General features: G+C 35.2%; 2 pseudogenes; both read right to left on the bottom strand.

Annotated features, from left to right (window-relative positions):
- Positions 1-29,988: 29,988 nt before the first annotated feature.
- Positions 29,989-67,768, bottom strand: LOC125164883 (D-aminoacyl-tRNA deacylase 2-like; annotated as a pseudogene).
- Positions 67,769-71,572: 3,804 nt separating this feature from the next.
- Positions 71,573-72,089, bottom strand: part of LOC125164882 (actin, clone 302-like) — a 150,358-nt pseudogene continuing 149,841 nt past the window's right edge.

Genomic DNA, 72,089 nt, shown 5'->3' with positions numbered 1-72,089 from the left:
ATACATAGACATTTAAATCTTGCCTCAAGGACTCCTCTATTATATAGATAAGGTACATCCTCACCTGGGGGGGCCTACGTGGCTCAGTCAGTTAAGCATCCGACTTTTGATTTTGGCGCAGGTCATGAATTCAAGGTTTGAGACTGAACTGCATGTTGGGTTCTGTCGGGGATTATGTCACTCCCTTTCTCTCTGCCCCTCCTCTGCATGTATACATGCTCATGTGCTTGCTCCCTCTCAAAATAAATAAATACATTAAAAAAAGATACATCCTCAACTGAACCCATTTGGTGCCCCTCAAAGTTCTTTCTGCCTCTGTTGGTGAGGTCACAGGCACATGACAACTCCCTAATGATGTGTCCTAGCTCTGCCTCCTACCCTATGCCCAAAATTCAATTTTTTTTTCTGTTTTGGTATCTCTAATTTCTCCCTTACTGCTTTATTTCCATTTTTTTCTCCTCAGATGTGATTTTCCTTAGACTATTTGCTAGGCTCTTGATTTGTATGACATCATCTTTGGGTTTTTCTCAATGGCATGAAAACTGAAGATTTGTGAAATCCTGCCCCCATGCCAGACCCATTGTCTTCAATTCCCTGTGTCTCTATCCGGATCACTGGCCTCCAGGTACCCACTTATCCAGGAGGGCCGTTTCAACACAAAAACTACTGTATTAGAAAGGTCATAATTTTTAAAGATACACATTGATTTCATTCTCTCTCAAGCATTCTAAAATCAATTGTTGAAATTACCATAAAAACTTTTTTAAGTCATTACCCAGGATAGAAAGCTTTTTAAAGGCAGAGAATGTTTTTTCACTAGCAATGGATACAAAGACCAACACATAGGTATGAACACAGAGGCAGAGTTTAGCAAGTATATGACCAACTTGATATAACGAATGAATAGAACAAAATACCTTCCAGGGCATCTTAACAACATATATGAAACACTGAGATCAGAGTGAGTAGGGGTCACAGAAGTTTAGTGCCAGCAGTATATAAGCCATTAAACTTCTCCAGGGAAGGTTTGTGAAATCACACTCTGACTAATGAACTTTGACTACTGTTTATCCTGATTTTCTGATACAGACCTTTCTTTTGACAATCAACCTTCTCTGGTATCTGAAAATAACTGAAAACAGATACTAATCTCTATCTTCTGATTTTACCAAAATTTTAGCTTTGCATTTCTCATAGAAGTTTCGCTTCTGAACCTTGGCACTCTGAAAACTGGTTTCTAATACTGTAGTGCTGAGTTTTCCAATCTGTTTCCCTCCCTGAAATTCTAACCATGGCATAAGCAACCTCAATTTATCACTGACATCATCATTTATTACAACCCTTCATCCTAACCACCCACTGCCTTTTAGTGTCCTTTCTTTTTACTTATTTATTTTGATGGCCTGCCTAGCTCCGAGTTTGCCTTGCATTCCCGATTTGCCTTTCAGCCAAGTGGCTAGTGCAGACTAAGGGGCTATCATCATCCATCACCATCAGCAGGCTGCACATTACTCACGGCATTTCAAATGGATGGTGCACTTCAGTTTTTTACATCCCCGATGCCTTTGGTCTCTCTGCCAATAATTCTTCCACTTTAATACTTAAGAGGCACCCAAAAGTTTGGATGTTTGCATATCTGCTTCACAAGGAAGCATGGTGCAGCAGAAGAAAATATCCTAACTTCATGTCTCTTCTTCCTCTTTTAGTGGATGAGTGCAGACATGTGCTAGAAATTCTCTGTCCTTTGGTGGTGAAGGACCACCCCTGTACGTACTGATGTTAATCTTCTTAGTGTGGGAGATAGTATTTATACAAAGATACAAAGTGTTAATCTTTCAGGTGAAAGGAGGTTCCAAGTCTAGTTAACTACTTTGTTCATTTATATACTACAACCTTCAAAGAGCTGAAGTACAAGTTATTCTCACAACATGATCGTATTTTGTACCTGGAATAGAGTTCAGATTGTGAAATAAGCATTAATTATGCTAAACATAGAGTGCATTGTGTTCTATTTTTATTTTTGCCACAAAGACGTGAATCTGTGTTCACTGCTGCAGTCCCAGTTGACACAGATAAATTCAAAGAAAGGAAAGCAGTAATTTCTGTATTTGATAACCTAGAATGCTTATAAACAAAAGTGTCTTAATCCTGAGAGGATGGGCATTAACTATTGGGAGATATAACTGTAATTGACAGAGATTACCATGTAATCTGTACTTCCTAATAGTTTCATAAGACTAAATATTAGGTCTCAATGAAAAAATTATTTGCAACTACATTTTTAGATTTCATCGTATATGTCCTCAATAAATAGGGTAATTGAATAATTTGTTCTACAAATTCTTTATATAGTGGAGAGTGCCAAAATAGTAAAAATTGCATTTTTTCTACATATTTTTTCACTTGCTTGAATGATTCTGTTGGTGATCTATGAAATAGTTCTATTCAAAATCTAATTTCAAAACTAAAATTTCTTCTAACATTCATGTACATTAAAGGAAAAAAATTGAGCCTTGAAATAATTGTTAGAACATGAAAAATAATTTAGACCACCATTTGCAATGACATGGATTGAGTTAGAGAGTAATATGCTAAATGAAAGAAGCTAATCAGAGAAAGACAAATACCACATGATTCCACCCATATGTGGAATTTAAGAAACAAAACAAGAGAGCAAAGGGAAAAAAGAGAGAGAGGCAAATTAGAAAACAGACCTTTTTAAAAGTTTATTTATTTTAGTAATCTCTACACCTAGTGTGGGGCTCATGACCCCGAGATCAAGAGTTGCATGCTCTTCCAACGGAGTCAGCCAGGTGCCCCCAGAAAACAGACTCTTTTTTTTTTATGTTTATATTTATTTTTGAGAGAGAGAGAAATAGAGCATGAGTGGGGGAGGGGTAGAGAGAGAAAGGGAGACACAGAATCCGAAGCAGGCTCCAGGCTCTAAGCTGTCAGCACAGAGGGGCTTGAACCTGTGAACCACGAGGTCGTGAACCTGAGCTGAAGTCGGACGCTCAACCAACTAAGCCACCCAGGAGCCTCAACAGACTCTTAGTTATAGAGAACAAGCTAATGGTTACTGGAGGTGATGGGGATTAAGGAGACACTTGTGATGAGCATCTGGTATTCTATGGAAGTGTTGAATCACTATATTGTACACCTGAAACTAATAGTACGCTGTAAACTAACTAGAATTTAAATAAACACTTCAAAAGATAATCTAGACCAAAAATAATCTAGTATATTCACGTACTTTAATCAATTTCTCTGTCAGAGCTGTTTCCCCAATACTGTGTCAGTTTTAGAAAAAAGTTTCTGAAAAATGCACCTTTTTTTTGGATAAATGGATTTTTATGTCTTTCCCCTCCTCCCACCAAATCATGTCTACTATCTTCTTCAAATTTGCATTTAATGGGTAATGACAAGTGTACATCTTCAATTAGCACTTCTCTGTAGATCACAACATTGTTAATTGAAAAAAATATATATTGTTTAGCTAGGAGCTAAGATGTCTGATAAGCTCATAGCAATTTAACCTAAATGGAGAACTTTCCTAAAGTCTAATTTATTGCAAAGAAAAATATTTAAATATTCTATCTAAAATATTTGTGCAAGTATTGTATTCGATTTCTATTCCTTTGATAAATAATTTTACTGACAAGGGGACCTGAGTGCCCTGGGTGGCTCAGTCAGTTGAGCATCTGACTTTGGCTCAGGTCATGATCTCACAGCTCGTGAGTTTGAGGCCCATGTTGGGCTCTGTGCTGACAGCTCAGAGCCGGGAGCCTGCTTCGGGTTCTGTGTCTCCCTGTCTCTGCCCCTCCCCTGCTCACATTCTGTCTCTCCCTGTTAAAAATAAATAAACATTAAAAAATTGTTTTAAATAATAATTTTACTGACAGAAGTCTCCAAAACATTATCTTTATTTGGATGAAGCATTAAGTATATTATAATTTAGGTGCTGCCAAATCATAGGTCTTTTTGGTTCATTACATTTTGGTTTAGTAAAAACTATTTAACTGTTCTTCTGCAAAAAGTGTGTTTTTATATTACTGGGTAGAGAAAGACTTTGTTTATATTGTAAGATGACTTCTTAATTTCACATATACTTATGCCAAGTGAAGTAATAACTGTTAATTATTGACCCCATTAGGAGATAAGAAACTTCACAAAGTTTTAAATGATACCAGTTTTACATCAGTTCATCAGATGCCTGAAATAGAAATTTAGACATTATCAGTACTTGTTTGATTTTTTTCTCCATTCAATTTAAGAACTCAAAATAAAAGTTCTGGAAATGTATTCCCCTTGCCTTTTTGTATCACCAAAGGAAACATTTCTGATGGTTATGTCCCAGAAACACAAGCCCACTAAAACTGAGATTTAATCATACGAATATAGAATGTTATCTCTTGTCTATCTATACTTTACCACAAACCAATAAGATCCCATTATAACAGCAGCACATTACAGCTGAAAGATTTTGCAAGACAGAGATGCTCCCTGAGGAGGAGGTATTTAAGCTTAAATATTAAGCTATTTAAGTAGCTACATAGCTATTCAAGAAGGTTATATCTATTTTTAAAAATTGAATCAATAATTGGTAACTTAAGAAAAAAAAAATAAATAAAGCATCAAGCCCAAATGGTTTCACTGGTGATTTCTACTAAACTTAAGAAGAAATGATACCATTCTCCATAGTCTTTTCTAGAAATAGAAGGCGAGGAAACACTTTCTAACTCTTCTATGAGGTTAGCATTATCCTAAAACCAAAATCAGATAAATATATTACAGAAAGGGATAACTATAGACCCAGTATTCCTCATAAATATAGACACAAAAATACTAAACACAGTATTAGCAAAGCAACCCAACAATGTGTAAAAGAAATTTTATACCATACCAAGTACCAACTGGGATTTAATCCAGGTATGCGAGTCTGGTTCAATATTCAGAAACCAATCAATGCAAAACAATTTTGCCAACAGGGCAAAGAATAAACAAATAAAAATGTGATCAGATCAACTGATAGATAAAAAGCATTTAATAAGACCTAACATTTATTATAAAAATTCATCACATTAGAAATTAAAGGATATTTTTTCAACTTGCTAAAGGACATTTGCAAAAAACTACAGCTAATATTATATATATTAAGAGACTCACATTTTTTTTTCTCCAAGACTGGGAACAAGGCGATGATGTCCTCTTTCACCACTCTTGTTCAACATCATATCAGAAGTCCTTTCTTACTGCAGCAAGATAAGAAAATAAATTTTCTACAAATTGGAAATGAAAAAATAATACTGCCTTTATTTGTAAATAACATGATTATCTATGTCACCCTTACAAATCTACAAAAGAACTTGTTAAACTAATAAGGATGTATAACATGTTTGTAGGATGGAAAGTTAATAGAGAAAAGTCAAAAAATATAGAAAAGCCATTTGATTTACTATATACCAGCAATAAACAACAAGAATTGGAAATTAAAAAAAAATAATAACATATATGAGCACCAAAAAAACTGAAGTATTTGGACATAAATCTGACAAAGTATCTATAGAATCTTTACAAAATTATAAAACACTCACAAAAAATCAAAAAGTCAGATAAAAGTGGACATATTCTTGTTTATGGATTGGAAAACTTGATATTGTTAAGATGTCAATTCTTCCCAACTTGATCAACAGATTTGATCAAAACCCCTACAAGCTATTTTATATCAACAAACTGATTCTAAAATTTATATGGAAGGAAAAACATCTAAAATAGCTAACACCATATTAAATAAGAATAAAGTTCATACCACCTGATTTCAAGACTTACTATTAGGTTAAAGTAATCGAGACTGCATGGTATTAGCAAAAGAACTAACATATACCAATGGAACAGAATAAAGCCAAAGGGAGACACACAAACACAGCCCACTTATTTTGACAAAGGGGCAAAAACAATTCAATGGAATAAAGATAATCTTTTCACCCAATGATGATGGAATAATTGTAGGTCTATAAAACAACAACAAAAATGAACCCAGAGATTTTATACCTTTTACAAAAATTAACTAAAAATAGATCATGGATATAAAGGCAAACTACAAAACCATAAAACTTTGAGAAGAAAATGTAAGAAGAAAATCAAAGTGATCTTGGGTTTGGTGATGACTTTTTAGATATGACACCAAAAACATGACCCATGAAAAAGAAGAATCAGTACGTTGGACTTTATCAAAATTAAATATTCTGTTCAGCCTAAGATACTGTGAGAGTATGAAAAGACAAGCCATAGATTGGGAGAATATATTTGCAAAACACATATCTAATAAAAGAATTATATTCAAAATATGCAAAGAACTCTTCAAATTCAACAATAAAAAAACAATCCAATTAAAAATGAGCTAATAATCTGAATAGACACATCAACACAAAGATACACAGATGGCAAATAAGCATGTAAAAACCTGCTCAATAGCATTTATCTTTAAGGAAATGCAAATTAAAACAATGAGATACCACAACACACCTATTAGAATGACTAACATTCAGAAACTTGACAATTTCAATTGTTAGGATGCAGGGCAATAGAAAATCCTCATTCATTGCTGATGGGACTGCAAAAGTTATACACTTGGAAGACAGTTTGGCAGTTTCTTACGAAGTAAAACATTGTCTTACCATATGATCTAGCAATCACGTGCCCACTTATTTATCCAATTGGTTTTAAAATTTATGTCTATACGACAAATACATGTGAATACTTATAGCAGCTTTATTCATAATCTCCAAAAAGTGAAAACAACCAAGATTTTCTTCAATAGATGAATGGAAAAATACACTGTTGTTCCTCCATGCAATGGAAGACTATTCGGTGATAAAAAGGAATTGAGCTATCAAGCCATACAAAGATGTGGATGCATCTTAAATGCATGCTAAGTGAAAGAAGCCAATTTGGAAAGGCTGCATGCTAACAAAGGCAAAACCATAGAGACAATAAACAGATGAGTGGTTGCCAGATGGTGGGGAGTGGGGAATGGGTTGAGCTGGTAGAGCACAGGGGATACTTTAGGAAAATGAAACTATTCTGTGATATTTTAATGGTGGATACATGACATGTGTTAAAACCCATAGCACTTTACAACAGAAAAATGAACCTAATGCATATAAATTTAAAAAGTCTTTTAGAAGGTCAGAGTATCCAATGATTGAATATAGATTGTGATGAAAGAACCTGTATCACAAATGTATGAAAGATCCTTACCAAAGGGATAAGGAGCAAAGGTGCTGAGCCAAGTAACTTTGGAAATGCATGGAGTCTGTAAAACTAAAAGCAAAAGGAGTTGAACATAAGAAATGTACTGTGGTTGAAAAAGTATTTCCATGGAAGTGTGAGCTAATACTTCAAAAGCTACTATATTTGTATATTGGAATTTTTTACTTAAAAAAATTTTTTTAAATGTTTATTTATTTTTGAGACAGAGACAGAGCATGAACGGGGGAGGGCCAGAGAGAGGGAGACACAGAATCTGAAACAGGCTCCAGGCTCTGAGCTGTCAGCACAGAGCCCGACGCGGGGCTCGAACTCATGGACCGAGAGATCATGACCTGAGCCGAAGTTGGCCGCTTAACCGACTGAGCCACCCAGGCGCCCCATATATTGGAATTAAAAATTAACTAAATAGAGGTGAATGGTGGGAGCCAGATTTTGTACTGCTGAAGTAGAAAGTTAAAATCAAGAATAATGATTTATATGGTTATGCAATAGAATTGAACACAGCAGTATGAACTCATGTTTAGCTTACTGTAGATACAGATGGATACACATACACACATACATGATTTATAAATATTATAAATATTTTATATATATATATATATATGTAAATATAAGTTAGTATACACATATATGTTCTTGCTCTGTCCTCTGAGACTTGCTAGAAGCAATGATGCTGCAGAAGCAATAAACATACCTAACACCTAGATCTTGGTTTTTAATTACATTTTCCAACATAAGGAATCAAAGCTCTTTGGAGAAATATCTGATTCTAATATTGAGCTAGGAAATATAAAGGCTGAGCCATGAGGATCTGTAGTGGCACAGAGTAAGGAAACAGTGAAAAACAGTAATGGTGGTGTGCCATAAAGAAAAAGGAGCTCCCAATAGCCAAAGATAGAAAAATTTGAGTAACTAAGTAAATAGTGTTGGATTACAATCCAACATATAAAGCAAATATTCAGGAACCCATGTTGATATAAATAAGTGCTTAAATGCACAAATATAGGAGAACAGACAAGTATCGCATGCAGAAGACACTCTGTCCTCAAGGTGATAAAACATAACATTTCACTCCTTAAGTGACCTCCTTCCAAAGAAATCAATGTGGAAAGAGATAAAGAAGAGAAACTTTATAGTGGAAAATCCTAACATAAGCTATCTCATAATCATGATTAACATTAATAGACAGAAGTCAATAATACTATAACTTTGTCTAGTGACAGATGGTAACTATACTTATCATGATGAGCACAGGTAATGTGTATAATTGTTGAATAACTGTGTTGTACATCTGAAAATAATACAACATTGTATGTCAACTACACTTCGATAAAAAAATTTAGAGAGAAGTCATGTTGATAGTAGGTACTCTTGATAGGATATTATTAAAATGGCATTGTATGGTCTTCCTGTCACAAACCTATACATCCAATCTACTCATGAGAAAAAAAAAGACATCGGGCAAATCCTAAGTAAGAAACATTCTACCCAATCTCAGTACTCCTGAAAAATTGCCAAAGACATCCCAAGAGAATGAGTCTGAGAAACTTTCACAACCAGGAGAAGACTAAGGAGACATGATGAGTAAGTGGATAATGGTATCACAAATGGAATCCTGGAATGGACAAAGGGCATTATTTAACAACCAAGGAAATCTGAAAGTATGGCTGTTAGTTAAAAAATAATGTGTCAATATCAGTTGATAACTTGTGACAAATGTCTCATACTAATATAAGATGCTGCTGGTAGGGGAAGCTGGGTGTGGGATATCTGCAAATTTTCTGTACCACCTTTACAACTTTTCTGTAAGCCTAAATCTACCCTAGAATAAATGTTTATTTTAAAAAGTAAAATAAAACAAAATAAAAAACACTCTGGGGTCACCAAACAAGGAAATGAACAGCATTGAGATTTTCACCTTGCAAAAACTGGCAAAAGCATTCAGGCCATACATTCAAAGGCAAGACTACTTAACTTACATTTTTCCCACGTATTTTACTCATACCTAATATACTTGTTTAGGTTTCCAGTGACTCTGTCAAAAACTAGTCTGATATGGCCATGTGTCTTGCTGGTCTTGGCACATAGCGCAGCTGGCTTGTGCTTCAAATGGTTGACGGGGACTGTTCTGTCTTATTACTAGCCAAGACTGGTCACATGAATCAGAACGCACTTATTTTTCAGGTGACCACATGTACTGCTGATCTTAAAGGAGAGGTTTTGATTACCTTACCTCTTGGACTCTTAGGAAGACAGGCTATTTTTGATCTTCTTTAATATTTATTCACGTGGTAAAAGCAAAAATTCTGTCCAGAGCATAGACATCATACACACTACGAGAGGAGATCTTGGTAGGAGCTGTAATGACAATCTACCATACCCATTCTGACTTCTATAATTATTATTAATAGTACTTCATTACATTAAAACAAACTCAAACAAAATACTAAACTAGATGGGACACGAGGACAGAGTCATAAATGAGGACTATCTGTAAAAAGCCAGGATAGATGATTATTTAATTCAATAAATTTCTCCAGAATTAGTTGCAAGAGTTTTTGTTGCTCTAGTTTTGTTTACATATTAAGAGTTTAAAATTCAAGTGCTTTTGTTTGCCTTTATTCATAACTAAAATTGTCAAACCAAGATGGGGCAAGACTTTGACAAATGATTTCATACATCATCTTAATTTTACCAAAGACACACAAACTGAGGCAGTATAAGCAACTTGGAGAGATTCACCAAGATCAATCATGTTGGAGCTACAATTACAAACTAAATTTTCTGCCCCTGGGTTTGCTCTTCCACTATATTACCTGATAGTTTATGCTGAAATTTTATCTCTCCTTACTGAGGTCTCTCTGGCATTTTGTTTCAGAGCAGCCAGAATGGCATTGATGAAACTAAAAGTGTTTATGTAATGATTTTTAAAACTTTTTTTCCATAACATTTAAGGTATGCTCTTATAGAGCTAACAAACTGAATATGAAATCAAAGGTACTATTCAATCCGGTCAACGTCCTTACTTATGAGAGGATTCCAGTGATTCAATCGACCTCTCTTTGGGGAGCAACTACAATTTCTAAGCCACTGTACCAGAATGAGGGGATGGGAATGGGGCAGAACATAAATGTCTAATCAGCATGAAAGACTGACAAGGAGGTGTAATTCGAGGCATCATGAACCATGTAATGATACAGTGTAAGTTTACGGGAAAACCAGCTGGAGTAATGTTAACTCTGATGTGGATATCAGGTAAAGAATCACTAAGAATGTGACATTTGAGCTTTAAAGTTGAGATAATAAATAACAGAGAAAAGGAAAGATCATAGATGCTAATGGTGATTGCAGAATGACAACTGTCCTTATTTCTCATTTGTTTCTTGAAGGGAATTTGTGAGGGTTTTTTTTTAATGTTTGTTTATTTTTGAGACAGAGAAATCACAAACAGGGGCAGGGTAGATAGAGAGAGAGAGTCACAGAGGATCTGAAGTGGGTTCTGCGCTGACAGCAGAGAGCCCGAGAAGGGCTCAAACTCACAAACCCTGAGATTACGACCTAAGATCATGACAAAGTCAGACATTTAACTGACTGAGCCACCCAGGTGCCCCTGCGAGGGTTTTTATAGAAAAGTATATTGGGACCAGATGATACGGTTCCTTTAAGGTCATCTGGCAGGGGATATATATGTATTGAATGCCATTTAACTACTCTGTAACAAATATTACGTTGTTGCAGAAATACCATCTTAGAAATGAGAAATATTTATTAACTTTTACCCATGATGCTCTGTATCAAAATTTCATGGGTCAGTACTATGAAAGCCTAAAATGAAATAAACATCAGCATTATCACTAAAGGTTAAAAGTAAAAGCAAGCAACGGTGAGCATTGGAACGTTTCCACCTGCTGGAATAGCAAAGGCAGGCAACAGTAAGCACAACCTAGGGAGCTGCAAAAAGGCTTTCGTATCAGTGGTGGTACTTCTCTGATCTTGCTTAGTTTTGCCACTTAGGTCTTTGCTGACATTGTGAGGGTCTACCTCTTTGAGGCCAACGAACTGTATCTAATAGAGGCGTTTGATTAAGCTGACACACTTAGTATATACGGAAAGTAATATGTTTCCTACAAACTGCAATTTACTCCAATACCTGTATCATATATGAGAACTTTATTCCAAGGACAACAACTTGTTATATTACAAATATGCAGTAGAGCATTAGGGCTTAGGTGACAGGAAGGAAGATTACAAAATCATTTATATATGATTCCTGCAAAGCTTTGGTCATTATATACTGTCTTATTTTTATATATGATTGGTAATACCAATCCACACATAGATTTTTAAGCCTTGCTAATTTTCTAGAAATTGCAAGAAATATTGAGTTTATTCATTTGGCTATGCTATTCAACATATTGTTTTAAGGAGAAAAATTGCACAGAAGATAATTTCATTTCTTTTAAATGCAAATAATCAATAATGCACAATTTTATTATCCATTTATAGTAGTAAATTTTCAGAGCAAATCAGCCAAAGAAAATTGGAATTTAAAAGTAATTATAAGGCATGTAAACTTAATATAATCATTTATAATGTAGAAAAAATATGCTAAACACTTGATTTCTGTAACTTAAACTTTCATAAATATTATTTACCTTAAAATTATTAAATCTACCCACACAATATGAGATAATACATATATTAAAATAAGAACTATATAAAACTAATTTTAAATGTATTATTATAAAACATATAACTTATAAGTGGAGCATTCCACTTGCATCAATTTTGGGAGAATATGTGACAAAATATGAATTCTATTTTATTAATCTTAGAGAATGTAATGAGTGACAGGGGAAAATTGTATTTGCAACTAGATCTTTACTGCAAGTTTTAGGAATATTTTAATAAAAGATATTTTCAGGGGTGCCTGGGTGGCTCAGTCGGTTGGGCATCCGACTTCGGCTGGGGTCATGATCTCGCGGTCCATGAGTTCAAGCCCCGCATCGGGCTCTGGGCTGACAGCTCAGAGCCTGGAGCCTGTTTTGGATTCTGTGTCTCCCTCTCTCTCTGACCCTCCCCTGCTCATGCTCTGTCTCTCTCTGTCTCAAAAATAAATAAATGTTAAAAAAAAATAAATAAAAAAAGATATTTTCAGGCATGACACAAGAGTTAAAAGCAAAGTTCAGACATATATGAAGTTTTTGAAATTTTAGATATTTGCAGATTGAAAGTGACATAAACTGCAGGGAATACTTTTTAAAAACTTATACTTTTAGCCCCAGGACTGACATTGCTCCTAATTATGTCTATGGTTCATTGATTATGGATCAGATGAAAATTTGTCTAAATATATATATTTAGAAATATATATTTGTCCCTTAACGTTGCCATGGCTTAACAAAAAATTAAAGCCATGCGTGGGTGGCTCAGTTGGTTAAGCGACCGACTTCAGCTCAGGTCAGGATCTCACAGTTTATGTGCTCCAGCCCTGGGTTAGGCTCTGTGCTGACAACCCAGAGCCTGGAGCCTGCTTCATATTCTATGTCTCCCTCTCTCTTTCTCTCTCTGCCCCTCCCTTGCTTGCACTCTGCCTTTTTTTCTCTCAAAAATAAATAAACGTTAAAAAAATTAAAAATAAATAGAAAAATTAAAAAAGTGAAAAGAGACTGTATAAAGAAAAGGAAAGAAAAGGAACTGTATAAAGTATTTGTATATTCAAATATGCTAAGGAAAAAAAAATGACAATGGAGATTTCCATGATAGCAAAGCTATCACTCTCATAGTGAAAGAGCTCCAGTCTCACCTCACCAACAGTACACACACGTACCAGCTCGTGCACACGTACCGCACACACAGACCCCACAGCAAAATCTCAGCTCTCCACAACACTCCCTGCTTGAAAACTTAAAAGCAGAGCTCCTCTGGACTGATTATTGTACCACTAAGGAAATAACCAGTCTACTCTGGAAATAAATCTAGTAGCAAAGGCTTTATTGCTCTGAAATTGCAGAAAGGAGTCAATCACCCGGTAAAATCTGCCAACAGGTGCTCTGCCTGCAGTTTTCTCCTTGCTTAGTTCAGAAATTAGTTAACATTATAATTATTTTGCAACAAAGATGTGTTTCTATAGTTAAGTAAAAACAACCTTTTTTTTTTTTAAGCTTTCCAGCTGACTTGCATGTTAGCTACATTTCTGAAGATTTCCGCCCCCCACCCCTTTCTCCTAATAAGAATTATATTTCTGGGATGCCTGGGTGGCTCAAACGGTTAAGCATCCAACTTCAGCTCAGGTCACGATCTCACAATTCGTGGGTTCAAGCCCTGCATTGGACTCTGTCCTGACAGCTCAGAGCATGGAGCCTGCTTCAGATTCTGTGTCTCCCTCTCTCTCTGCTCCTCCCCCATTCACACTCAGTCTCTCTCTCTCTCTCTCTGTCTCTCAAAAAGAAATAATTACATTTCTTTCTGAAGTGGCTTATATTTTTGAAATGGATAAATCTAGAAAATAAAGTTCTTCATTTTGCTTTTTTTCCCTCCAAAAAAGCATTTTTTAAAAAGTGTAATGATTTTTAAAATTCACATGCTTGTTTTAGGGAGAGTGAGTCTCCTACATAATCTTATATCTTTTTTTTTAGCTTTGTTAAGTTTTTTATTTTAATTCCAGTGTCTATTTCCCTTATATGTATGTGTGTGTTTTCTACTATAATTAGCCAAAGGCATAGTGTAGAATCAGGATGGTCATAAATATGGGACCAGAAGCTTCTCTTGTCAGAAATATAGATATTTTTTTCTGTTTCCATAAAGAGATTCCCTTTTCTGTTAATTTCCTGCTGTTACTTGACTTGTTGGTTGAGTTATGCATCTCTCTTTCCTCTTCTATTTAGTCTAATCTATTTCCGAAAGTCAAAAAGTTTCTTAAATTTACTGGTACTAGATGTGTATTTCTCAGCCAGCAGAAGGTCACCTGTATCTTTCTATGGACAGTTAGAAAAAATTATTTCTAGGAGATGTATAAATTGTAAGCCCTAAGTATTTGCTCCTGTCAGTTAAATTTTCCTGGATTCTCTTTTTAATGGCTAAAGTCAATATAAAAATTAAAAATATACACACACATATACATAGTATCTGCTATGCATATTTCTATCTATTTCAACTATAATTTTTTTAAATGTTTATTTATTTTTGACAGAGAGAGAGAGACAGAGCATGAGTGGGGAGGGGCAGTGAGAGAGAGGGAGAAACAGAATTGGAAGCAGGCTCCAGGCTCTGAGCTGTCAGCACAGAGCCCGATGCAGGGCTCAAACTCACAGAGTTTGAGTGAGATCATGACCTGAGCCAAAGTCGGCGCTCAACCGACTGAGCCACCCAGGCACCCCTATTTCAACTATAATCGTAAGTACAGTAAAACCTTGGTTTGCCAGCATAACTTATTGTGGAAACATGCTTGTAATGCAAAGCACTTGCATATCAAAGCAAATTTCCCCATAAGTAATAATGGAAACTCAGATGATTCATTCCATCACCGAAAAATATATTCATATAAATATGATTATAATAGTGTAATATAATACAAAATAACAAATAAAATACAAAATATAAAGAAAAATAAATTAATCAACACTTACCTTTGAAAACCTTCATGTCTGGTGTGATAGAGACAAGACAGAGGAGGGTTATTGTGTAGGACAATTTTCACTATCACTAATGGAATCATTGTCATCTACTGGCTCAATGGAATCTTTTTCTCCATTGGGGCCATTGTATGAGCTCACACAAATGTTGACTACAGTACAGTATTAATAAATTCTTGCCATATATCGTATTTAACCTAACTGACAATAAGACAGCAGAGGAAAGGGTCTCTATCTGCAGACAGCCTGACCTAGAATGAAGCAGAGCATTCCTAAGCTTCCCCCTGTATGGAAAAGCAAAGGACTGTCCATAGGTGCTTCCAAGTGACAACAAATACACCAGTTCCAGTTGTGGGCACCTTCCAAAATTCTGAAAAATCACTGATTTCTGCCAAACACTGAAGCCTGAGACTGAGCATCCGAGCATGGGAAACAATCACCCACAATTCCTCAGTGTGTGTGTGTGTGTGTGTGTGTGTGTGTGTGTGTGTGTGAGAGAGAGAGAGAGAGAGAGAGAGAGGGAGAGAGAGAACCATTGGTTCAGTTGTGATCATATGACATTGGGTATCACCTACTACTCGTATTACAAGACATTGCTCATTTATCAAATTAAATTTTTTAGAAACGTTTGCTTGTCTTGTGGAACACAAAATGAACAAGTTACTTGCAATTCAAGGTTTTACTGTACTAGTATTTGTCAGATATATAATCTCATTTAACAAACAATAACAATGTGAAAAAGATTTGCAAATTCTTATTTTAATAAACTGCAAAGTGGTATGTAAATGTAAAGCTCTATTTTAATGATAAAAAGATCATAAAGAGAAAACAATTTGAGCAATGTTAGAATACAGTCATTTTATTTCTATTTGCCATTAATAAAGCAAAATAATAAAAGATTTAAGCCATCCTCATGTTGCTGTGTTTTTTACTTACTAAAATCCCTTTTTATAGTGTTTATTTATTTTGAGAGAGAAAGCAAGCTTGTGTGTGTGAGCAGGGGAAGGACAGAGAGACAGGGAGAGGGAGAATCTCAAGCTGTCAGCACAGAACCGGAAGCAGGGCTCGATCCCACAAACTTTGAGATCATGACCTGAGCCAAAATTAAGAGTTGGTTGCTTAGCCAACTGAGCCATCATGTGACCCCTAAAAACTTTTAAAAGTAAATCTTTCTTCAACAATGTTTTCTTTTTTATTTATGGTGGTAAACTAGAGTTTGATTTACAGTAATTGACTGAATGTGAAATTTTTAAATTTTTAAAGCAGAGAATTATTACTATAATGGTTTGAATTCTAGTTTTAACTCTAGTGCTATCTATCAAAAATGGGAATTTTCGGTCACAGATATGCTAAAAATTATCTCTAAACTCCTTTCTAGTCCTGAGACATAATTGTATTATAATCATATTTTATTTACAAACTGAATTTAAAGAAATGTATAGATCTCAATATAATAAATTGTGCAAAAAAGCACATAACACTGGAACTTTCTTGACTACTATCAGACTATTTCCACTTGAATTTACTTTCTGTAATATTTTTATTCCTCCATTTTATGTAGTTTATATGTATAAAAACACCAAAATGAATTTTATAGTTAATATTCAAATTTTAATTTACTTCATGAGAAAGATAAAACTATGCATTTAGATACTTGAAAGAAGATTTTAAACATCAAAACAGAAGGGTGGTATTCACATTTTGTTGAACACCTATAGAAGCTTGGGGAAACATCAAATGCCTCCACAATTAATATACTTTGTACTCACTTTATCCTTAGGCCTGGGCTCTGGCAGTTTCTCTAGGACTTGGCCTCTCAGAGAAGGTTACCTTGTTGTTATAGTTGATAAGGTCACAGTTGGTGCCATCCAACGCATTATAATTTTTTTTCACTTTGTTAATTTCTGAGAGCTATGTGATGGATATAATTTTAAACAATCTCCTCAAACCCATATGCCATACATAATCTAAATACAGAAATGTCCCTTTAACCTGGGAGTCACTCAAAGATATTGTTAAGCCAAAAGCTGACACTTGAAACGCATTTTTAAAAAATCAGGTGGTCTCCCTTCTCTGCATAAACTCTGCAGTTAGGATGTTGGTATGTCTCAAGGATTAACTAAGGTCAGGTGATAACCTGCATCTCAGAAATGTTTATATGAGCAAAGATTTCCAGTGAATCCAAAGAACAGAAAGTCTTTTATTTCCCTATCTGGACAGTACTTCCATCTAAGAGACCCTAGTAAATGCAGTAGAAAATTATATAAAAATTTTAATTCAGTACTTTATCTAGTTGACCAGGGCCAGAGTAAGGAGGGGGTCAATTTATATATATATATATATAAATTGTGTATATATATATATATACAAAATATATATACAATTTATATATATATATATATACATATATATATATAAATTGTGTGTATATATACACACACACACACACGCACATACATAACTCAAGATCAAGCTAAAGATATAAAGAGGAGTAGTTCAAATTAATCTACCTAGGATCAGTGAGTTTAGTCAGTTTTTCTGACTTTTTTTTTAAACAGGCCATAGTAGTTTTTATCCACTTTTCATGAACTTAAAAGGTATTGAAAATCAATTTCAGTGAGATGTGCAATCTAATATTTAAGGGGCTATGATAAGATCATTTTTTATATCTTTGCATGTTGTTATGTGTTAAGTGGGTTTAAAATGCAATATTCTAGTATGAAAAGATGCTTTGATTATGCCTCTAAGCTCATATGAGGGCTAGATTACACCAACTAATCAGCAAACTAATTCTGCTTTTGTGGGAAAGAAAACTAGCGTTCAGATGGGGGGGAGGTAGGTAACTTTTCATGGGAAACAATTCAGTGGATTTATTTTTCTGACGAAAAGAGTCAATACACGTCGACATTCACTCTATCTTCATGGTTCAAAATATCAGAATCTTGATTACAGAGCTCGCTGAAAAGATAGAGGCTGGGAGCATTAAGCGAGTGGGCTGGTGAGGGACACCAACGAAATAAACTGGAGAGAGACAAAAATGGAAGACGTGGTAAGAGGGAGAAAAAGAAGTGAGAAAAGAGAGACAAGAAGGGAGGAAGACACCTCAGAAAACAAAAAGTCTGTATCTGGAGGATGACTGCTGCAGGGCTTTACTAGTTAAAGAGCAGAAAACATGCACAAAATTTCTTTAACATCAAAGAAGAATGACTTAAGTTTGATAAGTGTTGTTCACGTTTGGGAACAATATGAGTTTGTTCACTTTTTCATTAATTTATTCATCCATTTAAAAATATTTATTCAGAATCTTCTATGTGTTAACTTGTTTGATAGGCCCTAGGGATATTTTGGACAAGATAGAAACGGATTCTACTCTCATGGAATCATATAGTTTGTCAGGGTTAGTAATCCAGGAATTGATTAATCCTCAAACAGTAATAGTCAATGTTTCAAGGATAAGATTTTCCATGTATTTAAATATGTTTAATAAGGGCAACTAGTGGAACTGCAAAATATGTTAAGTTTCATATATCATAACCTGAAATCTAAAGTTTAGGTTAATCAAGTTCTTTACATACTAATGTGTTATGTTCTTCCAAAGTGCTTTCTAAAATATAAATCTCTTAGGAAGGTATATATTAAGAATGATATTTCTTGGTTGAAGGAGTGACTTAAACAAAATTGATGATGAATATGCCACATAATGGTAAATCAGGAGACAGATAACCCTGGGCCAGTGGGGTCTCCATGATTCCAGAAACACCCAAACTCCTTTTGTTTTTCTGCTCTTCCATCCTCAGGGAAAATCCTAGCAATCACACTCTGACAGCTAGGAGTGTGGCAGCTGTCTTCCCAACAGAAGGAAGCAGAACTATGAGTGGCCAATAGTCAGCATTGGTCAGCTATATTCTCTTTTAAAGTGCTTCCCCAGAAGCCCCAGGAAACAGCTTGGTATATACAACACTTTGGTGAAGACAGTGTCAAATAGTAATCTTAACTACATAGGAGGATAGCAGATATATTCCATTTTTTTGGGCCAATTTCCTCTTTCCAACAATATCTGATTTCTCTTAGCAATGAAAGGATAATAAACAATGGGTAAGGAGTTATCAGTCTCTGCATCACATAGAAGAGTAGATCTTAAATGAATATACCTGAGTGTTGATAGTTGGAGGAGGGCAAGAAAATCATTTGCTGAAATATGGGAACCTAAAAGTTCATTATCCTCTCAGTTTTCTCTGGCACTCTGTAGGGACCCCCCCCCACACACACACACACGGCTGATGTATCCATTTACTATGCACTATAGAGTTACCTCTCTCCCAAGCAGTCTGTAAAAAGTGTTATAGTGAATACAATAGGTGTTCCATTAATATCTTGATAGCATAAAGGAAAAAGAGTGAAGTATTTCCAAACCAGTAGGACTTAGGCTTTAAGCTATATTTAGCTGGGTTTTGTTATCAAATCAGGTGTCAAGGAGCAAAATGATCAAGAGGTAAAAGGATGAAAAGAAATAGAGTGTGATTACTATCTGACATAGTTGGAAATGATGAAGATTCATCGAAGCTAATGCCTTGAGCATCTTTACTGAGCAGATTCCTCATAAATAATCGAGCACTTAGTGTAATATTGGTTACCATCATTTTAGTTAAAAGATGCTAAATGCTTATTAAATAACAGTCTGTTTCTTGGGTTGTGCAGGCTAGAGTCACTAGAGACAACATATAACACTTGATCTCAGCCAAAAGGCCAACAGGAAATAGTCATGATCCATTTGGAAACATTACCGACCTACAGTACATATTCAATTACTACCAAGAAAGAGGAAAACAAAACAAAAAAAAACCCTTAAATGTATACTACTACAATTTATTTTAATGTTTGTAGGAGAATACCATTAAGCTTATACTTCATTTTTGAACTTTTTTGTATGTATTCTTCAGTGATCTTATTGTTTACTACATAATATATTCAATAAATAAGATCTATTTTCTCTCACACTATATTATCATCTTAAAGGGTAAACTTAGATGTTCCTGCTCAGATCTGATTTTTGTGTTGTCATTAGTCTAATTTTTAAATAACTGCAATTTTCAAAAGTTTTACAGTTGGGAACACTGTGTTATGTTTTTTTTTCTTTCTTTCTAGAAACCAATGTCCATGAACTTCAAAAATATAGGTGGCAAAACTTTGAGGAAGATATACTTTGTGGATACCACAAAAACTGGTTTTAGTCATTATGATAATTTTAAGCTACAATTCGTATTTTCCAAATCTTCTGGAGTTTTAGCTGTGATTTGCAAGTGATTTCTTTGTCACTTTTAAAAGTATGTGTCCACCCCTTTATTTCATGAAGACAACTGTGCTATTTAACCATGCTACTCTTGAGTAGTTAGTAGAACAGAGACATCATCAGAGCAGGTGCTAAATGTCTCAGGAGGAACACAGTGCCCTCTTTAACATCTACACGCAGTGGGCATTTGTTTCGATTTGATTCATTAGACATGTGCCTAAGTTCCTAAGTATACGTTTTCCCTTTCACTCTTATAATTCCATCTAAAGGAGAAAATATTATTCCTTCTCCTTATACAAGTTGGCATGCATGCTTAACAACATTTGGTTTCTGTTGATAAGCAGTAAAAACAATTGTAATAATAGAGAGATTAAGGAACACTTTTTATGTGGCAGGTATTGTTCTAAGCTCTTTTCATCTATTCTCTCATTTAAATCCTCCATTAAGTCTACAAGTTAGGTATATTATTGTATAATTATTATCATCACGACACAGATGGGAAACTGAGGCACCAAGGTGTTAAGTGACTTATCTTTAGTAATACAAGAGATATGATAAAGTGAGATAAGCTCTGAAAGCTGGAAATGTGACTACAGAGCCTGGGTTCTTAGCTAATGTACGTATTGCTTCCTGAAAAATAAAATCCAGTCCAATTTAGTAAATATTCAGCGTAAGTTTCTATTGTGCAAAGTATGGCTGTACAGCCTGCTGCAGCCTCGATACTGAGGTAGAGAAAGCAATCCCGATAGAAACTCAAAGACAGACAAATAGCAGACAAATCTTGGAATGTGGCACAAAAACAGTATTTGAGTGTTATCTTGCTTTATACTTCAGATTCAACACGGAAACTCAAAGGTTTAAGAAGATACACAATGATAAGCTAAAAAGTAAAAGAAGCTATGAGGTAAGATCCATTGATAAAGCATGTGGCAGCCGTATTTAGGAGAAACATCATCAAGGATGATGACGTGACCTGAATTTACTAGAAGCAGATTTTGAGTAATGGTATCAGTTCTTGACAAGAACTCATACGACAGGACTTCAAATCCCACCTCTGTCATCCATTTGTGATCTTAGCAATATCATTATTCATCTGTGAATCGCAGTTTCTCATGGGATTTAGAAACTAAGGGTAAAAAATTTCAGGTGGCATAATAAGGATTGAAAATTTAGTGCATGAACAGTTTATGCTGGGGAAAGCTTATTAAAATATACTAAAAGTATTTTATTTCAGGAATTTTTCATCCATTATCTCATTTCCCACAATAATGGGTGAATTAAGTATATTTATCTTATATATGAAATGTTGAATCTGAAAGAAGTATTAAGCAAGACAACCCTCAAACAAATATTGTTTTGATGTCAAGTTTCAAGATTTGTCCACTACTTGGAAAAGTCACAGTAAACATTTGCTATATCACTATTTTCATATTTAAAAATTCTATTTTGAAGAAGATAATTTTTCTACATAGCTATAATAAACTATTTTTCCATCTATACTTATCTCAATAAAATAGCCATTCCAAATCACATATAAACTGATTTATTTTCCTTCCCTTTTTCAATATGGTTTATTCACTAAAATACTATGCCTTTGAGAATACTAAAGTTTGGTTCTGCTATTATTTTTATGAATACTTCCTTTATAAATGACAGCACAAGAGCTTTTGTGAATCAAATATCAAAATCTTGCCTATAAACAAAATCATAACATCCCATCAATTACAAAATTTTGGAGTGTGGAATAATCAGATTAGACAGCCACAGTTCATAATTCATCCAAGTTTTCTACCACTGCTATATAAAGCAACTTGACTGAACTCCCATAAACACTGAATCATCCCTGTCCTCACTGGGGAAGTCAGGTCTTACACTTCTCCGATGATGAGACTGGAAAGGCATTGCAAAGAGGCTTAAACATTTTTTTTTTCTAAAAATGGGAAAAAATTGTCTGGATCATCGGTTCACTAAGCAGCCTCAAAACATCAGAGATGCCCTAGCACTTTTAAAAAATAGTAATTAAGTCTCTGATCATGATAGACGAGTGATCTTCCTTAACGTGGATTTGCCAATCTGATTATATCCGCAGTCATGCCAGTCTAATTGCCTCAAATAACAAATACGTATTTTTCTATTTGATTTACACATTCACACCTCATCATGACTAACAACCTTCCAATTCTTACAAAATATAAAAGAAAAGCAACATATATTTTCCAATTTGGTAAGAAAAGACACAACCCAAAATTTATTTCATATTGTTGGCCCTCAGTCTGACAACCAGAAATCTCTTTTAGCTAAATTTCAGGTTAGTTATCTGATAATACATAATGGGTTTGGGTTGGGGGTTTGGGATTTGAAAGCATCTAAGAATGGGCTTGATTGATTTAAAAATGGTGGGGCGCCTGGGTGGCGCAGTCGGTTAAGCGTCCGACTTCAGCCAGGTCACCATCTCGCGGTCCGTGAGTTTGAGCCCCGCGTCAGGCTCTGGGCTGATGGCTCAGAGCCTGGAGCCTGTTTCCGATTCTGTGTCTCCCTCTCTCTCTGCCCCTCCCCCGTTCATGCTCTGTCTCTCTCTTTCCCAAAAATAAATAAACGTTGAAAAAAAAATTAAAAAAAAAATGGAGAGAGTAATGAGCTAATTGGAGAAGAAAGGTGAGATCTGGCAGAGACTGAGTCTGACTGCAGGGTTATAGAGAAGGGACAGGAAACAATGCCACAATGTCACCAGTGCAGCTTGGAACAGAAAAATGGATAAGAAATATACTTTAAAAGTATTGTTCTGCGAGGTGCCTGGATGGCTCAGTTAGTTAAGCATCAGACTCTTGATTTCTGCTCAGGTCATGATCCCAGGGTCCTGAGATCAGGCTCCCACTGGGTGTGGAAACTGCTTAAGATTCTCTCTTTCTCCCTCTCCTGCTCCTCCCTGCCTCGCACGCTCTCTCTCTTTCTCTAGAAATAAATAAATAAAGTATTACAGTGCTGTGTGTTATGAATGGCAATGTCTCTTTCAAGTTTTTAAGATGTGTCAGTTAATATTGATATCATTTTTCAGGTCATTGAAGGCATATTTTGGTAGGCAAGGCAATGAGCTATATTGCCTCAGCATGCCTAAATAAAAGGACGCTGAGTGTAACTTTTTACAAAAACAAACAAACAAAAAAGGATTAAGAAAAGCTTTTAGTAAATATCAATGCAGTATTCTCAAAATGACAAGAACCTATTTATATCAGGACTCAATACTTAGAAATTTCTAACAAATGTTTCTTTCTTTTTCTCCCTTCCTTTTCCACATTATATTCTACAAATACATTTAATGCTAAGTGTTTTTTATAGATACCCAAATTATAATCTCACTTCTATTTTGAAGAAAGATATGATGTTTCTTCAGTTCATTTGGATTAAATTATGCCCCTATAGTAGGTCTCTTAATTACTGTCTGTATATTCAGTGCTCCCAAGAACCTCTGAGTGTTCAGAAATATTAGCATCTTGTGCCTATCCCTCAGGTAAAAGGTGCATGGTGATCCAAATTTTTCTTTTGTTTTTCTTTATTCCACATACTGTATGCTTCCCATAAGCAATCCCTCTTCTACACTCATAGGTGCATAGCCTACATGTTCTCTTTCCTCAAACCCAGGTTAATCCCATCTGTAGCTTTTTCATTCCCATAGGTTACAAAACCCATTTTACTGACACATATTAAAAATATGTCCAGGGCATCTGGGTGGCTCAGTCAATTAGGCATCAGACTTCAGCTGAGGTCATCATCTCATGTTTCATGAGTTCGAGCCCCATGTTGAGTTCTCTGCTGACAGCACAGAGCCTGCTTCGGATTCTCTGTCTCCCTCTCTCTCTGCCCCTTCCCTGCTTGCGCTCTCTCATTTTCATAAATAAAAACATGAAATAAAGGGGCCCCTGGGTGGTTTTCTTGGTTGAATGCCTGACTTCAGCTCAGGTCATGGTCTTGCAGTTCGTGAGTTTGAGCCCTGCATTGGGCTCGCTGCTGTCAGCACAGGGCCCACTTTGGATCCTCTGTCCCCCTCTCCCTGCCCCTCCCCTGCTCATGCTCTCTCTCTCTCAAAAATAAATAGGACATTAAAAAATGAAATAAAATAAAAGCATATTCTGGTTCACCAATATGCAATAACTCCATTCCTTCCAGTCATAATTACCCCAGACATAACAGAACAAACAAGCACAGGTAAATTCTAAAAGGTGGAAAGAAGTGGGCAGACTGCCTAGAGACAGGGCATGAGGCACATGTAGCAGTGAGTCCCCTGTGTCTCCTTCTTACTCCATATACCCCAGATGAGGACTGCAGGAACTGCCAAACTGGACACACACAGATCAATAAAGCTCCAAGAAAAGCCTGTTTTCTCTAGCAAAAGACCAGATCAAGATAGCCTAACAGCAGAAACATCTTTCTGTCAATACCTGCACTATTCCAGTGAAACACCAACAGAAAAACCATGTTACAGTTTTAGAAGAGGTTACCATCGGGGGAGACTAGGTAAACTGGACTTGGGATCTTTCTATATTCTTTCTTAGAACTGCACGGGACTCTACAATCTCCATACAAAATTTTAATTAATATATTCTGTTTCTAGCTTTGTTTGTCCTACTTCAGATTAACATATATAAATGTCTTTATATTTCAACAGATGTCTAGGTGTTAGAATAAAAGCTTAAAGAGCACATCGAAATTCTACCATCAACCAGTAGATCAGGGAAGGAAGGCCCTTTTTACACTGCGCCAAGTTACCTGTGAAGTCCTATGATTTGTTCATTCCATGAAGTTTTTATGAGTTCATTTCATGTGCGAGTCTCCAGGAGCACAGAGGCAACTATGCGATGGTTCTTATCTATTAAGCATTCATAAGTACGTGTTGAATACACACATAAACCAAAATTAGATTTATGTAGTGATAAATTCAAGTGCATGCGAGGAGAATATAACTATGAGAAAAGAGCACAGGGAAGGAAAGACTATGGGTGGCAGCCAATTCCACATATAATTGATTCCAATTTGGTCAGAAAGTATGTATAGGAACAAGAGTTGATTCTATGGCTTTTGCACAGTTCTTCTGCTAAGCTTACACGGCACCATTCAATCAATTACTCAGTATCCATTCAACACAACTATGTTGGTGCCTCATGGCATTTTTAAATAGTGTGGATATTCCTGATGGCATGTGTTAGCTTACAGCCATGTTCCTGCTCCATCTTAAAAATGTTTTGACAAAGTATGCCTGGAAGTCTTTGAACTAAAAGCTGTTAATAGTCTTATTTTTTGTGAATAAGTCTGACGGTCTTATTTATTATGAAAACAATTTGGAGGATACTAACATTGAAGGTAATTATGAGAAAAACTAAAGTCTATTTTGCAAACAAATAAAATACCTATAAACTTAAGATCTAAAAAATATTTGAGTCCTATGGGTTTTTTTTAAATTTACTATTACTTGTTTATATGAATGATAAAGATAAAGAGCCAGATGAAGACATAAAGTGTGTAAGGTCTGGGAGTCTCTCAAGCATAGCAGCTTCGATCCCCTTGGAGTTTGGGATATGTCAGTTTCCTCATATGTGTATATGTTCACCAACCTAGAAACTCTCCAAACCACAGAATTTAGGGTTTAAGCATGATTGCCTAAATCACTGGCCATTAGTGATTAAATCAGTTGCTAGCATTTTTCGGTCTTCCGTGGAGGAATGTGTGTTGGGGTGGGGTGTGGAGCCGAAAGTTCCAATCCACTGGTGATTACATGGCTGGTTCCTCTGGTGACCAGCCCCCGTCCTAAAGTTGTCTATAGACCTCTCAGCTAAGAATCTTCTCAGTAACATACTAAAGACCCTTCCAGCACTCAGGAGATTTCAAGGGTCTTAAAATTTTTTTTTTCAACGTTTTTTATTTATTTTTGGGACAGAGAGAGACAGAGCATGAACGGGGGAGGGGCAGAGAGAGAGAGGGAGACACAGAATCGGAAACAGGCTCCAGGCTCCGAGCCATCAGCCCAGAGCCTGACGCGGGGCTCGAACTCATGGACCGCGAGATTGTGACCTGGCTGAAGTCGACACTTAACCGACTGCGCCACCCAGGTGCCCCATCAAGGGTCTTAAAAGCTCTGTGCCAGGAAACAGGGCAAAGACCAAATGAATATTCTTTTATTATATCACAACTCTAGTCTTATATTAAGACATTTTAAAATTTATCTTTTAAGTTTCCTATAATCTCTAGATTCCTCCTCCATCCCTTTTGTTTACTTACAGCTTGTGGGTTAAGGGATCTTGCCTTGTACAATTTCCCAAGGTCTGATCTTTGCTAATTGCACACTTATGGTAAAGTTTATTATGTTCCTTTGTCCCTGTATTTCCTGAAAATTTGAAGTTCGATCCATAGACTGGTTCAGACTCAGGTTAGGTCCCTTTGGCCAGACTATAGGAAACATTGTTGTCTTCCTTCTTTGTAATATTAGTAGGCTTTGATTCGTAATGCTTCTATCTCTTAAGTTTTTGGAGATTGTTAAGTGGTGATTTTTCCCTCAACTTATTTAACTAAAAAGAAGAAAAAAGTTTACCCATTGCTCCCCACCCTACCTCCCACATTAAGGTAGAGAAACCTATATAAATAGCACTCTAACTTTTGTAGCATTCAGGTATTTTCAGTTTTCGTCAACTTCATGCAGCCAGCATGTTCAATCAAGTTTTCCTCACTTCATTAACCTTTAGCTATTTTACATATTTTGTCCATAGTATTCTGCTTTTTATATCGCTAGCAATTTTTACTGAATGCTAGCTATTGTGAATGATATATTGTGGAGTATCTAGATTTAGCTGTCTATATAAAGCAGGAATTTTCTAGGTCTCAACTGACTGCCCTGAATATTCAGTGAGGTCTCCCCACTCTGGCTCATGAAGTCTAACATCGCCCTGTTCTGTTTGAGTTCTGTAGGTTTTTGAGATTACATTTCCCCAGTATTTGATGTTTTTCTGTACTTGTATATTATATACATATACAGCCAAAGACTCCAGGTACTCTTCCGCAGATGTATGGAGAATTTTTCCTAAATAGCTTTCTCTTATCCAGTACATCTTACTGATAATTTCAGCTTCCTCAGCCTCCCCAATAGCCTATCTTTGTTTTCACATCTCAGTAAGACTCATATGTTCCGCTTATATTTTCTGTTGCCATATTGTATAGAAATCCCTTCTAGGCCAACATCCTGAGCAAACATAAGTCTCATACATTTTTCTTTTTCAATAAGGGATACATTCCTATAATTCCTATTTTCTGATATCTGAAAATAGTTATGTCATATTTTGTTCACTTTTCCAATGCTTTACATACTGGTATAGGACTAGACCACCTTATCTCAGTCATTGTCAGAAGCGGGGGTCTGGATTCATTTTGAAGGGAGAGCTAACACGATCTGCTCATGGATTATATGTGAGAGATAAAGAAAAGTCAAGAATGACTTTAAGACTTTTACCTGTTCACTTAGAATGATGAAGTTGGAATTCCATGAAGGGGATAGGAATCACCATGGGAGGGGCACACTGTTTGTTTCTATTGTGGGGAGAGGTATGAATACCAAAAACTGAACTTTCAGACATGCAGACTTGAGGTATCTGTTAGAATCCATATAGATACACTAGGTAGGTAGTTAGATATTTAAATGTAAATGTCAGGGGAAAATGTAGACTAATGACTTAATTGAGGAGTTCTCAATGTGTAGACAAGTCTTGGGCTAGAAAACATTTCCCTACAAATCAACTATAGATAGAAAAACAGATGACAAGTAGACCTCAGACTTTAGACCTGCTTGGGTCCTCTTTAATGGAAAATGAGTTATTAGTTGAATCACTTTTAATGGAAAATTATTTTACTCTACTTTTTCTTTTCTATATAGGCAGTACACACCGGTGGAACTTTTTTTGTTGTCTTTGAACTTGGTGTTGAAAGGGATACCAAGAGTGCAGTAATGGGGAGAAAGAAATTAAGAAATGAAAGACTAAAGCACACTGAATTCACTGTATAAAAGGAAGAGGAGGAGAAGATAGAAGAGAAAGAACTGTGTATAAGACAAGCTACACATGTGTTTGGAATAGTACATAGGAGGCGCTCAACAACATTTACTCATTAACTGTAGAAATGAATAGTTCACCCTTCTATTTCTATCCAAAATAAGAGCTTATAAGGGGAGACTTCCTGGAAAAGTCTCAGGTGGGACTAGTTTAGTTTTGAATTTGGTAAAATATAACTCTTGGAACCCATCAAGAAAAATAAAGTTATTCAATTTCATTACATTTGGCTCCATATTGGTTTCAAGTTACTTCATACTGTGGATAATGTTACTTTTAAGCCATGGACACAAATGATTTTCTGTTTGGTTCCATCCCAAACTAATGTTAGCATTTTAATAATTGAATTTGAAATGGCTTTCTTTTGTTTACTGAAGCAGTGGTGGTTATATCACAAGACTGTAAATCACTTAGGCAGTAATAAAGATGCTTCTACAGTATTACACAAGACCTAAAGTATTGTCTGTGCATTTTGTGAGAACAAAGGCCGTTGAATTTTTTTTTTTCAGTTTGTGCAGGATTTTACCTAATTTTAAGGCAAATAGTTATTTTTATTATATACTAAACACACTTGAGGGTCTAAGAAATATATTTTTTCTTGACTGAACAAAATTATTCACTGCAAAATACTTAAATACACCTAAGAATATTCCCTCAATGAGTGTAAAGTGAATAGAAAGCAGTGTTCAAATTATCAAATGAAAGTGTAGAGAAAGCAGGATGAAAGGTGACTGAGATCCAGCTGTCATTGGGTCACTCAGTTCTTGTCCCAGATGTACCAAAGAATTGGAGACCCCAGATCAGAATGGGGAGATAGAGTTTATCAAGTAGGTAAGTAGAATACACTTGCAAGAGTAAAAGCAGACCACTGCCAGAAGAAGAAGGATGGCAATGGCTCCAAGAAGCTCTACCTACAACCTTTTAAGCTTGTTTTGTGTACATGTGAATTTGGCTTTATTGATATTTTTGATTGACACCTGGTGGTTATATGACATTATGGCTTCTCAGCATGCACCTACCCATGATGCATTCTATTTGCATTTATTTATGTATTGTGTATTTATGAGTGTCTTATGAGCTTTTGTTGTGACCTTAAAAGTACTTAAGGGCAAGGTGCACATTTTGAGCACATGCTCATCTCTTATAAGTCCCCTTGTGGCTTTTGAGCCAGCTCTGTGGCAAGGCCTTTCCTGTTCTGTTAGCCCTTAGAGGTAGCTCTGAAAGTGTGACCGTTAACTTTCAGGGTGGCTCCAAAGGTGTGGCCAGAACCTGCTTTATCCTTCCTTGCTCATGTCTAACTAACACAGTGTTTTGCGACTTGACAAGGTCATCCAATTAGCAGGTTACAGAGTTATGGATGGGACCCAGGATTTTCTTATCTAAAATTGCTGCAGGTTAGCATATTCAAGAAGAGGAAGAATGGAGCACTTGGGTCACTTAGTGGGTTAAACGTCTGACTTCAGCTCAGGTCATGATCTCGCGGTTTCTGAGTTTGAGCCCCGCGTCGGGCTCTGTGCTGACAGCTCAGAGCCTGGAGCCTGCTTCAGATTCTGTGTCTCCCTCGCTCTCTGCCCCTCCCCTTCTCACACTCTCTCTCACTCTCTCAAAAATAAACATTAAAAAAAAAGAAGGCGAAGAAAATAATTAGAGTTGAGATCATTTTATACCACAAAACAATTGCAGAAGCTAACTTAATTTTTCAAAACTAAACTAGGTGTGTATATGGTCCACTGGTGTCCAGCTTTAGAACTCCTGTTTGTTCGGGTAAGTATCCTGTTCTGCCACAACCGTGGCTTCAGCTGTCTTGCTGTTAGCAGCTAATTCCTTCTCACACAGAGTCACAAATTGCGGATAAAGTTTTAACCCTTCTGCTTTTCCAGAGTTAGAGTGATACTGCATGTTTCTGCCTTTTATTCTCCCACCAAGGGTGGCTTGAGGGATGATAAGAATGTTGCCAAGGAGCTCTAATACAGACACGTGCTTGCCATTTTCTGTTTCACTTAATCATATTAACCATTTTGTGAAGAAGTTTTTTATTAGGTGCCTTGCAAAAACACACATAGATCACTAATGCTCCCTGAACCTCCTGGATCTCGGTGACCCCCTCGGCTGGGTGTACTTACAGCCAGCCCCGCAGGCACTGATCCAGAACTCCCCGGGCCTGAGGTATCCGGCCACCCTCAGCCTGGGCTCAAACCCTGGCAATCTAACATGTCCAGGTCCTGGGCTTGAGGCCATTTACATTTTTAGCCATAGTAACTGATATGTAATCTTTGGAAGAATTATATTTTGACTACATTTTCTGGTAGTTAATGACTGAGTGTGTTTCCCGAAAATTCACATGGTGAAGTCTTAACTCCCAATGTGATAGTATTTGGAGGTGGGACCTTTGGAAGGTAATAAGGTTTAGATGAGGTCATGAGGATACAGTCCTCAGGATGAGATTAGTGCCCTAATAAGAATAGACCAGATAACCTGCTTTCTTTCTTCTCTCTTCTATTTCCACACCATTTGAGGATACACCAAGAAAGCAGTCATCTGCAAGACAGATGACTTCACCATAATTTAATGATGTTGGCATTCTGATCTCAGGTCAGACTTACATCCAGAACTGTAAGAAACAAATGTCTGCTATTTAGGACACCTAGCCCATGGCATTTTGTTATAGCAGCCTGTGCTAAGACACTGTATCGGATTTCGATTCTTCTCTCTATGACTTGTAAATAGAGATTTCCAAAGGTCTGCTGTTTTAGTGAATCAAAATTTTTAAATTTTATTAATAAAGTAAATTTGAGAGAGAGACAAAGAGAGACGAGAGAGTGAGTGGGGGAGGGGCCGAGAGTGAGGGAGACACAGAATCTGAAAGAGGCTCCTGGCTGTGAGCTCTCAGCACAGAGCCCAATGTGGGGCTCGAACTTACAAGCCATCAAATGACCTGAGCCAACTATCATATGTTCAAGCAATTCTACTTTTGGGTATTTATCTGAAGAAAACAAAAATATCAATTCAAAGATATATATATATATATATATATATTGCAGCATTATTTACAATAGCTAAGACATAAAAGTAACCTAAGTGTCCATTGATAAGTGAATAAAGATGATGTATGTATGTATGTATTTATGTATGTATATATGCATTCCTTCACTGGACATACTTCATTTTATTATACTCACTTTATTGCACTTTGTAGATACTGCCTTCTCTACGAATTGAAGATTTATGGCAACTCTCAAGCAAGTCTATCAGTCCCATTTTGCTCTCAGCATTTGCTCACTCCATGTCTGTCATATTTTGATAATTCTTGTAATATTTCAAACTTTTTCATTGTTATTATATTTGTAATGGTGATCTATGATCAATGATTATGATTTACTGAAAGTTCAGATGATGGTTAGCATTTTTTAGGAATTAAGTATTTTTTCATTAAGGTATGTACATTTTTTTTTGACATAATGATATTGCACACTTACTAGTCTACAGTAGAAACAGAACTTTCATATATGTATTGGGAACCAGAAAAATTATTTGTTGTAAAGATCACTTTATTGCTGTGGTCTGGAACTGAACTTGTAGCATCTTCAAGGGATTCCTGTGCCTCAGAATATTACTCAGCATTAAAGAAGAAAGAAATGTTGCCATTTGTGACATCATGGATGGACTTACAGAGTATTATGCTAAATGAAATAAATCTGAAAAAGACAAATACTTATATGTGGAATCTAAACAAGACAAACAAACAAAATAAAGCAAACTTATAGAGAACAAAGTGTTGGTTGGTTACCACAGCTGGGAGATGCTGAAGGTGAGCAAAATATGTGAAGGGGACTAAGAGGTACAAACTTCTAGAAAAGAAAGAAAGAGAGAGAGAGAGAGAGAGAGAGAGAGAGGGAGGGAGGGAGGGAGGATGGGACCAATACTGTATGCTCTCACTTCTGTGTTAGAAATTTTAAAATAAACAAATAAATAAACAGATAACAAATTCATAGAAAACATCAGATCTGTGATTACCAGAAATAGGGGTGGGGAAGGGGGAAATGGAGGAAGGTGGTCAAATTTTCAGTTACAAGTACTAGGGATGTAATGTACAACATGATGACTATAGTTAACACTGCTGTTTGGCATATGTAAAAGTTGTTCGGCATATATAAAAGTTGTTGAGAGTAAATCCTCAACGTTCTCATCACCAGGAAAAATAAATGTATTTTCTTTTTTTTTCCCTGTATCTATATGAGGTGATCAGAGTTAACTTACTGTAGTAATCATTTCATGGTATGTGAAATAGTAAGTGAAATCATTATGCTGTATACTTTACTTATGTGGTGATATGTCAATTACATCTCAATATAACTGAGGATAAGACACTTGAAAAATATTATTGATGGATTTGAGTACTGAAAACATATAGCTTTTAAAGTTCTAAAACATAGAAAAGCAGTAAGTTAATAAACAAGAAGTAAAGATCAAACTAGGAAAATATTTAAAAATAACATTATTAGTGAAGTGTTACTATCCGCGATATATATGAAGTTTCCATAAGTAAGAAACATTAGATTCTACATAAAATAAGAAGATGCATAAGGAGACAATGTGTAGAGCAAACAAAATTGGCCAATTCACTTAGAAATATATCATGCTTAAAAGTGAAACTAATGTGCAGTTTTAAAGTATTTTGTCTATCACATTTGCAAAGTTATAAATAAATCCTGGAATATATCATAGTTTTCAAGCATAAATTATGTTTAAGCATAAACTAGTACTATCTTTATGAGACATATTTAGGCATGATTTTAACTTTTTTGGTTTGTTTGCCATATTTTGACCCAGAATTTGCATTTCGGGGATCTAGCTTAAAACCTCCACACTGTGGAATAATTAATGTTCCATACATTTATTTCATCATTAATCACACTAATCCAAAATTAACATTAAAAATCTCAGAGAGATACTTTTCTTTGGTGGTTACTGGTCCCAATACCCACTCTCCTTTTTTTAATACTAGAACATTGATAATTTTAGCTGGATGCATGACCATCTACTTAAAGACCACATTAGCAAGACTCTGGTAAGTTCAAAATTGCCATGTTGTGTCCAGTAAGATAGCAGCAGATGGTGAATGTCACTGTCTAATAATTCCTGAAAAGAAAATGCTACCCATTCAAGTATATTTTCTGACATTCAGTCTTATTTAGATGAGACATGGTGACAGCAACAACCTAGGGGATGGTAGCCTAACAGTATAGAAGATACCTCTTTCCCTCCAACTCATCTGGCATTTCAGAATTTTTAGAAAAGACGAGTATGATTATTACATTGTTTAAGACACCACTATCAGTTCTCCAAGAGCATTGACCACGTCTTAACTAATAGTTTTCTGTACTTTCCCAATAATCTACAATGAATATCTACACAGATAACACAAGTCAACATTTAAAAGAAGAAAGTAACCAAAAATAAAACTGGGCAGAATTCACTCAACTTGTGTTTTACTGCTAAAAGCTGGTGGTCTTAACTCTAAGCTATTTGGGTGCTTAAGAATTTCTTGGGACTTATCACTAGAAAATATTCTATATGTAAGTAATAGATGTAGTATACTGACTTTAAATGAATGCTTTTATGTGTATATTCATATATACATGAATATAACAGAATTGGGGGAAAGGCAATATATAACAGCCTTGTTGAATTAGCAGAAGGTCCTCTATACTTAGAAAAAAAACAGAATAATGTTAGCACTATGCTTCTTAGAGAAACCTTGCATTTTAGCATTGTCAAATAGACTTAGAAATAGTTATTCTGTATAATGATAACCATTAATTTGGGTTAACTTTCTGGTCATAACTAAGTGACTATAATACAACAACCTAGTTCATCGAGTTAGATGAGGATTAAAAAATAATTTATCACTGTAGCTAGCACACACACACATGGAGTTCCATAAAGATTAGTTTTTGTGATTATGATAAGCAAATTCAGAGATGAGATACTAAGATTAAGTGACAAACAGAAAAAGTATACCTGGGTACCTCTCAATGGACATTAAGGTTAGAAAGTTAATGTGGATTAATTGAAAAGGACTACATGGTAGTTAATAATTTTTCACTTATTCAGTTAGTAATTCAAAGCTGGAGATGTGCCTTGGAATAAAGATATAACAAAATGCATATTTTAAGATATTGAACCGTGTCAAATTATACTTAACATGTGTATTTAAAATTTATTGTGCTATGACCTTTTTACTGACACACATGACTAGTATCCTCCAATTATGCTACAGAGGCAAAGTGTTTTCATAGATGAAATATTTTTATAGGCAGAATGTAGCCTAAATAGAGAATAATTATTTTATTTCTAGTATCATTCAGAATCAAAAGACTGCTTAATATCATCATTAATAAACTTAAATGTAAAAAAAAGAAAAAAAATTTAAAAAAATAAACTTAAATGTAATATCTGTCTGGGTGTCATTGCGCACTTTTATAGAATGTCATCTAGAGTAAGAAGATGCAGGAGATTATGTTTGAGTTCTATACTACTCCACATAAATTATGTAATGTGTTTTTTAGGTAGGTGAAGGAGTAGAAGTGGGATAAAGTAGGCTGAGTAAATTCATTAGGGATACATGTAAGCTGTGTTTTAATTATACATTATCCCAAGGTAATATATACCTAATAAACTATATACATAACTATATATAACTATATGAGAAACTACATATATAACAGTTTATGTTACTGAAAACCATAGATTTGTAAAAATATATCCATTTTCTTTCTTCTAAGCCTGGCTTTCATGTCTTCTGATAGTAATTACCCCATCATTATTTTCCCTTAATTTTTATTACCAATCTTATTAGAATGTAAGCTTCTCAGCAGAGGAATATAGGTCTGTTTTATTCAACAGTTCATCATCATCATCAAACTGCCTTGCAATAAAAATGCCATATAGTCTCTTACACATATAAATAAAATGTTTAATAAATACATATTTTTAACTAAAGAGAATCAGCAACATTAGTAAAGGAAAGAATCTTGGAGATCATCAAGTTTTCGTAAATAAGAAAACTGAGGCCAAGAGAGGACAGACAAAACAGCTCAAGATCACAGAACAAGTCTATGGAAGAGATTATATGGTCATGTGAATAGCGGTAATTTTGGATTTTTTTCTTTAAACATTATTGCAATATTCATTCTCTCTTCTTTTTAGTAAGAAAATATCTCATTATTTTCAATCACTTTCCCTTTTAACGATAAAGGATAGTCTCTTTAATAGAAATGAGTTGTTGGGAAAATGAATGAACATAACGTTAAGGGTAGTTTCTCTGGTCACCATGCATGATGTTTCTGAAGTATGCAGTGGGTAATAAATTAAGATTAACTTAATGTATCTGGATAACATTTCTACAAACTAGTTTCAGTCATAAAAAATATAGCGCAGAAAATGTCATTTCCAAAGTACAAAGAGTTTCATGGTTGTGCTAGGATTCAAACTGAGGACTTTCTAGTTCAAGTGTAGAATTTTCTATGAAATAAACGTATATATATGTTAAATTAGCACGGTTTCAGAATAAATAATAGATAAATGTAGTGCACACTAGTAACCAATTTTAAGTTTCTATTCTCTTTTCCTCCTTCAGATGCTCTACCTGGTGACTGTATTTTACAACCTCTCTTTCAGTTTGATATGGTCATATGACTGTGTCCACACTAATGGCATATGAACAGAGGTGTTATGTGCAACTTTTGATGTATCATTGGATTGCACTATTTCCCCTGGAAAAAAATGTTAGAACACAGACCTGGTAGTCCTTTGTCTTGGACCGTGCAGATCAGGACAATACCTTGGAGTATGGGCAGATTTATAAAGGATCTTGGTTACTGAATGATATTTTTAAAAATGTTTATTTATTTTTGAGAGAGAGAGAAAGAGAGTGCACATGCATGCAAGCGGGGAAGGGACAGTGAGAGAGGGGGAAAAGGATCCAAAGTGGGTTCATTTGGCTCTGTGCTAACATCAGAGAGCCTAAAGTAGGGTTTGAACTCATGAACTGCGAGATCATAACCTGAGCCAAAGTCAGAAGCTTAACCGAGTCACCCAGGATGTCTAGGTCTCATTTTTACTACATCCTTATCCATATGTATGTAGCCTATACACTTACTAATATAAAGTAAATAAGAAATCAAGAGAGACAGAAGGGATGTAACTCTAACTCAAGCAAGAGATCAGAACTCAGATCCTGGAAGCCAAGAGTAGGTGGAAAATAGAAGACCAAGAATTGGACAGGGTAATTAATGACAACTACAGACTGGGAAACATATACTGCTTATGGACACAAAGAACTCATGCTGGATATGCTTAAGAGTAATAAATAGATAAAAGGAGAAGGTCTGTTCCTTTTCAGGTTATCTCAGAGAAATTAGAGTGGAAATAAAGTAAAAAAAAAAATAATGAGGATGAAGGTCTTCTCAGGGAGATAAGCAAATAGATGAGAAGCAAGAGAGTTAAATGAACAGTATGGTGAGAATCAATGTGTATCTAAATATGAAGAATTATTTACAAATGCACTCATTGAGGGGCTCTTTAAAGGGTTCATTAAGTAGTAGGGACTGAGCTTATATTCTCTTGGCTGAATTAAGTAATGGTTCTGAACCTCAGCTTTACCACCTGAAAAAGAGTGGTTTTAAGAATTTGATAAAAACACGATGGAAAGAAAATGTCACATAAAAATCTAATCATTCCTGTTTATATCATTGTTAGAGAAAATGAGGCAACTAATTCTCTGTAGGATCTGACATCATCAAAGTAGAATATAATAATTTATCTGTGCTCTTGAAAAATAAGTAGATATCTTTTAGGCAGAGAGCAAGATAGAGTTTTTCAAACAGAAGAAAGTATAGACTTAAAGGCAAAGAATCAGGTAAGATCATCATACATAGAGGAAATTAATAGAGATTTACAAAGCTTAGAACATAGGTTACAAAATAGAAAATAACTGAACAAGTAGATAGGGACAAAATCTGAAAGATTTAACTTCCAATTTAAAGATATTAGACATAATCCTATGTGTTAAAAAGCATACTTTTTTTAACCAAAGAGTGATATGAAAGATATATTTTATACATAGAAATCCAAGCTTCATTATGGTGTATGGAAGAACAAAACAGGCCACTACAGGGAGATTGGACAAAAGATTTGGAAAGAGAATTGATATCCAAACTAAGTCAGGGGAAACAGGCATACATAAAGAAAAAAAAATGATTGAAGAGATAATCTGAAAATAGAATCAGTATCACTTGGTAAATAACTGGATGTGGGATACTCTGTAACTTGAGAAACTCATGACTCTAATAAGTAAAATTTCAAAAACTGGGAAAGAAATAGATTTTTAGAAAAGAAATGAGTAAGTTTTATGAAAGTGTGATTGTTGCCAAAAGTATAGGGATATGGTATGCCTCAGGTATGTATACTTAAGGTAAAATGATGCATATAAGAGTAACATAAAAATCATATTTTTGCTATATTGTTCATCTCCTATATCTTCATACTTCTTCATAAGGAGTTTGTATATTTAATATTAGCTGCTTACTCCCAAGAAAGTATTTGAATTTCAGTGTGAAGGAGCTCGTTGTATGACAAAAGGAACAGAATGAGGAAGACATTAAACATGGCCCCTGCATTTATAAAGCTGAGTCTAGAGTGAGGAAGCAGATAAATTGTGATGGTTAATTTTATGTGTCAACTTTGACAAGGGAAATGGATGTCCAGATTAAACAATATTCTGGGTTGTGACTTTGAGTATTTCTGAGTAAGATTACCATTTGAATGAGTAGACTCATTAAAATAGATAGTCTTCCCTAATGTGGGTGAGTATCATCCAATCTGTGAGGGCTCCAATAGAACAAAAAGGTTTATGAAGGAGGAATTCACCCCTTTTTGCTTCCTTCATGCCTTCCCGAGACAGGATATCAGTCTCCTGCCCTTGAACTGAGATTTGCACCATCAGCTCCCCTGGTTTTTAGGCCTCGAGAATAGGACTGGGATTACACCAATGGCTTTGTGGGGTTTCCATCTTGCAGATAACAGGTCATAGGACTTCTCAGGCTCCATAAAAGCATGAGCTAAATTATTACAATCTCTTTATATAAATCCACTATGGCTTTATTTCTCTGGAGGACTCTAATACACAAACTAAGAGAAATTTGTTGATCAAGGTACCATCATGACCAATGGTGAGAATAGCAAGGTGAAGTCTAGCTTCTGGGGTTATACTCACATGGTAAATGGAATCACACAGCTATTCTCAGTCATGTTTCCTGTTGAAAGGATTTCTGTCCCTAATAGAAATGAAGTGAACACCTTCCAGTAGCAAAAGCTAATATATATGAAGAAGAATAGAAGCAAAAAACCACTCATCTAATCTAGAAAGGCCTGATGGACAAGCAGGGAGAGGAGAAAAAAAGAAAAACACTGGCCTATATGGAAACCATTTCATCTGAAAACTTTCAACTTCAGTACAAGGGGTTTGTTTAGTCCTAACAATTTCTTCACCAACTCAGGCTAATATTAAATTTATTCCTCTGTAAAATCCCAAGAAAAACATAAGTAAATTGAAACTAAGAGATAAAGAAAAACCTTTCACTGAACTTATAATTTAATAACAATTGTTATCTATGGATAAGAAAAGGAACAGGGTGAAGAGGCAATGATGGAAGGGTACCTTTTTGAAACACACCCTGTTACTGTAGTTTTGGTTTAGAAAATATATAAATATTTTACATATTCACAAAGAAAATTTTAATTTACAAAAGCCCCCTTCACCAAAAAAAAAAAAAAAAAATTGAGAAAAGTAAGTAAAGAAACTCAACTTTATATCAAGGTGGAGAGATAGCCACATACAGAAGTAAATTACTTTAAATGACTTTGAAATAAATTAGAAACACAAAGAAATAGTAAATATTATTTAGCAGTTTAAATTTGGGGTGTAATCAATTACGAATTTAAACTTATTGTGTAGAATAACACAACTGTGTTTTACCTTAATGTTATAAACCAAATATTTCAGTAAAAAAGAATGAGATCAAGATCCAACCAGTTTAAATTTTATAATGTTAAAATTGAGTCTGAAATATGATAAACCTATAATTTTTCTTAGGAAAACTACATTTTTCTATCTAAAGAAAGGTTTGTATCTTCAAAAACAGCCATGTCGTGAATGACAAGAAAGAGTAAGAAACTCCAGATGAACAATCAAGAGAAATAACAAAAGAATTCTTTGAAATTCAGAGTATTCAATATCCAATACTTAGAAATACTGAAGCGATTTTAAAGTTTAATGTAAAAATTTCAAAAACACTGTCATAAAATAATTTTTCTGCAATATAAACCAGTAAAATATTGCTGAAATCATTGACTGAACAAACGCTTTTAGGTCAAATTAGATTTTTGTAAACAAAGAATCCTGTGACTAGCTTCAAAGTTAGTTCTGTTAAATTAAGAAAAAATCCCACTTACAATTGTACCAAAAATAAGATACACAGAATAAACCTAACCAAAGAGGTGAAAGAGGTATACTCTGAAAACTAGAAAACATTGATGAAAGTAATTAAAGACACAAAAAAGTAGAAAAACATTCCATGATCATGGACTGGGAGAACAAATATTGTCAAAACGTTTATACTACCCAAAGCAACCTACACATGTACTGCAATCCCTAACAAAATATGAACATCCTTTTTCACAGAACTAGAACAAAGAATCCTAAAATTTGTATGGGACCACAAAAGACCCTGAATAGCCAAAGCAATCTTGAAAATGAAAAGCAAAGCTGGAGACATCACAATTCCAGACTTCAAGTTATATTACAAAACTATAGTCATGAAGAGAGTATGGAACTTGCACAAAAACGATGGAACAGAAGAGAAGACTCAGAAATGAACCCAAATCTATATGGTCAATTATTCTTTGGCAAAGCAGGAAAGAATATCTAACCGGAAAAAAGACAATCTCTTCAATAAATGGTGATCGGAAAACTGGACAGCAGCCTAAAAAGAGAAAGAAACTGGGACACTTTCTTATACCATAGGCAAAAGTACACTCAAAATGGATGAAAGACCTAAATGTGAGACCTGAAACCATAAACAAATAAACCATAAAATCTTAGAAGAGAACACAGGCAGTAATTTCCTTGACATCAGCCAAAGTAACTTTTTTGTAGATATGTCTCCTGAGGCCAGGGAAACAAAAGCAAATATAAGCTCTTGGGACTATATCAGGAAAAAAAAAGGAAAACAAACAAACAAACAAACAAACAAACAAAAACACCTTTTGCATAGCAAAGGAAACAACCAACAAAACTAAAGGGCAATCTATGGAATGGGAGAAGATATTTGCAAATGACATATCCAATAAAGAGTTAGTATCCAAAATATATAAAAAATTTATACAAGTCAACACCCCAAAACCAAATAATCCAATTAAAAATGGGCAGAGGATATGAACAGACATTTCTCCAAAGAAAATATACAGATGACCAAAAGACACATGAAAAGATGTTCATCATCACTAGCCATCAGGAAAATGTAAATCAAAACTACAATGAGATATCACCTCATACCTGTCAAAATGCGTAAAATCAACAACACAAGCAACGACAAGTATTGGCGAGGATGTGGAGAAAGGGAAACCCTCTTGCACTGTTAGTAGAAATACAAATTGATGCAGCCACTCTGGAAAACAGTATGGAGGTTTCTCAAATAGTTAAAAATAGAACTACTTATGATCCAGTAATCACACTACTGGGTATTTTCCTAAAGAATGCAAAAACACTAATTCAAAGGGATACATTCACCCCTATATTTATAGCAGATTGTATACAATAGCCGAGATATGGAAGCAGCCCCAGTATACATCAGCTGATGAATGGATAAGGAAGGAGTGTGTGTATGTGTATAATTAGGTATGTACACACACACACACACACACACACACACACACACAGAATATTATTTGGCCATATAAAAGAATGAAGCCTTGCCATTTGCAATGACATGGATGGAGCTAGAGAGTATAATGCTAAGCGAAATAAATCAGAGAAAGACAAATACCATGGGCTTTCACTCATATGTGGAATTTAAGAAACAAAACTAATGAGCAAAGGGAAAAAAGAGAGAGAAAGAAACAAATCAAAAACAGAGTTGTAACCTCCAAAGAACACTTTGGTGGTTACTAGAGGGAAGTTAGGTGGACAGATGGGATAAAGCGTAATAGGGATTAAGGAGGGCACTTATTGTGATGAACACTGAGTAATGTATGGAATCATTGGATCACTATATTGTACACCTGAAACACTGTAAGTTAACTAAATAGAACGAAAATAAAAACTAAAGAAACTACTTCTTTTAAAATTCTCAGGGAAGGGGCCCCTGGGTGACTCAGTTGGTTAAGTGTCTGACTGCCTCAGGTCATGATCTCACAGTTTGTGAGTTTGAGCCCCACTTCTATCTCTATGCTGATAGCTCGGAGCCTGGAGCCTGCTTTGGATTCTGTGCCTGCGCTCCTCTGTCTGTCTGTCTGTCTGTCTCTCTCTCGCTCTCAAAAATAAACATTTACAAAAATAAAATTCTTAGGCAAGTGTTACTCAACATTTTCAGATTTGGATGAGCAAAAGGTAATTCATAAAGGTAATCCATAAACAATGGATGTAATTATTTATGATTTATTCGGGATTTCTTTTTAAGTTCCAGTTTAGTTGGTTGTTTTTAGTTTTTTTTTAAGAAATACATTATGTTAATCTTTCTTGTCTGGGAAGTAAGAAACATGGGCTTTCAAAAACCTATCTATTTGCATGGCATTATTTTGTATGTTATTATTATACACAGAACACCATGGCCATGGTTTATTTAGATTAGATTTATTTATCTTAATTTAGAAAAAAACCTGTGGTGTTTACTACTAAAACATTATCTTTAAGATTTTTTTTTAAATGTAAGATTTCAGGCACAAAAATTGAATGGTTAAAGAAATGTCTTTCTATTAATGTGCTTCTTACATAATAACTGAGCACCTCAGAAATAGAGAGTGATATTTAAACTCAGTGGGAAGATCATGAATATCAGAGTTCCACTTAACAAACATTCTTGACAGGTTTTTATTTATTTTTAATATGCTAGCAAAAACATTTAACAGAACTCAGGGTGATTTTCAGTATGCTCTCACACAATCTTAGTACTTCATGTGAACTTCAGGCATCTGTGAAGTGATCATTTACTTTCACTTCTTTCCCAATTCACTTTGTCTAAAATGACTTGACACAACATAAATTTACTTTATTTCACTTACAAATATAAAAAGAGAAGTCTTTTTCTTTTATGAATTAGTTTCCCTTTGTCCATATATCTTTCCCAGCTGACAAAAATAATGTATATTAGAGTCTGTGTTAATCTCAAATTCCTCTAGACTTTTAGTCAGGTAAACATGAAAATCTGCATATTGTAATTACTATAAATCTGGAAAGGTTAATTTGGACATAATTTTTAATGTATCATCTGCTAGACTTGGAAAACAATGATAATTTTACTTCGTCTCATGCTTTCTCTCGAACCTCCTTCCAAAAATTTTCCAACTTCTGCCTTCCAGAAACCAGGCAATTTCAAACTATAAAAATATACTTAATATATACATTTCAAACTTATCAATTTTACATAACAAAATAGTTTTAGTCTCAATATTGTTACATGAGTTTGATTTGGTCTGTGTATGATCTTTTGGGATTTCTATTTTGTCTCCTGATATCATTTCCTTGAATGTACCATGTGGCAATACTACCTACTATTTTTCTTGTTTTCTAAAAATTGCTTGTAAAACCTCCCAGAGTATTTAACAAAAATGTTAAATTATTTGAAAAATAGTTATTTTAGCTACATTTATTACTATGAAATTTTTTATAAGCTGTGATGCTGTATTTTTAATCTATTGATGCAGCTGTGTTCTTTTCGTTAAAATATTTTAAACCGTTTGTATGCATATAGCTCTAATTTCTTTTTTTTTTTTTAATTTTTTTTTCCAACGTTTATTTATTTTTGGGACAGAGAGAGACAGAGCATGAACGGGGGAGGGGCAGAGAGAGAGGGAGACACAGAATCGGAAACAGGCTCCAGGCTCTGAGCCATCAGCCCAGAGCCTGACGCGGGGCTCGAACTCACAGACCGCGAGATCGTGACCTGGCTGAAGCCGGACGCTCAACCAACTGCGCCACCCAGGCGCCCCTCTAATTTCTAATAAATCCATGAATCTCAATGTTTATAATGGGTAAACTTTTCTTAAATATTTACTTGATAAATTTTTCATATTCCAGAATTTTCCCTTAACCATGTTTACTTTTGTGAATACGTCAATTTGTATGTTGAGGTCTGAAACAGATAGGTTTCTGACAATTATGTTGAGATAATAAACAATAATCTAGTTGATCTTTCTCTTACAGTTCAAAGAAAACAATCATGAGATAATTAAAATAAGACAAAACTGAATGCTAAGACCCTGAGTTTTTAACTCAGTGCCAGAAATTAATATCACAAAAGTCATACTTTTCCAATGTGAGTGGAATAAAACAGATAAATAATAAAAAGATTTCCTAAATAATTTCTAATTTCTTTGGAGTTTAAAAATTCTAGAAAATTACAATTTTGTTGATATGACCTATATATATATATAGTTATATATATTTATATTATTTTATGTATATATTATATATACAATGCTGAGTGAATATTAAAATTGGGCATCTTAATTTCTTTTTAGCTTCAAGTTTTTATGTAAATTCCAGTTAGTTAACCTACAGTGTAATATTAATTTCAGGTGTGCAATATAGCAATTCAACACTTCCATACATCACCCTGTGCTCATCATGACAGGCGAATTCCTTAATCCCCATCTCCCATTTAATCCATGCCCCCACCCACCTCCTCTCTGATAATAATCCCTGTGCTCTCTGTAGTTCAGTGTCTGTTTTCTGGTTTGCCCCCCACCTTTTTACTCTTTTTCCCTTATGTCTGTTTTGTTTCTTAAATTCTACATGAGTGAAATCATATGGTATTTGCCTTTCTCTGACAGATTTATTTCACTTAGCTGTACACTCTCTAGCCCCACACGTGTCATTGCAAATGTCAAGATTTAATTCTTTTTGATGGTTGAATAATATTCCATTCTATATAAATACCACATCTTCTTTATCCATTCATCAGTCAGTGGACATTTGGGCTCTTTCCATGATTTGGCTATTATTAATAATACTGCTGTAAACATCAGGGTGCATGTGACCCTTCAAATCAGAATTTTTGTAACATTTGAGTAAATACCTAGAGGTGCAATTGCTGAGTCAGGGTGGTTCTATTTTTAACTTTTTGAGGGACTTTCATACTGTTTTTCAGAGTGGCTGTACCAGTTTGCATTCCCACCAACAGTGTAAGAGGGTTCCCCTTTCTCTGCATTCTCCCCAACACCTGTTTCCTGTGTTGTTAATTTTAGCCATTCTGACAGGTGGGAAGTGATAGTGCATTGCAGCCTTCAATTGTATTTCCCTGATAGTGATGTTGAGCATCTTTTCATGTGTCTGTCATCTAACTTCATGTTTTTGAAAAATTGTTTATTCATGTCTTCTGTTCATTTTTTAATTGGATGGCTTGTTTTTTGAGGTGTTGACTTTTATAAGTTCTTTATATATTTTGAATACTAGCCTTTTACCAGATATGTCATTTGCAAGTATTTTCTCCCATTCCATAAGTTGCCTTTTAGTTTTGTTGATTATTTCCTTCCCTTTACAGAAGGGTTTTATCTTGATGAAGCCCCAATAGTTTATTTTTTTCTTTTGTTTCCCTTAATAAAGGAGACATTTCTAATAAGAAGTTGCTATGGCTGATGTCAAGGAAGTTACTACCTGTGTTCTCCTCTAGGATTTTGATGATTTCCTATCTCACATTAAGGTTTTTCATCCATTTTGAGTTTCTTTTGTATGTAAGAAATTGGTCCAGTTTTATTCTTTTGCAGGCTGCTGTCCAGTTTTTCAAACACCATTTGTTAAAAAGACTTTTCCATTGTGTATTCTTTCCTTTTTTGTCAAAGATTAGTTAACCATATAGTTGTGGATCCATTTCTGGGTTTTCTCTTCTGTTCCATTGATCTATGTGTTTTTGTGCCGGTGCCCTATTGTCTTGATCACTACTTATTTGTTGTTTTTTCTTTCATAAATGTCATAGCAGGTTTATTAGTAAGAGCCATAAATGGAAGCGGTCAAAATATCTATCAACAGGTGAATGGATAAATAAGCAACCATATGGAACAATCTAAAAATCATTATTCTACTTGAAAATAAGCCAGATTACGGGGGGGGGGGGGAGGGAGGGAGGGAGAGAGAGAGAGAGAGAGAGAAAACACTGAGTGATTCTACACATAAGATTCTAAGAATACAAACTCATCTATATTTGTAATATAACTTGAAGTCTGTGATGCGTCCAGCTTTGTTTTTCTTTTTCAAGATTGCTTTAGCTATTTGGGGTCTTTTATGGTTCCATACAAATTCTGGGATTTTTTGTTACGAAAAATCGATGTTGGTATTTTGATAGTGATTGCATTAAATGTGGAGATTGCTTTGGGTAATATAGACATTTTAACAATATTTGCTTTTCCAATCCATGAGCATGGAATGTTTTTCCATTTCTTTGTGTCATCTTCAATTTCTTTCGAAATTGTTTTATAGTTTTCAGAGTACATATCTTTTACTTTGGTTAGGTTTATTCCTAGGTATCTTATGCATTTTGGTACAATTGTAAATGAGATTGATCCCTTGATTTCTCTTTATCCTTCTTCATTGTTGGTGTATAGAAGTACATATCTACATATATTATCATGTCATTGGCAAATAGTGGAAGTTTGATTTCTTCCTTGCCAATTTGGATGCCCTTTGTTTCTTTTTGTCTTCTGATTGCTGAGATTAGGATTTCCAGGACTATGTTAAATAAAAATGGTGGGACTTGGGGCTCCCGAGTGGCTCAGTCAGCTAAGCTTCTGACTTCAGCTCAGGTCATGATCTCACAGCTTATGAGTTTGAGCCCCACGTGGGGCTCTGTGCTGACAACTCAAGAGCCTGGAGTTTGCTTCGGATTCTGTGTCTCCCTCTCTCTCTGTCCCTCCCCCACTCACACTCTGTCTCTGTCTCTCAAAAATAAATATTAAAACAAGTTTTTAAAAATAAAAATGGTAAGACTTGACATCCCTGTTTTGTTCCAGACTGTAGATGAAAAGTTCAGTTTTTCCCCATTGATGATGATGATATCAACTGTGGGTTTTTTGTATATGTCCTTTACAATGTTGAGATATGTTCCCTCTATCCCTACTTATTGATGTTTTTTCAGACTTTTGTAGTGGTTACTCCACAAAGGACTTGAAACCAAATGCTTCTGTTTTTTTGACTTAGGTATCAAAATATTGGGATAGTTTTTTTTGGTTATTTCTTTTTAGAATATTAGTTATTACTGCCCTCATTTTTGTCTGAAAGTAGTGTTGGAGAATATGGATAGGACAGATCTAGAACTGCTGATCATTAGAGAAATATTAAACTATTAATAGTATTTAGAGAGAAAATAGAAAAATATAATACTTTTGTAACAGCATTTTCTTTCTAGTATTAAAGTTATTTATGTGCATTTTTTATATACTCTAAGAAAAAGGCAGTATATCTGATTTATATCTCACTCATGACATGCATGAATGTATGCTTAATAAATGATGTAATTAATTTCTATTGCTTGCTTCTCTTGCAGGGTAAGTTTTTTTTATTATTTTTTATTTTGTAATGTTTACTTTTGAAAGAGCATGAGTGGGAGAGGGGCAGAGAGAGAAGACAGAGAATCCGAAGCAGGCTCCACGCTGTCAGTACAAAGCCCGTCGTGAGGCTCAAACCCACCAACTGTGATATCATGACCTGAACCAAAGTCAGACATTCAACCAACTGAGCCCCCCAGGTGCCCCAGGGTCAGTTTCAAGGATAAGAAAAAAGAGAAAAGAATCTCATATATCTTTAAACTCTTTTTTTATTTCCTGAAGTTTAATTCTTTCTGAATTAGGAAAACCAAGCAAACAAAAATATACCCTCACTCTCAGTGTTGGTCTCCATTCTGGCTCCTTCTCAGTCTCCTCTCTATATGGCACTAACTCTGGTCTTGCCAAGGCCCCAGATTTACAGAGCAAGGAAGCCAAGGTTCAGGAGTCCTCACTGGTGTGTTCTTCCCCAGTGGTTTGTATCGTAAGGAGACCAACCAGACTGCTTTATCAAATGTAGAAGATATGTGCCAGCATGCATGCCATCACCCTTCTCTTTATTGTACTTCTCTCTCAAGGGCTTGAATTTAAATTTTAGTTCTATCATCCTTCTGGGGAGGATAACTAAAGATTAAGAAAAATAATGTTCTCTAACAGAACTCTACTTCAGTGGTTCTCCACCCTGGTTTACATGGGAATCCCCTAGAAAACTTTAAACATCATGACCAAGCCGCCACAGAGAAAAACCTAATAAAGTTGATATGGGAAGGGACATCAGAATTCTCACATACAGTCAATTTGACAATCAGTGACTTGGAAGCTACCTGGATCACCTGCTCAAAAAATGACAAAATGATCTGAAGATAACAAAAAGAAACATAACTAAAGCTCATTATCTCCAGCCTTGCCTTATTTGAGAATTATGGGTATGATTTATCTTTTCTTAATTACCCATTTAAAAGGTTTTATAATGGGGATGCCTGCGTGACTCAGTCAAATGGCTCTTGATTTTGGCTCTGGTCATAATCTCATGGTTCATGGAATCGAGCCCCATATCACACCCACACTACATGTAGAACCTGCTTGGGATTCTCTCTTTCCCTCTCTCTCCACCTTTCCACCACTTGCACTTTGTCTCAAAATAAGTAAACATTAAAAAAAAGTGTTTGCAATCGCTATCTATGTGATATTGAAAATTACAAATTTAAGCAGCGACAACTCCCTGAACTGCCTCAAGATGAATGTGACTGAGGGATGCTACACATAGTTATATGCGTACACTCTCACATGCACGTTTTATCCAAGGGAATCTATTTTCACCTCAGATTCCTTTCATCAAAGAGAACCTAATATATTGTTTCCCATTATGATTGTGCAATCAAGAAAGAAGAATATAAGACATGGAGAATGCATTGTCCGTGATTGAAAAAAACACATTAATCTAGTAAATACACAGAAATAGCCTTTCAGTTCTTCCAGTATATGCTTTAAGTGCATACACCTACATAGTTTTACCTTGTAGCCCCTCCCACTCCTAGTTAACATAAGATCTGTTCTTCACCTGAAGATTTCCAACCACTGGTGTTTTCAAGATTATAGTCCTGTCAGAACAGAGTGGCTAAGCTTATACATAATTCAAATGGGAAATATAAGTTTTTTTCAAATTTATGTTTGGCTATTTTTCCAAATTTGAGTTCATTATTAGCCATAATTGCTAAGGGGAAAACATTATATCCTTTCTTAAATATGAGACACAAATATTTTATTTAGAAAAATAGAACCTGAGGGGCTCCTGGGTGGCTCCGTGGGTTAAGTGTCCAGCTTAGGATCAGGTCATGATCTCACAGTACTGACAGCTCAGAGCCTGGAGCCTGCTTTTGATTCTGTGTCTCCCTCTCTCTCTCTCTGTCCCTCCCCTACTTGTGTTCCATCTCTCTGAAAAGTAAATAAACATTTAAAAAATTTAAAACATAGAACCTGATATTTCTCTGTACAGCATCCACTTGAGAAGCTTTCTTGTTTATATTCCCATGACTTTTTAAAAGAAATCTTTCAATTTTATTGAATTGCTTATGAAATGCTTTCAATTTTCTGTTTGCTTATGTTAATTTATATGATCTATCACTATGGTTTTATTGGTAAAATTTCCTTCTCAAAAAGTTGGAACAAAATGTTATATATAAACAGATTAATCACTGAATTCTAATAAAAGAACTCAAATTTACCTTCCAAGTTCACTGAGTTTGTGCATTAAGTCAATCAATCAGTCAGTCAGTTAGTCAATAAATGTTAATTGAGAACCGGTCTCTGCATATGATTAGGTTTGGGGCCAGAAAAACTAACACTAACACACATTCAAAGAAGGCAGTAAAGTAGTGAAATTTCTACACTTACTGTAATTGTAAACTCTTAAGCTTAAAGACTTAATTAACACTTTAAATTAGTAAGTAATTCAAGCTCTAACTTCTATTACTGAAAATCAGGTAAACAAACCCCATATTTCTCCATTGTCTTACATTTAACAATATTTGGTTATGACTATACATTTGTTGTGTTACATATATCCCACTTTGATTTATGTAGACAAATGAGAGATCAGTTGTTCTCATGCAGATAATAGTCAAAATCAGATTTAGTATGAAAGTCTCCCCAAATTATTTCCTATTACTGAATGTATGTTCTATAAACCACATATGACCAACTCTAAGAATGTCAAAACACAAACACAAAGAAGTATATAAAAAATGTTCCAAAACACAAGATTGATCATATCCAGAAGCCAAAGGAATAAGAAAATAATGCTTCAACATGTTCAGGAACTCAAAGGAATCCCACAATGCTGAGATCACTGTGGTGAAAAGTTCCTCCCTTCTAAAAATGGAAATAAAGGGCCTAAATCCTGAGCATGAGGGATTTTATTTCTAAAATAAGTTTTTTATAAATTCATTTTGGCTAAGGACAAAAGGAAGGTTGGTAGATTGTGCAGGGCTTTTACATTTAGACTCCTATTCTGTTTTAATACAAGGAGACACAATTGAAAGCATTGGACTCAGACTAGAGTGACCATCTAATTTATCATCCAAACCAGGCAATTTTGTGAACAAAAGAGGAACTACTGATCATTAGGCTGGACAATACACAAAATCTCGAACCCTCCTGTGCTTTCCACGACATAGGGTCATGCCTATTGCACACAGACCTGAATTCTAACCCTATTTTTTTTTTACCTAACTAGGTATAAAAATTTGTGGAAATTTTATAATACATCTTGTATCTCAATGCATAGAATTAAACCTGAAAATATGCACCAGGTGTCTGTGACACATTAATCATTCAAAATATGGTAGTTATTCCAGGAGATCTATCTTTTCTTTTGGCATCTTTGATCTAAATTCTGTCAGACATAAGATATTTCAAATTTTTCTATTGCCAAATTTTCTCTATATGTTCGTGAAGATATTCCAGGATATCTTTACGAAATATAGTCGTGCCTGTCATCACTGCCATGAGAGGAACGTGCCCATTCTACAAGGAGAGAGACATGTGGAGGAGAGCCATCTCAGGCAAGCTCAAGCTAAGTCAGCTGATGTATATATATATTTTAGCTCAGGGGCCAAGGAACTTTCTTCCATAAAGGAAAAGGCAGTAAATATCTTCAGCTTCGGGGCCATATGGTCTCAATACCAACTATCAACTCTGCTGTTGTACAACATAGTCTTAGATAACATAAACCAACAGCCATAGCTAAATTCTAACAAAATTTTACTCCTAGAGACTGAAATTTGAATTTTATATTATTTTCATGTGTTGCACAATATTTTCCCTTGGTTTTTTCAACCATTTAAAAATGTAAAACCCATTCTTAGTTTTAATGAGATATACAAAAATAGTTTTCAAGCCTTATTTGGCCATTAGGCAGTAGTTTGCCAACCCCTGTGTTACTTTGTTGTTTATTCATTTACTATTGAAATAAATATACTTGAGCTTATTGTTTACTTTTACATGTCACTGAAGTTGGTAAATTTTTGTAATTTAGAGTTATTTTACTAACATGAATTGATACAACTTCAGTACAGAATAGCCGAAGATTGTCAGTGTATAAACATTCATATCAATATGTGTACACGATTTTGGCAACTTATCACCTTTGCATGTAGTAGCACAATGTCAGTTGTGGTTGATTTGAAAACTGTGCTAAGAAATAACCATAAAGTCAGGTAGTATTTTGAAATTTTTCACCTGTCTTCTGGAAATTGAAAACAAGCAAACCAGCTATTTTGTTGGTTGAAAGTGAACACAGCATCTATTTATTACCTTTGGACTGAGAATTGCCAGAGCTCACTTTCCTCCTTTCCTTCTGAAACTGTAATGACCAGCTTTTAAGATCAATCAGCCTGGGTCCTTAAGTGACCATGTTTGAGATGCCCCGTTTCTGTCTGCTAATGGACATCCAGCATGAATGAGAATTGTTAACTTAATTAAACAAAGAGGCCATTAGACTGAGGTGGCTTTAATGCCTCTGTAGCCTACATAAGCAAACCAAAATCTAAGCCAGTATACCCTGCAAGGTTAAGAAATCAAAACCTAAGGACAACCAATCTCAAATAGCCAACTAAGTTTTTCCATATAAGGCAAATGCTTAAACTACAGCCAATCATAATTTCCTGGTTCTGCTTCCATCACTTTTCTATAAAGGTCTCTCAGAGCTCCTGCCAGTAGTGAGCTCCTAACCATTTCTAGTTCAGCACTGCCAGATCATGATTTTTGCTCAGATAAACTCATAGTTTTTTAGTACAGGAATTAAACAGAATGAAAACTGTTTAGTCGCATAGATTTGGGACTGTTTGCTGTCACCATGTAACCTGGTATGATGTGTGGATACATAAACAGTAAAAATTTAGTGCTGTATTTTAAGTGTTGTATTTTAAAGATAAATATACATATTGCAAAATAAAATAGAATACTTTTAAAAGTTGTTGTTGTGGTCTTCCTATTTAAAAGGCAAATATTGTTTACTTTTCAAGACCATATCACTGAGCTACAAATTTTACAGGTCCCCAAATTTTCTCCACGGGAGATTAAATACAGAACTCCAGAAAATAAATATAAATGTCAAATAGGATATTTACGTAGATATGTTTGGCTGTCACCATCAAATTTTAAAACTGCTAATGTGGACCAAAGCAGTTCCTTTACATACAGTAAGCTTCTATCATCAGGAAGTTTAAAGCAAGTCTATTACGGTCCATAAAGAAATACCATAAATTGTTCTTCCATACAAACAAAAAGCAAATAAATGACACGTTGGATGAATTTTTCTTATCTACAAGTAATTCTTATATTGCTCAAAAGGAGTTGAGGTCTGGTGACTTGAAATAATGCAACTGTTAACCTAGGAGTGGTTGTGTCTTTTCTGTGCCTTAAGTTGTTGCTCAAAGCACATTAATATAAATTTTGCATTTCAAGTATCCTCTCTTGATTTAAGGAATGAAAGGGCAAACAAGGAACCACCACACACTTTTCTCGCCTTTTACCACACAATCAATTGCATTCAATCTGTTGCTAGAAATCCTCTAGTGTTGCTTGGCCCTAAATCACCGGTATTCAAAGGTTTATTGCACATTCACACTCGCTTGTCATTTGCAGGAAGTCTAATTGAGAGAATTTACAGTTGGTTGAGTGTTTCATTTAGATTGTACATGTTTAATAAAAGCTTTTTAAGTTACTAATCTCAGCTCAGGAAACAACAAAAGTGCTTGAGGGTTAAAGAATAAAACATAGCAGGTAAATGTTATTGTGTGACATTTCCTTATAATGTTTCCAAGGAACTGCATTTACTGGCTTTGAATTGTTTTTACACATCTAACCCGCTTTGCTGGAAAAATTGAGCCTATTAGTTATACCACGTGACAGAAATGTGATGGTAGAATTACTTCTCAGTCAAAATGCTGTGGTTAGCTGAAAATAGTGTCAATAATTATTGCACTCGAGAAGAAAACTTAAAATAATATCTCCAGTGAAATAATCTTGAGCATCTTTTCATAAAAATAAATCTAATTAAATGTTAGGAACTGATTTTAGCCTATGTTACCGTGCCATCATCTTAAAATGGGACCCTGATTTTCAACTTGCATTATTGAACCATATGCATTGTTTATGGATGGTACTGCGCAGAGGGGACTCATTTCATGCAAATAATCCTTGTTGCTATTTAGCCTTATATTTCAAAGAAAATGTGAAACTATGTAGTAAAAAAGACCACAATGTTAAGGTTCAAAAATGTGACATGATAAACTTCCCAGATATATCAATATCTGAATTCTTCTCTCTGTTTTGATGTGGCTAAAATTGTTTATACACATAACAATAAGAAAAATAAGTGCTAATAAACAATGCTATAGGACAAAAAATCAAATATGTAGACTAGCTCTTTTAGTAGAAAGTTGAGAACTTGCCTGCCTTCTCATTACTCAGTAAACATTAGTCCCTTGCTATTTTCCTTAGTTTGGTGCACTAAATGCTAATCCTACTGCTTGACACGGAGTAGCTCTTTAAACTCCATTGTTTCTAAATAAACTCTTCTCTTAAATAAAAGTGTGGATCCACCATTACCACCTAGCTCAATTGGATTAGAATTTGCATTTAAAAAACACATAATTTGCAAATGGTGTTGATGATAACACGAGGCATGAAACACATTAGTGTATTAGGATAGAACCATTTGTCCTTAGAATTAAATTTACAGTGGACAAAATAAAGAAAAGCATTCTCTAAACAGATGGCTAAAATTACTAATACCAAAAAAAAAATAATGAAAACATTCTCACTGATTAGACTGTTGGACAACATTTCTCTAGAAATATTTTAATGAGTTTTAATTTTAATTGATTTTGATCCAGATTCACTTATTTTCATTTTGGAAAGCTTCAAGCAGAATGATGCAGGGAAGTACTTTGACAACATGGAGGAGAGTATTTCAAAGCGAAATTGAGAGTTTAGATTTCTCTTTCATCCACTCAATCATTGAGCAAATTATATAATTGTCTACATGCTAGATATAGAGCAGTGCACCAATATGCTTCCTGTGTTCCTGAAGCAGACATTCAAATGGAAGAAAGAGATAAACAAGTAAATGTTTTCTTCATGAGTTCCATGGAGAAAAATAAAGTTATAAAGAGAGGTCAGAAGTGGGGTACAGACGGTACGCTTCTTTAGAGTATCAGAGCAGGTCTCACTCATGATGTGATATTTGAACAGAAACCAAGGGCAAGTGAGGGAGTTAACCACATGGATCACCAGGGAGAAAAACTATCAACATCGGTAGTCTAGTTCTGTATTAAGCCAAAATCAGCTATGACTACATAAACAGCAATGTGCACTAGAATTGTTTCTTGAGTCATCAATTCGTTGAAAGCTTTATTCAACACAGCACCACATCTGCCATCCCTATCTTCATTCCCTTCCCTTTTCTTTCTGAGCCAGCTTCAACTTTCACCGTGGCTTTCCTCACACGAGGCCCTGTGCGCAATCTGCTTAACTACTGTTAGGACACATCAAATAGCTTCAACTACTGCATCCTTATTCCTGCCTGATTTTGTCTGTGTAACCATGGTAGGCTTGAAAGAGAGAAGAAATTCACCTACTTTCTCTGAAAGTTGGTTTTAATGTTTTCCATCTTATCGTGCATTAGCTCCCTCGATATTTGTATGTCATCTGTTAATGCCTTTGTTTCTTCACTACGTGTGTATTCAAATCAATCAATAAAGACATCCTTGCTTCCCAACAACTGCACACTTGCCATTACTTCTTCTTAGCAAATAAGTACATGTTAGTTTTCTACTGCAATTCTATAGTAACAAGTTACTATAAACTTGGTGGCTTACAACAACAGCTATTTATTATCTCACATTCTGTGTGGGTCAGAAGTCCAGGAGAAGCACAGCTCAGCTGTGCATAGAGTCTCACAAGGCTGAAGTCAACATGTCAGTAAGGCTGCCTTCTTATCCCAAGACTGTAGGGATGAATTTGCTTCCAAGCTCATTTAAGTTGTTGGCTAAATTCACTTCTTTGCAGCTAGGGGAGAGAGGTCCCTGTTTCATCCCTGTCAGCCCCAGGGCCTGACTTTCCTGTTAGAGGCTGCCCACATTCCTCGTTATGTTTTACATGTGGCCCTTCCTGCAACAGCAAGGCTGGTCCACACATTCAGAATCGCTAACCTCTTCTGCACTATTATCTCTCTTCTGCCACCCCACCCAAAAATGTAGTCTTTCTCTGAGCCCAGCCAGAGAAACTTCTCTACTTTAAAGGACCTAGGTGTTTACATTGGGTCTACCTGGATAATCAAGTATAATCTCCCTATTTTAAGGTCAATTAATAATTTTTTTTAATGTCCACTTACTGATTTTGAGAGAAAGAGAGAGAGTACAGGGCAGGGGCAGGGAGAAATAGGGATAGAGAGAACCCTAAGCAGGCTCCAAGCTCAACTCAGAGCCCAACGCAGGGCTCAATCTAACAACTAGGAGATCAGGACCTGAGTCGATATCAAGAGTCATATGTTTAACTGCCTGAGCCACCCAGGTGCCCCAGTTGATTAGCAATTTTGATTCCATCTTCAAAGTCCCTTCACGACAGAAACTAGATTAGTGTTTAAGAACGGAAATCTTGGGGGAACACCTTCAGAATTTAATCTACCGTAAAGTGCTAGCACCTTATGTTAGCATGTGTTGTCATAAAAAGAGCAGCTGTTAAAACTGGTAACTATTAATATCTTTACGCTATAGATGGAGAAAGTGAATGCAATTTAAGTAACTTCCCCAATGTTCTTTACCCAGTGAGACCTGGAACAGGAATTAAATCTATGTCTGTATGATTCCAGAGCACATGTTCTTCCTCAAAGAATGGCATGCTCTTCTTCAAACAATGAATGGTGATGTCAGATACACCTTGATGAGCAGGAATCGAGGCAATGGTTCTAAATTAAGCTTGATGAAGCAACTACTTTGAGGTCAGATTATGGATTAGGTACCTGAAAGACTTCTCTGTAGCACAGTAAATAGTAATCTTCTACCTGGAAATGCATTGCATTTGAAACTACTGATGGTCCTTTTAAAAGTACAGTATTCTTGGGGCGCCTGGGTGGCGCAGTCGGTTAAGCGTCCGACTTCAGCCAGGTCATGATCTCGCGGTCCGTGAGTTCGAGCCCCGAGTCGGGCTCTGGGCTGATGGCTCAGAGCCTGGAGCCTGTTTCCGATTCTGTGTCTCCCTCTCTCTCTGCCCCTCCCCCGTTCATGCTCTGTCTCTCTCTGTCCCAAAAATAAAATAAACGTTGAAAAAAAAATAAAAAAAAAAAAATAAAAGTACAGTATTCTTTTTGTTTGTTTGTTTCTTTAGATAATTTTGTTCACATTATTTTAACTCATGAGTTAAAACAATCACCTCTCCATTTAAAAGAATAATTTTATATTTAAATATAAAGGAAATAGATTAAAGCATTAATTAGAATACAAAATATGTATATCCCAATACTAGAATTATGTCATGATTCTTTAAAAGGCATATGTTATTTTAATAATCAAGTGACAATTAAAAAGATAACTTTAATGTTGTGAAAATAGTAATGAGATTTTTAACATCAGTTCTAGATCACTAATATATATATATACACACATATATATACATATATATACATATATATGTGTGTGTGTGTATATATATATATATACATATATATATATATACAGCAGCGTTTCATATGTATAAGTTTCAGTCATGAACTTCAGTTTCTACATATCATTTGTTTATTCTAGAAATTTTGGCTAAATGTAAGTAAATCAAAACACATTTAGAAATCATAGATAAGGATTTCCAAGAGCAAATAAAAAAAAAAAAGAGGCAAGTTTGGCAATACTCATTTAATTTATAGTCAGACTAAAAAAATTGTAAACATACTTGCATTTGTAGCCAAACTAGATAATTTGAGGGCAGAATATTTTAAAAGCACTAATAGTAACTATTTTTTCCACTACTCAATGAATAGATTAATATACTAGATATTGAAGAAAGCATTCCCTGACTTACATTATGGATTACGGTTGTATAGCCTTTAGAATAGTTTGAGTTCCAAGACTGCAACATTTTTCAGAGAAAATAAAGTGAACATAAAGTAAACATACTGTTTAAATTTTAAATTCAATGCTATGTTTTTCACAAAAGTCTTTTATTGTATTGTAATTTCAAGAAAAAAAGAAATGATGCACTTGGGTCATTTTCTCAACTCATATTACCTAATTAGATTAATATACAGAATCCATTGATCAGCAAATTGTCATTACTTGTAATATAGAATCTGTAACCTTGCTCTTTTAAACTATAGGTCTTCTCAAATTTAAGAAAAAAATGCAATTACAGTAAATATTTTTAAGAGATGAATGCTTATACCAATAGGGATTAAACACAGTAAGGATTCTCCTCATAATTATTGACAATTTTTAAAATTTTTTTCTTTTTAAAAATTTTTTTAATGTTTATTTATTTTTGAGAGAGAGCGAGCGAGCGAGCATGAGTGGGGGAGGAGCAGAGAGAGAGGGAGACACAGAATCTGAAGCAGGCTCCAGGCTCTGAGCTGTTAGCAGAACGGGCTCTAACTCACCAGCCATGAGATCATGACCTGAGCCAAAGTCAGACACTTAACCAACTGAGCCACCCAGGCTTCCCGCAAAATTTTTTAATTTCTATTAGTCGACAAGAAAGATAATCTTTGCATTCACTGATATGTTGGTTACAGAGAATAAAACAAAATTTGAGGATTTGTCTAGCACATTGGAAACTTAAAAATCTTAGCTTTTAACACCTTTATAACTTTAAGGATTTGCTATTTTCTATACCCAATACACATGCACACACATATACACACACGCACACGTACACACATCCACCACAAAAAACTCAGCTGGAGACAAGTTAAATCTCTGTAGGGACCAGAACCTCTCTACACTAGCTGACTGTGATTTTTAACTTATTTCCAGGCCACCCATCTAGTTTTCTGGGTAGTCAGATTTCTTTCCACTAGCTACTGCCAGAGGTTGTGTTCAAAGACCTTAGTTCTGGGATTCCACTTGGCATGCACAGGGTTACTCAGAGGAGCGACTCTGCAGTGTTTTCATAGTATAGTATAGAAATGGAGGTTTGCGTGTATCAAATCCTTGACAAATGTTCCAGCAGTTAAGTAAAACTTTGTTTATATTGCGTGCCTCTCAACAGAAATTAAGAGCTGTGGAAACAATTCACGCAAGTGGTTGGCAATCTTCTCTCGTTCTCTCTTAGTGAATATGACAAGCTCACCTGCTGTGGGAGGCTGAAAATAAAGGACAATCTCACCACATTAATAAAACATGAGCCACAACTGAATCTGAGGCCAACTAAACCACCAGAGACCTAGTGTGACGCTTAATTTTGTCGATGATGGAAGTACTTTAGCCTGAGGTAACTTTCGTGGAGGCCATATTTGCGTGCAAACCTTCACTTAAAGCACTACAGCTGGGCAGAGTTAATGTTCATAGGAGTGTAAACTTACAGTAAAAGGCAGGAACCACATGAGATGTTACATCGCTCAAGCCAGTCAACTTTGGTAGTGGCCTAATGTTTTATTGAAGCTCATTCCTCCTCACAGGAGATCTGAAAACCCACTTAGTTCCCTCAGAAAATTGTCTGTTTTGGCTGCATGGACTGGTTCCTAATCACAGAAAGATAAAAACATCAAAATAAGCTAATAGGGTTTTGCCATGAAATACGGTCCCGGGAGAGCGAGAAGTAAAAGGGGAGGGTTTCTGGGGGATCTATTAAGTTCAAGGGTTTGGTGAGGTTAAGGGAACATGCTCCCATACAATGAAAGAAGGAGACAGAAAAGGCATACGAGTAAAAGGGGAAGTTAAGAAGAAAAAATAAAAAAATGTATTTTTTTAGGAAATGAAAAAAAGACCCAGTAAATTAAGTAAAACCATCCTTAAATTATGTATCAGTCAGTGTTTGAAAATGATGCTGAGGCATTGAAACAGAATTATGGTGATGGCTCATATGAAAAATGTTCCTTGGAAAACAGTTTTAAATAAGAAATCATGATACAATGCCACCAGAGAAAAGGCATTTTGTGAAAGAAAATTTTGCCTTCTGTCAATTAGATATTCCAGGCAAAGATTTCAAAATTATGTTTTCACTTATTTCCATGTTCGTTCCTTGAGAATGAGAAAATAGGATTTCTTTAAATTATATTCTCAACCAGTGTTTAAAAATGGAAATATGGAAGAGAAAACATATAAAATGATTGATTATTGGAGAACCTTGGGATTTCTTGTTGATCTCATCTCCAGCTACTTAGAAGATTTCAAACAAGGGCTTATGGAAAGAAGTCTATAAAGAAAATAGTGCAACTTACAGAGTTAATACTTCTGAGTCTCCGTATGCTTCAATTTGTTGTGAGTAGACTATCCCCGTGGTTTAGAAAGTAAATGTTTTATCACCTTTTGTGCAACAGCAAAGTTTTATATCTAATAACTCCCAGAAATTCTTTCTGGGAGGCAATGGCACCCACTAATGGATTCATAAATTTGTTACATAGGACGCTGATGGTTTTGGTAAAGGTATTAGAGCACAAATTTAGAATCATATATTCTCACATTTGCAAACGTATCCATGTCATTGTCTGCACTTTCTTAGTTCCATAGCAAAGAAGGGTTTTAAGGAAAGAATAAATTATATAAATGTGCACTACCTTGACAGTTCTTGTCTTATATTGTATATATTGTGAACCTGAGCCAAATTCAGATTTTTAGAAATGATCACTGAGGTAAAAATTCTTACTGTTCTTTCAAAACCGAATAAAACATTACTTCGGGGAGCACTGCAAATCGCTTCCCCCTCTAGCTGAATTCAACCAGCATAGGCATTTTGTGTGGCTCAGACTTTTTTTTTCCTCCAATTTTTAATAGCTTGATCCAACTGTTAAAAATTGAGATGCTTTGGAGAGCCTGGGTGGCTCAGTTGGTGAAGCATCTGACTCTTGGTTTCTGTTCAGGTCACGATCTCACGGATCGTGAATTCAAGCCCTGCATCGGGCTCCGTTCTGTCAGTGAGGAGCCTGCTTGGGATTCTCTTTCTCTCCCTGGAACTCCTCCGCTTGTTCTCTCTCTGTCTCTCTCTCTCATTCTCTCTCAAGATAAATACACTATAAAAATTTTAAAAATTGAGATGTTTTATATTCCAAGTCTGAATTCCAGCTTCCCTTGGAAGTCAGAAGATCAGCTTCTACCAGCTACTACTACCCACCCACCATATCAGTTGTGATCTATCAGGTGGAACACTGCCAAGACTGAGCCCTATGGCCAGCCTTTTCCAACCCAGTAATTCTCCATCTTCCCTGTGGTCTTACTTACAATAAGACAAAACCTCCTTGCCATCTATTGTCACTCTTGCCCTATTTTTTAAAATTATTTTTTTCTGGTTGTTTTTTTTTGTTTTTAAATTGTTTTACTCTATATCCTTATCTGTATAAAACATTGGAAAATGTATATAAGAGTCTTCCAGTTCAAAAGCATAGCAGAGCATACTTCCTTGTGCATATGAAGAATGCATCTAAAAAAAGAAAAGAATGCATCTAAGTGTAATATAATATATGCACCTCTATCTTCCACATAGAGTACTCTTTCACCTCCCTGTCCCACAAGGCATTCATATTTCAATGCTTTTAAATCCTTGTTAGAATGTTAATCTCTTTCCTGTGAACCTCTAAGGTATTTCTCATGAAACCTATGTTGTACTTCACCATGGATATGCCTCTTCCCTCTTAACAGACTCAGGGATCTTTGAAGACAAGCCTCATGCCATACTTCTATTTCGTAGCCCCCCAAACACTTGGTTTAACACTGTTAAATAACTTTAACAATTTTTTTTATTAGAACTAATGTGTGAAAATGAAACTAGTTAAGAAATACCACATTTATTTTTTTTATTTATTTATTTATTTTTAAGAAATACCACATTTAAATGTCAAGGTACATTAAAGGATTACTATCCAAAAAAGTTCTAACATCTAGATGAGATTAGTTTGCCCACTACTGGATTTAATAATTACATCTCTCCTTTCTTTAAATACAATTAATAAAGCAGTGTTATGTACAGACCTTCTTCACTGTAGTTTTGTCCACTAGGACTTTTGCTCAAGATTCTCCTTGATTTGGGGCACCTGGGTGGCTTGGTCAGTTAAGTGCCTGACCTGATTTTGGCTCAGGTTGTGATCTCACGGTTTGTGAGTTTGAGTATCACATCAGGCTCCATACTGAGAGTAAGGAGCCTGCATAGGATTCTCTCTTTCCCTCTCTCTCTGTCCCTACCTGTTCACAGGTGTGTGCATGCTCTCTCCCAAAATAAATCAATACACTTAAAAAAAAAAGACTCTCTGATTTGCCAAATATAGGTCATAATTTGAAAGTGGAATAAGATATAGAATGACATTTTTAAAATTCTCTTTCACCCTGGATGAGACATTTTATGATTGCATCGTATTTTTTTTAGAAGTAACTTTACCTCTGCCTATAGTTGAAATAGAGACTTATGTGTTAATTGACCCAGAAATATTTGGTACATTCATTTAATATTTAATGAGTTATATGCAAGAATTACTTTCTATTAGTTAACTTCAATAATTACTATGATAAATAAAAAAATAATTAAAAAATAAAAATAAAAAAATAATTACTATTAAATATCTAGGATTACCCCAAAATTGAAGAGAAACTTGGATAGTTCAAGCAAACTATGGTTATTGCTATAGCACTCCCTAGATAACTCTCTAGAGAATACTTTTTATACTATCATTCACAATGTGTTAATATTCTAAAATCAATTCCCATTGGGTTCTCTCACATGCTATAAAGTTTACATTATTAAAATTAATTAGATATGGGGCTACGTAATAATAATACGAGCTATAAAAATAACTTATGAATTATTTTCCATATGCCAGGCATGATGACAGATTTGAGATGTATAAATATAATGCTCACAACAACCCTCATTTTGTTGATGAGGAAACTGAGACACCTAGAGATTAAGTAACATGTTCCAGGTCACCCCACTAATAAGGAACAGAGCCTGCTTTCCACTCTGTCTGGTTAGCTTCCAAGCCTATGCTCATAAATACCATATAAAACAGGCTTTACTTATGGCAATATCATATGAAGTAATTGTGAGTTTCAATAGTTAATTTTTCCCAATTTTAAAGATATATCCTGGATATAATATTTCACGAAGAGAACATAGCTTTGTTAAATTCTGAGACGAATGTGACTATAGTGATTATTTTTAATGTGCAAAAAGATGGTCTAGTGATTCTTTATTCTTCTCTTAATAGGTACCAAATTGGTTAGTGTATGAAGTACAAGTTTAAACCAATAATAAAATACACTTATGCATTATCATTTATAAAAAAATCAGGCATATATTTTAGCACATTTATCAGGGCCAGAGCTGTTGGCTCTGTGTAAATGGTGAGTCTATTCCTCCTGTTCCTTGCAAAGTTGGCCGTTTTTTTCAAATTTTAGGCCCTGGCATAGATATTGCCTCTCTTGATGTCCCTTTGCACATACTTTGCACACATTTGACTATCACTCCATTAATTTCTTTCAGAGAATTCCTCTAAACTCATGTTTACATAAAAGTTTGTATATATGTGTATTGTTTCTTTCCCAGATTAGAGGATAAATTTACAGAATGTGGAAACCATGTGTATTACATTCACTGAGGCATATAATATCATAGGGATTGGCATGAAGAAATGTGTTGCATAAAAGATTTTCAATTAGCTGTAAGTAGTTTGATACTAAAATATAGATGGTTGGCAGTTGTGAATTGGTGAGAACCCAATAAGAGATCAATTGCAGAGAAAGCCAAAATGTATTCCATACAGTCTATCATACTGTAGGTAGTTTCAGTAATACTCTTTAGTGTTTCCAAACCATTTTCTTACATATATCAATGCAACTTTTGAGCATACCTTTAAACATAAAAATTGTCAAAATATAATTTCATCTCCACTGCTACAACCTTGGTCCAAGCCACCATCATCTCTCACTTAGACTCCAGCAATAGTGTCCTAATTGGTCTTCCTACTTCTACCCTTACTCCCCTACAGTCTCATCTTGGCACATAAGTCAGAGTGAATCAGATCATGTAACTCCTCTGATCAAATCCTGCCATGGTTCCTCAACTCAGTAGAAGCCAAAGCCCTCACAACAACCTACATAGCTCTAAAGATCTGGCTTCCACTTAAATCTCTAATTCCTATCCTACTTCATTCTACCTCCCTTTCTTTACTCCAATCATTCTATGTACTTTTTGTTTTTTGAAATGGTATACAAATACACACCTTAGGACTATGCATAGGGTGATCCCTTTGTCTAGATTGCTATTCTTTGAGGTATCCACATAGAGAACTCCCTCACCTTCCTCAGATCTATGTTTAAATGCCATCTCAGTGAGGACTATTCAGACAACATGATTTAAATTGCAACTTAATCCCTCAAAGCCTTCAATACCATTTCCCCTGCTCAGTTTTTTTTTTAACCATACAATTTATCATCTTCTAACACATTTCAATGGATTACTTTCTTGCCAAGTATCTTAAGGCAAAATATCCTTCTCTGACCATCTGACCTAACAGGGCCAATGGGATGTAAATAGATGTGATGTAAACAGAAGCTTTGCACAAGTCTGAGGTTCTATTTGTCCCTAGGACTCCCAAATTCTGGGAGGAGGACATGTCTGAGCAGTTGCTGGTCAAAAGAGAATGAGGAAACCTGTGGGACAGAATCCAATCTGCAGCCTCAAGTCAAGCCCAGGCTACACAAACCCTGAAGAAAAATCATCTGAATCCACTGACCGACCAAACATCAAGAAAAACAATTATTTATTGCTATAAGCCACCAGGTCTTATGGCAACTCATAAATTATTATTGTGGGAATAGCTGACAAATATATGTGGAATATATTTATCTGTTTTATTTCCTATCTCTCTTCCTCTCTGTTTATTCCATAAACACAGGTTTACATTATTTTGTATTCCCAATGCATAGCACAGGAAATGGTATGTGGTAGGCACTTAACAATAGTTAAATGAATAAATGAATGTATGATAGCTAATTCTAATGTCACAGTATACAATTAGAATGAATCCTCCTTCATACACATAGGATGCACATTTGTATTTTGAAGAATATCAAAACCCCAAGAGTAATTATAATTTTTAAAATTATTTGAAGATGTGAAAATTATTCTAAAATGTCTTATGCAGAATAACTCATACAAATAGCTAGATACAAGGAAAAAAAACTGAAAAAATCCCACAAACATGTAGAAGCTAAACAACATACTACTAAACACATTTGAAGAAATAAAAAGGAAATATAAAAATATATGAAGGAAAATGAAAACACAATGGTCTAAAATCTGTGAGAAATAGCCAAAGCAGTTCTAAGAGGGAAGTTTATAGTAATACACACCAGTGTCAAAAAACAAGAAAGATCTCCAAATAAACAACCTAACCCTACACCTAAAGGAGCTAGAAAAACAACAAAGCCCAAAGGAAGTAGAGAGAAGGAAATGGTAAAGATTAGAGCAGAAATAAATGAAACAAAGCCTCAAAAAGACAACAACAAAAAAAATCAATGAAGCAAAGAGCTGGTTCTTTGAAGAGATAAACTCGATAAATCTTTAGCTGCCTCATCAAGAAGAAAAGAGAAAAAAAGGAGAGGACACAAAATCAGAAATCTAGGAGAAATAACAACTGACACCACAGAAATACAAGGAACTATAAAAGAATATTAACAAGAATTATATGCTAACAGATTAGACAACCTAGAAGAAATTGATAAATTCCCGGAAACATGTAATCTTCCATAACTGAATCATAAATAGAAAATTTGAACAGAGCAATTACAAGTAATGAAATCGAATTGGTAATCAAAAACTCCCAACAAAAGTCCAGAAATAGACAGCTTTGAAGGTGAATTATTCCAAATATTTGAAGAGATCATACTTATTCTTCTTAAACTATTCCAGAAAACAGAAGAGGGAGGAAAACTTTCAAATTCATTCTACAAGGCCAGAATTAGCCGGATACCAAAATCAAAGACACTAAAAAGAAAGACAAGAAAGGAAAAAACAGAAAAAAAAACCCAAAACTATAGGCTGATATCTCTGATGAACATAGATGCAAAAATCCTCAACAAAATTTAGTAGACCACTTCAATAATGCATTAAAAAAAATAATTCACCATGATCTAATGGGATTCATTCCAAGGATGCAAGGGTGGTTCAACACTTGCAAATCAATATGATACATCATGTTAACAAGAGAAAGGATAAAAACCATATGTTCATCTGATAGATACAGAAAAAGCCCCGACAAAATAAAACATCCCTTCATGATAAAAACTTTCAACAAAATGGTTTTAAAGGGAACATACTTCAACATAATAAAGGCCATACATGTAAACCTAGGGCCAACATCATACCTTGTGGTGAAATACAGAAAGTATTTTCCTCTAAGATCAGGAACAAGACAAAGATACCTATTCTTGCCATTTTTATTCAACATGGTGCTGCATGTCCTAGCCATAGTAATCAGAAAAGGAAAAGATATAAAAGGCATCTAAATTGGTAAAGAAGATGTAAAACTGTCACTATTTGCAGATGACCTACTATACATAGGAAACCCTAAAGACTCTACCAAAAATCTACTACAATAAATAAATTAGATAAAGTTTCAGGATAACAAAATTAACACATGGAAATTGGTTGTGTTTCTATACACTAACAACAATTAGCAGAAAGAAATTAAGAGAATAATCCATTTACAATTGCACCAAAAAGTATAAAATATCTAGGAAATAAACTTAAAGAAGTAAAAGAACTAACTCTGAAAACTATAAAACACTGATGAGAGAAACTGAAGCCAACACAAACAAATGGATATTCCATGTTCATGGATTGGAACAAGTAATATTAAAAAATCTATGCTTCCCAAAACAATCTACAGATTCAATGCAATCATTATCAAAAAAACAAACAGCATTCTTCACAGAATTAGAACAAATAATGCTAAAATTTCTGTGGAATCACAAAAGGCTCCAATTAACCACAAAAATGGTATGGTACTGCCATAAAAATAGACACACAGATCAATAAAACAGGATAGAGAGCCCAGAAATAAACCCACACCTATATGGTCAATTCATCTATAATGAAGGAGGCAAAAATATCCAACAGGGAAAATATAGTATTTTTAATAAATGGTGTTGGGAAAAACTGGACATCTACATGCAAAAGAATGAAACTGGACCACTTTCCTATACCATACACAAAAATAAACTCAAAATGGATTAAAGACCTGAAGCCATAAACCTCCTAAAAGAAAAGACAGGTAGTAATCTTTTGGAATGATGATCAGGGTCATTTATTTCAGTAAATATTAAAGTACGTGATAAAGCTACTATATTTGAGCAACTTGCACTGGCACATGGGTAGGTAAAACTCCATGAAAGAAAAAAACATAATCAAGAAGTATGACATCACCCGATGGTGAATTAGGAAACTCCAGCCTCTGTTACTCCCACCCAAAGATAAATATTTAAGATAGCTTTCTATAAACAAAAACAGCTCTGGGAGAGCAAAGGTGTCCACTTAAGAATAAAAAACATGGGCACCTGGGTGGCTCAGTTGTTTAAGCATCCAATTATAGATCAGGTCATGATCTCATGGTTTGTGGGTACGAGTCCCATGTTGGAATTTGGAGCCTTATACTGACAGCTTGGAGCCTAGAGCCTGCTTTGGATTGTGTCTTTCTCTCTCTCTCTCTCTCTCTCTCTCTCTCTGCCCTTCCCCCACTCACATTCTGCTTCTCTCTCAAAAATAAACATTAAAAAAATTTTAAAAAAAGGAATGACAGAACAAAAAACCTGACAATAATTACACAAAAAAAGGCAGAACAGCTTCATTTTGCTTGCATCATCACATCGCCCAGACTCACACTGCTTAGCACCAAGAAGGAACAAGCCAGCTAGAAAGATTTCCCTCCCACCACTGGAAAAGTGAATGCAGGGTGAATGACTAACTTCTGTAGCCATTCAGGGCACTATAGGAAAAACCCATTTAGTTTTCACCCCACCCAGAGACCAACAACTATCAGATATACAGAGATAGCTGGAAATAAGGAAGAACAGGGGCTACCAGTAACAACCATGCAGTGGGAGTAACCACAATTTCCAGTGACCTGCTCTTCAGAGGACCCCAGGGTCTTTTGCCACTGAAGAAACCAATAGCCAGCACAGCCCCTACAGAGCCCCTACAGATTCCACCAGTTTTAGGCTCACAGGTATACATGTTTGCAGACACTACCATCTAAATCTTTCCCAGTCCCTCCCAACCCCTCCCAAAACCTGGGATCCAAACAGGCAGGCAGATAGCCCAGGCTTCTGCCACTGCACAAGTGCTAAATGCCAGTCTAGACCCCAAGGGTGGACCCCTACCATCATGTGCACACTTTTGGCACTAGTCCTCCAGCCATAGCTCAGTATACCACTGGCCTGAATTCTGTCACTGGCCTCCACCACTTGTACGCACATTCATGGTTACATCCTGCAGCCTTAGAAGTGCACATAGACAGAAAAACCCTCACAACTGTTTGTGGGCCTGAATTCGACCCTATCTCCAGTTAGTGGCCTGCACCACTGGATTTATACATGTTAGCCATTCCATCTTTACACCTGCATGAACCTTTATAAAGCTATCAGTTTCTCAGCAAAGACTTTGCAGGCCAGGTGAGTACAATGATATATTCAAAGTGCTAAAAGACAAAAAAAAAAAAAAAAAAGAAAGAAAAGAAATTGCCAACCAAGAATTCTCTACTCAGCAAAGTTGTTTTTCAGAAATGAAGGCAATATAAAGACATCCCTAAACACACAACAGTTAAAGGATTTCACACAACTAGACTTTCCTTACAAGAAATGCTGAAGAGAGTTCTTCAAGCTGAAACAAAAGGACAGTAATTAGTACCATAAAAACGTGTAAAAATATACAACACACTGGTAAAGCTAAGTATATAGTTAGATTCAGAATACTTTAATGGTGAAATATGGTGGTGTGTTAACCACATACCTCGAGTATAAAAATTAAAAAACAAAGGTATTTAAAAGAACAATAACTATAAGGACACCTGGGTGGCCCAGTTGGTTAAGCATCTGACTTCAGCTCAGGTAATCTCAAGATTTGTGAGTTCAAGCCCTACGTCAGGCACTCTGCTATCAGCATCGAGTCTGCTTCAGATCTTCTGTCCCCCCCCCTCTCTCTGCCCCACCCACGATCATGCTCCCTCTTTCAAAAAATAAACATTAAAAATTAAAAGAGCAATAACTATAAAAATATTAATAAATACACGATATAAAAGATGTAATTTTTGACAACAAATGTAGGGGGGAGTAAAAGGGTAGAGTTTTTATGTGTGATCAAAGTTAAGTTGTTATCAGCTGAAAGTAAACTTTTATATCTCTATCAGGTTTCAAGTAAGCCTTGGGATAACCAAAAGAAGAGATGGGAATCAAAGTATACCTCACTAAAGAAAATCATCAATTCACAAAGGAAGACAGCAAGAGGCAAGAAACAAAGGAACCACATATCAGCTAGAAAACAATGAACAAGATGGCAAGAGAGAGAAAGTTCTTACAAAAGGCATAGTATGCTGAATGGATTAAAACAAACAAAAAACACAAACCAACCAACAAACAACAACAACAAAAAAAACACAAGACCCAACTATAAAAGACTCACTTCAGCTGTGAGGACACACACACACACACACACACACACACACACACACACACACCCAACACGGAAGCACCTAAATATAGTAAGCAAGTACTAACAGATGTGAAGGGAGTAGTAGATAGCAATACAATAACAGTAAGACACTTCAATTCCCCACTCCTGACAATGGGTAAATCAACAAAGGAAATGTTTTAATTGAACCATATTTTAGACCAAATAGACCAAACAGATATATACAAAAGTTTGCATCTAACAAAAGCAGAATATATACTCTTCTTAAGTGCACATAAAACATTTTCAAAGAGAGATTATATGTTAGGTAACAAAACAAATCTTAACAAATTTAACAAATCATACCAAGTTCTCTTTTCTGACCAAAATGGTGTGAAACTGGAAATTAATAACAAAAAGAGCTCTGGAAAATCTACAATATGTGAAAATTACACACACTCCTGAACAACCAATGGGTCAAAGAATAAATCAAAAGGGAAACCAAAAAATATCTTGCAACAAAAAAATGAAAGCAAAACATAACAAAAGTTATGAGATGCACCAGACACAGTGTTAACAGGGACTTTCACACCAATAAATGACTACATTAAAGAAAGAGAAAGATCTCAAATAACCTAGGTTTAAACCTCAAGCAACTAAAAAAATAAATAACTAAACCCAAAGTTAGCAAAAGGAAGATCAGAGAATAATTACAGAAAAAATATATAAAAGATTATAAGAGGTGTTTTTTTGAAAAGATAAACAAAAATTGACAAACCTTCAGTTGGACTTACCAAGAAAAAATAAAAGGAGTACTTCCATATGTAAAATCAGAAATGAAAGATGCTACAACTGATAAAATAAATGCAAAAAATCCTAACAACCTACCCTGAATAATTATGACAACAAACGGTATTACTTAGAATTGATAAATTTCTAGAAACAACTTTCCACATTTGAATCATGCAACTTACCACATCTGAATAATGAAAAAAATATAAATTTGAACATATCAATAAACAAGTAAAGAAATTGAATCAGCAATCAAAAATTTCCCAACAAAGAAAAGCTCAGAACCAAGTGGCTTCACTGGTGAATTCTAAACATTTAAGGAATTAACGCTAATCCTTCTCAAAATCTTCTAAAAATTTAAAGAGAGAACACTTTCAAAATCATTTATGAGGTTAGCATTACCCTAATACCAAAGCCAGGTAAGGGCACTACAAGAAAATAAAGCTATGGACCAATATCCCTGATAAATATAGATGCAAAATTCTCAACAAAATAGTAGCAAACCAAATTCAACAGCACATGAAAAAGGTCATGTCATGATCAAAGGGGACTTATCCCTGTGATGCAAGAATAGTTTCACATATGCAAATCAATAAATGTGATATACCACATTAATAGAATGAAAGACAAAAATCATAAGATCATCTAGGTAGATACACTAAAAGATAACATTCAACATCCTGTCTTGATAAAAACTCTCAAAAAATTGGGTATAGAGTAAACATACCTCAACATACTGAAAACCACACATGACAAGTCCACAACTAATATACTCAATGATAGTAAGTTGTAGGCTTTCTGTCTGAGATTAGGAACAAGACAAGGATGCCCACTCTTGCCACTTTTATTCAACATAGTACCATAAGTCCTAACCAGAATGATTAGGCAAGAAAAAGAAATAAAAGACATCCAAATTAGAAAGAAAAAAGTTACCTTGTATGTTTGCTGATCACATGATCTTTGATGTAGATAATACTAAAAATGCCACCAGAAAAACTGATAGAATAATAAACTCAGTATAGTTTTAGGATACAAAATCAACAGACAAAAAGCACTTACGTATCTATACAACAATGTCTGAAAAACATATCTGCTATCTACCTATTATCTATAAAATCCCATTTACCAAAGCATCAAAAATAATGAAATATTTAGGAATACATTTACCCTATGAGGAGAAAGATCTCAACTCTGAAAAATATAAGATGATGAAAGAAATAGAAGAAAACACAAATAGATATTTTGTGTTCATGGATCAGAAGTGCTAATATTATTTTTAAAAAAATACTACCCCAGTCTATAGATTTAATGCAATCTCTATCAAAATCCCAATGAATTTTTCACAGAAATTCAAATGGTACCAGCAAAGACCTTGAAATGTAAAGCAATATTAAGAATAAAGTTGTAGACATCACACTTCTTGGTTTCAAATTATTCTACAATAATTACTATAGTAATCAAAACAGTATGGTATAGGAATAAAAACAGACACATAGACTCTATGGAACAGAATGCAAAGCTCAAGAGTAATTATGGGCAATTAATAGTGGACAGGGGAGCCAAGAATACTCAGTGGGGAAAGGATAGTATCTTCATTAAATGGTATTAGAAAACTGGAATTTCACATGCAAAATCAATCAATCAATCAATCAATCAATCAATCAATCCTACAATCCAGTGCAGATATCAGATACAAGCTTCAAAGACAAGTTTATTTTCAAAGGCTTATTCCAGTTTCATGGGGCTAGCATGAGGTGTATACCTTTGGGCAAATGTATACCTCAGAATTCACTCATATAGTAAATGCTACACATGTCCTCCGTTTAGAAGCATTTGTGATGGATGATGGAGAGGCCAGACCCATCACACTCCTGCTTGCTGATCTGCATCTGCTGGAAGACAGACAGTAGAATGTAGCCCCCATCCACACAGAGTACTTAAGTACAGGAGTAGAGATTATCTTGATTTTCATCAGGCTGGGCTGTGATCTCCTTCTGCATCCTGTTGGCAATGCTCGGGTATATGATGGTCTCACCAGACAGCACCATGTTAGCATAGCAGTCCTTTCAGATATCAACGTCACACTTCAAGATAGAGTTGAAGGTGGTCTTGTGGATACCACAGGACTCCATACACAGAAAGGAGAGCTGGAGGAGCACTCAGGACAGCAGAACCACTCACTGCCAATGGTAATCACCTGCACATAGGCAGCTCATAGATCTTCTCCAGGAAGGATGAAGGGGTAGCAGTGGCCATCTCCTGCTCGAAATCCAGGGCAACATAACAGAGCTTCTCCTTGATGTCACTCACAATTTCCCATTCTGCGGTGGTGATGGTGAA

Source organism: Prionailurus viverrinus, chromosome B1 (assembly GCF_022837055.1).
Source record: "Prionailurus viverrinus isolate Anna chromosome B1, UM_Priviv_1.0, whole genome shotgun sequence".
In the NCBI taxonomy this organism is placed as follows: Eukaryota; Metazoa; Chordata; class Mammalia; order Carnivora; family Felidae; genus Prionailurus; species Prionailurus viverrinus.
The sequence above is the reverse complement of the archived record's forward strand: the minus strand, read 5'-3'. Positions and strand labels throughout refer to the sequence as shown.